We start from the raw sequence: 72,089 nt of genomic DNA, 5'->3' as shown, positions 1-72,089 counted from the left end.
GACTAAGAAGGATAGATGCTTATTTTTTCATATCCATGATTTAAACTTGTTTAAACCATGGTCAAACCTAGGATTTTACCAAGATTCAAATGGGCATAATTTTTTTAAAAAAATCAGAAAATGAAAAACCAAGGCACATAGTCTTCTTATGTCATATAGTAAGCATTCAATTAAGTTGATAAACAAGGTCTAGACATATATTCAAACCAGGAAAATCATGTATCTACCCCCGAACCCTAGCTAAACTCTGTCTTATGAAGTCAAGCATGCATGAAGAGAAGTGGTTTTGGTTTCAAACGTTTAAGCCAAAAGCCCCTTTTCAAATATTTCAAACTTAATCAAATTTGGTTCAAATTTGAAAGACATACAATTTATAGCACACATAGTGCATACATTTTCACACATACTGCACTAGATACTAATCCTATAGTTTGAGGCCATTTGGATGAGGTCGAAAAAATTCTTGGATTAGAATCGTGTTGTTCGAACCCCGTAGTTGGATTTTTTTTGAACCCTTGATCTGTAGAACTGGGCAAAACCCGAGTTTAACCTATTTAATTATAGATTCGTATATCGATTTTTCTACTACCTTTTTATTATTACTATGCAGCACATGGGTGTTTGCCCGTCGAGTGAAACTCGGAGGAAGAGGGATCACTCAGAAGGAGAGAAGAAGGGAGAGCATTATGGTGTCTCCCCTTTTTCGGGTGATGATGTTGACTTTTGTGCAGGGTTTGCCAGTGAGCAGGAGGTGCGAGCGAGCGAGCGAGCGAGTCGAGCGAGGCCGAGAATGAGGGAGATTTGTTTTTTTGTGAGAGGGACAACCGAAGGATCCAGAAGGACCCACAGACTTCCAATACGCATCCTGATGCGTCTTCTCTTGACAAAGAAGATGGCTGGGAGTTTGCGTACCTATTGCACGTGACTTGTGCTCACTGAAGTGTGGGACCTCTAGCGTGGGCACCACACGTAAGTGACAGACCTGTTGGTGTAAAAACTCGATTGATTATTATAGTGCATTAGTACAAAGTTTCCTATGGATTCAAGGGTAGGAAATCCAAGTTAACTCATTTACGTGTTAAACTTGTCTAAATCTTGGTGAAACCTAGGATTTGACCAAGATTCAAATGGGCAGAAAAATAAAAACACAGAAAAATGAAAAACCAAATCACATAGTCTTCTTATGTCATATAGTAAGCATTAAAGTTGATAAACAAGGTCTAGACATATCAAACCATACAAATCATGTATCTACCCCCTAACCCCTAAACTCCGTCTTATGAAGTCAAGCATGAAGATAAGTGGCTTTGGGTTTCAAACATGGAAATTTCAAAATCCTCCCAAAAGCCCCTTTTCAAATATTTCAAACTTATTCAAATTTGGTTCAAATTTGAAAGACATACAAGTTATAGCACACATAGTGCATACATTTTCACACAAACTGCACTACATGCTAACCCTATAGCTTGAGGCCATTTGGATGAGGTCGAAAAAATTCTTGGATTAGAATGGTGTTGTTCGAACCCTTGATCTGTAGAACTGGGCAAAACCCGAGTTTAGAGTGACTAAGAAGGATACATGCTTCCCTTTTCATTTTCATGTTTTAAACTTGTTTAAATTATCTTGGTCAAACCTAGGATTAGACAAGATTCAAATGGGCATCAAAATTGAAAAACAAATCAGCAAAAAGAAAAACCAAAGCAAATAGTTTTCTTATGTCATATAGTAAGCATTAAAGTTGATAAACAAGGTCTAGACATATTCAAACCAGACAAATCATGTAGCTATACCCCCTAACCCCTAAACTCTGTCTTATGAAGTCAAGCATGTGAAGAGAAGTGGTTTTGGGTTTCAAACATGGAAATTTCAAAAACCTCCCAAAAGCTTCATTTTAGAGTGACTAAGAAGGATCTATGCTTCCCTTTTCATTTTCATGTTTTAAACTTGTTTAAATTATCTTGGTCAAACCTAGGATTTGACAACATTCAAATGGGCATCAAAATTGAAAAAAAATCTGAAAAAAGAAAAACCAAAGCAAATAGTTTTCTTATGTCATATAGTAAGCATTAAAGTTGATAAACAAGGTCCATACATATTCAAACCACAAAAATCATGTATTTATACCCCCTAACCCCTAAAATAATTAACTCTCTCTTATGAAGTCAAGCATGTGAAGAGAAGTGGTTTTGGGTTTCAAACATGGAAATTTCAAAAACCTCCCGGCCAAAAGCTTCATTTTAGAGTGACTAAGAAGGATCCATGCTTACATTTGCATTTTCATATTTTAAACATGTTTAAATCATTATCAAACCTAGGATTTCACCAAGATACAAATGGGTGGGCACAAAATTCAAAAAAATCGAGAAAAATGAAAAACAAAAGCACATAGTCTTCTTATATATGTCATATCGTAAGCATTCAAGTTGATAAACGAGGTCTAGGTATATCCAAACCAGACAAATCATGTATCTACCCCCTGTCGATCTTATGAAGTCTACATGAAGAGAAGTCGTTTTGGGTTTCAAACATGGAAATTTCAAGAACATCCCAAAAGCATCATTTTAGAGTGACTAAGAAGGATACAGGCTTACCTTTTAATTTTCATGTTTTAAACTTGTTTAAATCTTGGTTAAACCTAGGATTTGACCAAGATTCAAATATATGGGCATAAAATTCAAAAAAAACAGAAAAATGAAAACCAAAGCACATGGTCTTCTTATGTCTATAGTTAGCATTAAAGTTGATAAACAGGGTCTAGACATATTCAAACTAGAAAATCATGTATATATCTACACCCCTAACCCTAAACTCTGTCTTATGAAATCAAGCATGCATGAAGAGAAGTGATTTTTTTTGTTTCAAACATGGAAATTTCAAAAACCCTCCCAAGAGCTACATTTCGGGGTGACTAAGAAGGATAGATGCTTATTTTTTCATATCCATGATTTAAACCTGTTTAAACCATGGTCAAACCTAGGATTTTACCAAGATTCAAATGGGCATAATTTTTTAAAAAAATCAGAAAATGAAAAACCAAGGCACATAGCTAGTCTTCTTATGTCATATAGTAAGCATTCAATTAAGTTGATAAACAAGGTCTAGACATATATTCAAACCAGGAAAATCATGTATCCACCCCCGAACCCTAGCTAAACTCTGTCTTATGAAGTCAAGCATGCATGAAGAGAAGTGGTTTTGGTTTCAAACGTTTAAGCCAAAAGCCCCTTTTCAAATATTTCAAACTTAATCAAATTTGGTTCAAATTTGAAAGACATACAATTTATAGCACACATAGTGCATACATTTTCACACATACTGCACTAGATACTAATCCTATAGTTTGAGGCCATTTGGATGAGGTCGAAAAAATTCTTGGATTAGAATCGTGTTGTTCGAACCCCGTAGTTGGATTTTTTTTGAACCCTTGATCTGTAGAACTGGGCAAAACCCGAGTTTAACACACTCTCTCTCTCTCTCTCTCTCTAACCGGCTTTAGATATCGCATCATTTGTCTGTCAGACTCCATTGATTTGCCCCAAGTTCAACAAGGTCGCCCCCTTTTCCTCTGAGAGTCCATTGATTTTTATTTGCTGGTGTCACTTGTGCTAAACTGTCATTCCTTGTACTCCCTCCGATTCATATTATTTGATGGTAATATAGATGCATCTACACACATTATAGTTGTAGATACATCCATTTTACCATCAATTAATATTGATCGGAGTTGCAGCGTGGTATGAGGCCTGCCGCCTGCCACCGTCGGCGAGGTTCCAAGTAAACGGCGCCAGAAGAAGAGTAGCGCGGCTCCGGATTCAACCAACTGGCGGTGATGGACGGCACTATGGAAATAAACGCTACGAATTTGGAGGCCATCGCGTACAACATCGCTGGAACGGCGCAGGTCATGTGCTCCCACGACGGCTGCGGGGTCATCGTCAGCTACCACGAGTCCCTAAGCCACCAGATCGCGTGCCCGCACGGCCGGTGCAACTGCACGGAGCAGGGCTGCGACTTCGCCGCCCCACCGTCAGCGCTCCTCGTTCACCTCGCAGAGGCCCACTCAATTCAGGTGCACAGGTAAGAGTATGGCAAGTCCATAGAGTTCCGGGTGACCATGACGCACCCGTGCTCGCCGTGCAAGCTGCTCGTCGTCGAAGGGGATGACGGCTCCGTGTTCGTCCTGTACATCGACGCGCTCGGCCCGGCCATTGTCTTGTCTTTGGTATGCGTCAGTTCGGCCACATCCGTGTGGCCGCTCTACAGGGTGAAGATCTGGGCGCACGGCCCGCCGCTGTCCTCGAAATCGGACTGCAGGCGGGATGTCGTGAAGATGTCTGCCGATGCTTCTGGCAGCGCGTCACCGGGCGCTGTCGTGTTTGAGGAGCTCACGTCGTTCCTCGTTGTGTCGGGGCCATACCTCGTTGGTGCTGGATCGTCCAAGGAGCTGCGTTTCTACATTCGCATATGCAAGCAGATGTAGCTACTGCTACTTTGCGTAGTTGAAAAAACTGTCAATTTGTCATGAGGAATGATAAATTTACTGAAAAAGTACTTGATTGTTCGTACGGCTGCTATTTTTTTATGGATTCCTCGTTTCATATTTGTGCTGAACTGTTTGTAGTAGTACTTATACTTAATAATAATGCAGCGTGGAAGTGAATACTCCTTTTTTTTGTGAATCGGAAGTGAATACTCCAACTATATGTAATTGTAACCCCTCCATCTGATTTATATAAAACTATGTGCACTTCCAGATCATTTCTCCTATTTTTTAGATGTCCTTTCACTTATTATAAAAAACAAAGAAGCACTGCTGCTTTGATTCAAAGGAATGTGGAGAGTGTAGAAATAGGAAAGGTGTAGGATTGAAATTTTCCCATAGGAATCAAATCCAACATAACTCCTATGTCAATCCTATGAATCAAAGAAGCCCTAAGTGGTTACCGGTGCTTAATGCACAGTTCCAAAAAGTTCATCCCGCAGTCCAAATAACTAATAATCAGATGATGTCAATTTTTGTGTATGTAGTTGTGCCTATTACCATCACAAATATAGTCTCAAATAGTATGATGGTGGAGATACACATTTTTTTAACTACCATGATTTTCGGTAAATGCTTAGTCAATTTTGACATAATTTGACTTTCTAAAAATAATACTCCGTATAAGCCTTAAGCTTTGAGATGGAGGTACTATATTGGGTTTTCCTCGTCTTAAGCAAAATCCCTTCCCATCCCCTTAAATAGAGTACTCCAGCCTCGAGGCTAGGAGATAAGAGAGGCCATCGATAGGCAATACTCCTCGCGCGCTCGCAATGTTGGAAACTGTCACCGTTACCCTGAAGATGGACTCCACCGTGCTTCACTGCATTTTCTGCTCCCAGCCCCTCCAGCCCCCCGTCTTCAAGGTCGATCCCTTTCCCTCCCACACTCCATTGATGTTTCTTTTGTGGGTTCACTACCGCAAAAATGGGAATCCACGAACTTTGATTTGTGCAGTGCAAGGGTAATCATTTGGCCTGCGGCCGCTGCCTCAGCGAGCTTCCCGGGAACCGGTGCCATAGGTGCGTGGAACCCCGCGGCGGATTCGAGCAGGACCCGGCAATGGACGCCGTCGTATCAGCGGCGACGGTTGAGTGCCCCCACAGCAGCTGCGGGAGCTTGGTGGCCTACCACCAGGTCCACGACCACAAGATTGCATGCCCGCACGCCCCTTGCGCTTGCACGGAGCCCGGCTGCGACTTCGCCGCCCCGCCAACAGCGCTCGTCGCCCACTTCGCAGCGGCCCACTCGATCCAAGTGCACAAGCTCCCGCCGTACAACACGACCAAAGTGTTCCAGGTGCCGGTGCCGGTGCCGGGTTCGCCGTGTCTGCGGATCATCGCCGAAGGGGAGGACGGCGCCGTGTTCGTCCTGATCATCGGCGTGCTCGGTTCGACTTCGACCACCATCGTGTCTACCGTGTGCGTTAGGGCGGCCGCGTGCGTGTGGCCTCTGTACACGGCAAAGATGTGGGCGAATGGGCCGGCGTCGTGCTCGTTGGTGCACGCGAGGAGCAGGGCGGACACCGTGAGTGTGTCTTTGGAGGCGTCGAGCTGCGCCTTGCCGGGCGACGTCGCGTTTGATGAACTCACGTCGTTCCTCTCGGTGCCGCCGTTGTACCTGGTGCTTGGTGGACCTTCCAAGCTGCTGCGTTTCTACATTCACATCGAGAAGGAGAACAATTAATCCTCAAAATAAGTACTCCTACTACATATGATGATACGTACTAGTATAGTGCTAATGCGGATGTAACCTCTAGTAAAGTACTAGTACTAACACTGTCTGAGTTGTACTATTATTTCAGTTTCGCTTCTATTGTTGGGTAACATCATCAGGAACATAACTTGAACTTATTGGTTTCAAATATGTGACAACAAAAGAAAAAGAACAAGAAAGGGAGTAACTGTTTTTCGTCCTGCTAATGCAACCTTGATGTGACCGGGACAACTTTGTTCAAAGCATCGTGTCATATAAATATACGTACTCTACAAAATCATCAGCAGTGGAGTACCTCGATAGGTGCCATGTCCATGGATCGACAAGACAAGACACACACATAGACTGGGTCACTGGGAGATGGATATTACTACTGGATAGCTGTCCTGACGTGATAGGATGCCTACATACACCCTACTCGGCAGGTGACGATACCTTCCCAACAAAGGTATCCAGTCCCATCCATTGATTATTTTATTATGGACGGAGAGCATTCTACTAGAAGAGATGTCATGTCTTGGGGCAGAGGTTCGGCTTAATCATGGTTTAGATATGGCCATGACTTTTGTCATTTAAGGCACCACCTATGGGAACCACAAGATTACTGAAACAGCAACTACATTACTTGACTCTAATGTAGATGTATCTAGACATATTGTAGTTATAGATACTTCTATTTTAGCATCAAGTAATATGGATCGGAGGGAGTAATACTATACAATATACTCAGTATAAGGTTAAGTTTGGCACACGCTGGGACGCACATATTTGTTAGAAGTACACACATGCAAGACAGAGCACAGAGTAAAATAATTACTATTTACTTATGGGCAACCAAAAGCTTGTACGTGTCCACTATATATATGGGCATGGACTACACTTATTGCTTGTGGACGAGGATAGCTGTTGTGGACAACACAGTGGATGCTGTTAGAGTGAAACGGCACACTTATTATGGATCGTAGGGAGTATGTAAGATAAAAAAAAGATCTACCATACATATTAATATTATTATCATCAGTTATGTACTCATGACACTGGGAGCATACACACACGATCGTACATACTACAGTAGTACTGTACTACTTTTAAAACTACTTGCAAGATAAAATATAGCTGGATGTACAGAACTACTTATCACTGGGTGCATACACACACGATCGTATACATACTAGTACTGTACTACTTTTAACACTAGGATAAAATATAGCTGGATGTACAGAACTACTTATCAGTGGTCTTCCTCTTCAGCTTCCACAGCCTGTACCATGTTGCTCTTCTTCTTCTTCTTCTTACTCCCGCTGTCCTGGAATTCTGCCAATTTTTGTTGACCCTTCTCAAAGTTCACTATTCGCCTGTATACCTCATATGTCGCGTATGCGTCGATGCTTGCATACAGGATATGCTTCATGGACAAGGGCACCTGCTTCCACAGCTTGTGTTCCTCTTTCGTAAGTTTTTTCATGATAGATTTGTACTGGCTGTCTATAATGGCCGTAGCATAGTCAGCCAACGAATCCTTATTGTTACTAGTGGAATCGGCAGGCTTCCACCTTTTCTGGATGTCCACGAAGTTCGCCACTGAGAGGTTGCAACGCCCAAGCCTGGTAATGTCGTTGCCGATGTCAACACCTGCAAATGTTATGTCAGGCATGCCAAGAAAGTCAGCGAGTTTGGGGCAGGGCTGGTCGGCCGAGGAAATCTGGTACAGGAGGCAGTCTGTGCCCATGCACAACTGTATGAGGGCAGCCTTCTGCTGTGCCCATAGGTGTACTCTACGTCTAGGCCAACAATTTTGTACGAGTCTTCTTTCTCCAGTATCAACTCGATTTTGTTGATGTGTTCCTCCACCTTAGACGCCATATTGGTATAGTTCGCCGTAATTAGGGGTGGAAACTGGTAGTGGATAGTCCATATTATCCGATATTCGTATTCGAAAAATTTAAAATGGAAGTGGTAATATCCGAATCCGGACGTCTGTAGAAATGGATATGGTAAATATCCGGATCCGTTTTTCAAAAAGCAAATACAAATATGGTATTGAATTTTGAAGCAAATGTGGATATGGAAATGGATATATCCGTATCCGAATAAGATTATGTCAGCAAATTTTAGTAATTCAACCCCAATATGCCAATTATCTAACCTAGAGAAACTAACAAATGGGCAAAATGTTCTTTTATGTCATTTCATTTAAACTACTATGCATTATATCAGTATATTTATCTCTCTACCATTCTATAGTTGGCGCATTATAAGACATGAATATATTATTTCCTTATATTTGTATCCGCTCCGAATTGAGAAAACATCCGATCCGTATTCGTATTCGAGTAACATCCGCTCCGAATTCGTATTCGGCAACATCCGTATCCGCATCCGTATTCGTTTTGGAAATATGGAAACGGATATGGGAAGGGCACTATCCGATCCGCATCCGATCCGTTTCCACCCCTAGCCGTAATGGTGGTTGTTCCATGAGCGAGGAAAGTGTGTCCTTGGTAGAACGCTTCCATGGAGGGTAGCGAGAGAGGGGAACAGGCGAGAGTGTCAGGGAGAAGACGAAATGAGGAAGACGAATGTTAACCGCCACGCCAGGGCCTGCAAACCGCCCGTCGCTAGATGCATGCATTTGGACGGTTTTGAAGATGACGGGCCATAGGGCACGAATGCGCTTCTGTTAAAATAATAATAACCGCCCACGTACTTAATTAATTGTATGCTTATTTGTTTCTCGAGAGGAGCCTAGTTTTTTTCTACGAAACTCTGAAGATCTATTAAAAATCATCAACATTAGTACAAAGAGATTCAAAATTAATATTACCTTCGTCTAAAAGGAGGTGTCTTAGTTTTGTCTAATACGGATGTATATAGACATATCTTAGTTGTAGAAATTACAAATATGTCTTCTTTGCACCACTTAGCTACCACTACAAAGTACAAACACTAACGCAAGGTAGATCAGCATCATGCAATGTAGACATTACAGTATTTTTGTACTACTGTACTTGTCTTCCCTGGTCTATGATTCAATATCTAGTATACTGTACTGCTTATACACCAGGGAGATTCAAAATACGAGTTGAGCGCCAAAACTCCCGCCTCCATACACATATTTCGAATTCCCTTTCGACCCCTATTACCAATGACGCAAAGGCAGACAAGTGAAGCCGGCGTTGGTTGGGGTCTCGTTCGTAATTTACACATCCCCTCTGATATATATAGTCTACCGCCTTCCATTCGTCTTCCCCATTTCCGCAAAAAATCTGTCGCAATACTCCAGGCCCATCACCTCTCACCTGCCGGACCACCGCACCGGAATATCCCAGCCGTACTTAGCCGGCATACCACCTCACCTACCTGAGGCCACCGACTCCCTCGCCCGCAGCACCAGATCCGCTTCACCAACGCCGCCGTGTACTGCATCGGATCTGCTTCACCGACTGCTTCATCCGCAGCACTGCATCCGCTTCACCAACGCCGCCGTGCACCGCACTATCTGAGTTCACCGACTCCCTCGTCTGCCGTACCTGATCCGCTTCACCAACGACGCCGTGCACCGCACCGGATCTGCTTCACCGACTCCCTCGTTTCCAGATCTGCTTCCCCGAACCCATCATCGACCGCCCCAGATCTGCTTCCTCGACGCCGACGCCCACCGCAACCGCAGCACCCCCGCCGTCGTCGACGTGACCCGCAAGGATGCCGAGTATGACTACACGAAGCCGCCGTCGAGGTAACCAGGCCCCCTCCCCCTACACGTTTTGGTCTGTTACCATAGAAGGTTCAAGCATGTCTTGGTCAACTAGAATGTGTCTATATACTGATTCGTCCGTCTAAAAAAGCATCGACAGAGAAGTCCCATAGATCCAGCTCCGCCCCGCTCTCAATGCGCGTGGCGTATGGCAGATCCTGCGCATTTGCCCATGCCACTCCTTGAGCTCTTTGTCTTGATGTGCTTCACACACGTGGCTTATAATACTAGGAAGCTTGTGCCTCACATACACTTACACACTGTGGCTACTACTACTAGGAAGCTTTATTGGATATCTCAGTGGTACAAAGCTTACTTACATGGGACGGGTGATACTCTATTTAAACTTTTGTACATGACCCTTTAGATTGTTGCCATGTGCCAGAATCCAAACCCTATACCATACTTCTAGAATACTCTACAAACTCTAGATATTTCACACTACTCGTAAATATCTTACTCTAGAACATTCCCCATTCTACAATTCTCTCTACATACCTTGGATACTTCATGACTAAGCTAGCTCCTTTACTAGCCAACCACACTGATAAGATTACTACTAACAATCCCCCCATAATCTTGTCATATAAACTATCTTTACTATTAAATTTAAAATAGGCCGCGGTGGTTGGTGATGGTACGTCAAACGTGTATACAACTCACCCCGAACATAAAAAGTAAGGTCAGCGTGACCGGCTCAATGAGGAGTTCTTATCAGGATTAGTTAGGTCACGACCAAAATCCAATCCGTAGCACTAGGTAGCAAAATGAGCATCCCTTTCCTAATTCTAATCGGTAAGACAAGCATAGATCGGTTCAGCCACACATCTTTTTCGTTCGCTCCCCTTTTTATTCTCTAAGGAACCCTCTCCTTAACGAGCGTAGATTGATGGAGATGGTTTTTGTGCCGGTCAATCTTTATATCCTTTCTGGCATAGTTCTGTAAAAGATCGGCAGGTGATCCGTCCTTTCTCCTCTGCCGTAGTTCATCAATGTGTGTCCGGCAATCCCGGTTAGATCGACACAATCGGCAAAAAAGAAAAAGGTCAAAAGAGACCCATTGATTAGGCTCCTCTTGCCGTGCTACTTTAAATTTTCAAACTTTTCTTTCATTCGCAAACATACAGTGACAACCTATATGACTCTAGGTTTCTTTTCCTAATTTTTGCACGTGCATGCATTTTCCCTTTAAAATTCGTAGGACATACAAATCTCAACACTTATGCAACTAAAAATCCTTAAAAAAAACAAAGTTTTCATACCCTGCAGCTTTTAAGAGGTTAGTGACAAGAATCAACCACATGTTTTGGAGCGCAATGACATTCTCCCTAAAAAAAACCATGTTTCATGCGTGGGTGTTTCATTAATAAAGAGAAATATCTGTTCAGTTGGGGCCACGTTTCGACGTGTGTTCTCGACAAATCAGTTTCTCAGACAAAGTATCTTGAAGGTGTTCATAGAGATTGCATGTGCATTTGTGCGTTCGTAGGAGCGAGTATGCATTTAGTGAGCATTTATATTGTACCGTGTTTTGTTAAAAAAGATGGTGTAAAACGGGCACCTTTTACGATATACTCCCTCCGTCCCAAAATGTAAGGCGTCTAAGGATTGGTCAAAAGTCAAACCTTACAAACTTTGACCAAATATTTTAAAAAATATTTACATCTACAATATCAAATTGACATATTAAGAAATTATACTTTAGGGTGACTCTATTGATAATGATTTAGTATTGTAAATATTTATATTTTTGTGTGTAAACTTGGTCAAACTTTAAAAACATTGACTTTTAACTAATCCTTAGACGCCTTATTTTTGGCACGGAGGGAGTATCATTCAGTAAATACTATGAATTATTCGATCGTTTGTTCAAACATGTTAATTAGATCGGTCGATTGATCAACTCGGATCGGTCGATCGAGCATCAGAGTTGTCTCAGTGATGACAAAAAATAGTGCACATTGTATGATACTGACGTACCACAGATTCTAAAGAAAATGAGGACCATGTGGCCACACATCCTGGACATAGACATTGCGATTATATTCCATTTATTTTATATTTGGAGGGAGCCATCTTTCGTTATTAACCCGTTGCAACACACGGGTATTATGCTAGTATCCCCTAATCCAGATCACATGGACCATGCACTTCATCTTGTGATGGCATCACACCGACTCACGTCAAGCAACGACGCCGCACCCTGCTTGTTAGCCTGACACCGACTTTATTTTAGATATCATGTAGTACATGTCAAGTACCAAATCACTGAGAACCAACCTGTGTTTGGATGGTTAGGAGGGCAGTGGCACCCCCAGATTTAACGCTTTGGTGTCTCAAAAATGGAGGAATATTCTTCTGTGTGATGCGGCGTTCCCGATGACATTGTGGTGCTAGTGGTGACTTCGTCAATCTCAATACCCGTCGGAACAGTTTCTTGGATGCAGTTTCCTGAAGGTGCTCGAAGGGGTAGTGTGTGTGCTTGAGTGATGAGTGTATGTATGTACGTGTGAGCGTCTATGATTGTACTGTGTGTTGCAAAAAATAGTATTAATTTTGTCTTGTTCATACTAAGACAAGCAAAGCGTTCCATGCTCTATAAACTCTCAAGAAACACCCCTATAATATCTATCTAGTTCGTCCTAATGTTAGAACAGTAATTGCATGCTATGTAATTCATCTATTTTTGTTAGGAAACCTACATGTTTGTTTGCTTTTCTTATTCTCAGGTGACAAAGTTGTGTGCTGGGACCATAGCCGCCGTCTGTTTTGTTCGTTGCAAAATGTTGTTTTATATTCCGCCATTCTGTGCTCTTCTGTGTTCACAAGGTTTTACATTATAATTTCCATCTGTTTTGTTGTAAACAATGACGGTAAATGCCAATTACTATTTCCTTTCTGCTATCCTTTTGCCATCCTGTAGTACATGTGTGAACTCATTGCTCTGGTACATTTAAATTCTTCATTGTTTTTGTTCTTCAAGAGCTGCAACCCTAACTCTTTGCTGTAATTTCATGTTGCACTATCACATGGAACACAACAAATCGTAGAGTGAATCACCCCTATAATCCAGTAAGTACCTTTCATTTTTGTATTGATATGCTTATCGTGCTGGAACCAGTTTGTGTTTAACACATTTACTCTCCATATAGATAGGATAACTGGTTTGAAATAAATCATGCTATTTGTATGACTGCACGTCTTCGTTCATTTTCCTGCTAGCTTCTCAAACTTGTTCTATTGCCTGTCTAATCTTTTTTTGTTTGATCGTGATTAAACCAATTTAATTGTTCTGCTTAACTTAAATGATCTGGCATTTTATTCCAGCCACATAATGTTTGATTGCTCATGCACTTCCTCATACCGTTATGTCTTCTGGATTTCTTCCATAATGATAAGAATGTTTTGCTTGGTGAATATGAGTCAGATGATGATTCAATTGGTTATTAGTCCTTGATTCATTGAGTTGACTGATGATTAAAACATATAAACCTTGCGACTATCTGGCATGCTTGTTGTGGGATATAATGAGCATATTTGTTTTTTGTAAGACTTTTTCGGATTTCATCAGTTGATTAATCCAATGCCACCTTCTGTAGTAGGAAATCCACCTTGAGTAGGTATCATAAATAAGATTTGTTGTTACTTTTTGGCTGACCCATCTTTTATTTTTAGGCACAAAATGGTTCATTTGTTTGTTTCTCCTTCCCTTATATTGCGCTCATGGGTTAAACATTGAAATAATATGTCAGTTTATATGAATCCCAGAATGGTTGCTGTCTAATCTGTCTTAATTGGTCCTGCTCGTTTATATTTGGCACCAAATGGATATATTTCTCTTTTATCTGAGGCATTCCCATGGCTGGCCGATGATTAAAATAATGAAATTTAGGGGGTTGGAGATTCTCCAAGCGCACAATGTCCGGCTAGTTTTGTCCACATGACCACTTTTGTGGAACTTAAGGGATCTGAAGCACCCCTTCCAAGTGTCAATTTTAATAGACAATTTGTTATGCAGTTTCTCGACTTATTTTATTAGGCGCACTGTCTAGTTACTTGATTTATTTTGTTCATATTTGCCATCCGGTTGCTCACTGTTGCATTGGGGTTGATAGCTTGCTTTGTTATATTATGCCTTGTGCTTTGTGAAAATCTGCCATCTGTTTTGATGCTTTGAAAAAATCTGTGACAACTAATAATATGGTTGTTTTCTCAAATTGTATGGTTCTGTAACTTGCACTGTCTTGTTTTCAGCCCCGAATAGAGCAAGGAAGGCATAAGGTGGCATGTACATCAAGTGTCCAGGTCTTTCCACAAAGACAGCCCGTGACAATGCCAATTCATCTGATTGTCGATGATAGCTACTGTCCCACCATTCCAAATAAGAACAATCGCTGCCTTTGCACACGAATCAATTGATATAATTCAGCAGCAAAGAGATGAAAGAGATTCAAATATCATCATAACAAATCAATGAGATACATGAATTGAAAAATAGGCAAGCTTGGATTGAGCAGATCCTTAATAATCTACTCTGAGATCTAATGGAAAGCCATTTGTTACTTGCACTCCGATGAATTCTACCTAATGTAAATGCAGTTTTGCCGATGATGCCATTTGTATGGCTTGTATCATTTGAGTTATTTCGACTTGTTGTTGTATTTGAGAATTTTTGCCGTTATTGTAATCCTTGAGCATTTTTTCCTGTTATTGTTATAGTTTGCAATCATTGTAACAAATTTTCAATGTAATGATTATTTTATCTTGCACTCGGCCTTAAACAGAACTACTAGTATGGTCTCACAATTTTTTATCATTATACTATGCAAGATTTAGCGGTCGCCCCAAATTCAGAGCACCAATAGCGATTTGGGGGACGGCGTCGTTTTAGGGCTCGCCCCGGAGCGATCCAAAAGGCGCCGGCTATTTGTCGAGCCGAGTAGAATAGCCGGCATCCCCGAGCCGGCCCCTTCGCCAGGGGCGCGAATCGAGCGCTCCGGTGCCTCGCGGAACGACGGTTTCGCTGGTGGAGGCGCCTTGTCGCCGAGAGGACGCGACGGTTCGCATCGACCGGCCACGACGCGGGAAGGTTGGTCGTCGGCGTTTAAATGGCCTCCCGCGCGGAAACCGAGGCAGCGACAGGCCACGAGGGCAGCGACTGGCCACGCGGCGTCCAGACGCCGTAAATGTGGGTAGTTGCCACCGCTAGATATATAGGACGTACGCCGTCCACCACCGCCGCTCCATTCTCTACTCTCCACATCAAGATGCCGCGCCGTCTGAAGACCACCTACTCGATGCTTGGCCTCAACGGCCGCGCGCTGCCTCCACCACCACGGCAGCCGCAGCCGGAGCCGGAGCCGGAGCTGCAGGCCGACGACGAGCACAGCTCCGACGAGGACGAGGACCCACGGTTCGAGTCCTGGCACGATGTCTACGTAGCAGAAGCGGAAGCAGAGGCGGCGGATCGAGGAGTCAGCGCAGTCGGGCGAGCCGCCGCAGGCCCCCGCCGACCCGGAGCAGGCGGCGATCCTCGCGTCGCTGAACGCACAACGATACCAGCGGTTGAGGGAGGAGGAGCGCGAGTTCGTCAACGACGCGAACCTCGAGCACGTCCTCGAGATATCGCGCCAGCGAGCGGTCACGGAGGAGGCGGGACGCCGCCTCAAGGAGGCGGAGCGACAGAAGCTCGCAGAGCTCAACGCTCATCGCCACCAGGACGCGTTCGCTCGCCAGCAGGCGAGGCGCGCCGAGATCGAAGCTTCTCGGGAAAGGCTGGAAGCGCGGGGACAGCGCCGCCGGCAAGCCCCTGCGACGCCGGCCGCCATGCTCCACCGCCAGATGCGCGAAGCAACGGAGGAAAAGCGGGCACGGAAGCAGACGGCAATGGCGAAGAACAACGACGAGGCAGGGCCGTCGAGCGCCCCTACCGACGGCCAGTAGACCAGGATTAAGTTTATGTTTAGTTATGTTTAAATTCGAGCTACTTTGGTATAAATTTCGTATGAATTTGGGTTTTTAGATGTCAATTTAAATTTTAAAATCTATCGGGGCTGCCGTTTTGGGGCCGCCGGTGTGGGAGCAGCGTCCCCAAATAGAGGATGCTGTGCCGGTGGAGATGCTCTTATAGATAGATAATGATCATGGTAACAGAAAAAATCATCAACGTGATGATGATTTGATGTTGCACTCGACCTTGAACATAAGTACTAGTACGGTCTCACAATTTTTTTAATCATTATACTTTGCAACATTTAGCAGATGCGCCAAATTCAGACATAGATCATGATCATGGTAACAAATTTTCAGCATGATGATGATTTGATGTTGCACTCGGGCTTGAACAGAAGTACTAGTACGGTCACTCAAAATTTTAGCATTATACTTTGCAATGGATGCACCAATTTCAGATATAGATCATGATCAGGGTAACAAATTTTCAACGTGATGATGTTTTGATGTTGCACTCGGCCTTGAACTGAAATACTAGTACGGTCTCACAATTTTTTATCACTATAATTTGCAAGATCTAGCGGATGAGCCAATTTCAGAGATAGATGATGATCATGGTAGTAACCAGTATTTAATGTGATGATGATTTGATTTTGCACTCGGCCTTGAACAGAGGTACTAGTACGGTCTCACATTTTTTAATCATTATAGTTGGACCTTAGCCAAATTCAAAATCTCATAGCGGCAAAACTTCCCGCCCACAAAATACAAAAATTTGACACGCTTCCAAATTCCCATTCTACCCCTGCGGAGATGACAGAAAGGTCGGTTGGTGAGGGGTGGGGGGTATGCCCGTCATTTTGGATCACCACCTCCCTAGCCCGGAAACCCTCCCGGAAAAATTCATTTCCCTCAGACCACCCACCGGAACTTCCCAAGTCCCTCTCTCCCACCTCCACGACCACCGCACCGGAACATCCCCGCCGGACTTCCCTGGCCTACCCGAGCCCTCGCGATCCTCGTCATCCGGCTGCCTGCCGGAGCCGCTTCATCGACGCCGTCATCAACCGGACCGGATCATCCCCGCCGTACCTCGAAACCATATGCTCATCCAGCGAGTCTACCGCGATCGCTTCAGCTTAGCCGCTTCGCCGGATCCGTCTTCCACCGCATCGAATCTTGCTCACCGACACCGCCAGTGCATGAACCGGATCTGCTTCACCGGCGCCGTGCATGATCTAAACTCTTCTACTGTCGCTTTTCTATTGCTTGCCTGCAAGTTCTTGTTTAATCTTGGGGGAACCTGTTTGTGCTAACGACGCGCCGTTACTTTTTTGCAGATGAGATGAGTAACCATGAAGTGTAATGGCCGTCTCTCCAACCCCAAGTAGCACATGTAGCGTACTTCATCACCGGATCTATCAACCCCAGGAAGATCTGTTGTGACTCCCACAGAGTGCTTCTCCTAATGTAAGTCCCTTGTTTTAGCGCCATGTTACGGGTTCGGATGCTTGTTTGTCCGAAGCTCTTTTAGTTCATTCCTAGCTATGACCGTAACACGTTGCTATTTTCTACTTCATTGCTAACTTTAAGCGATTGAACATTTTGGTTTGCATTCCTTGCTCTCAGATGTAGCCATCATAACTTCTATCTTGCGCAGTCGTTGTTACAAAAATTATAGGTATTATAGTAACATCCTGCTATTATTTAGTTCATGGCCAATTTTAAGTAATTGCACATGTTGGTTCGCATTCCCTGCTCTATAGCTTTTGGCATCGTAACTTCTATATTTGGTTTACATTCCCTGCTCTGTAGATCTAGCCATCATAACTTTATCTTGCTCGATCGTTGTTACAAAAATTATGGTCCTGCTACTATGTTGTTTGTGCCAATTTTTTACTCCATGAACATGTTGGCTTGCATTCCCTGTACTACAGGTGATGCCATTGTTTTGTATCTAGTTCATTGTAAGCTAACAAAGTAAGGACTTAGTTTGGCATGCTATCACTCTCCTATCTAGCCTGTAGTACAAATAAACTTGTCATACTACTAGATAATAATTTTGCGTGCCATCTTGTTCTTCAAAAGTCGCATTATTGACTTGTTTCTCGACTTGGCATGACGCTCACATATGGAAAGTCAACATATTGGTTTGCATTCCCTCTTATACAAGTTCACAGTGATCCCACTATATTCGTATCTGGTCCATCCTAAGCTCCAGCATTAACTATCCTCTATGTGTTGCTCATTACAAGTTTATATCCCGAAACATCTTGATTTGCATCCCCTTCACTATAAGTTCAGGAGTATTATTTAGTTCACGGCCAAAATGAAGTAATTGCACTTGGCACATGTTGGTTCACATTCCCTCCTCTTTAGCTTTTGCCATCGTAACTTCTATTTTTGGTTTACATTCACTGCTCTGTAGATGTAGCCATCATAACTTCATCTTGCTCAGTCGTTGTTACAAAATTTATAGCCTGCTACTATGTTGTTCATGCCAATTTTGTACTCCCTGAACATGTTGGTTTGCATGGGACTCGACAGTAGTAAGTCTGCTGTTTCATTCTAACATGCTCTGTTATATTGGCTGTTGGTATGCGGCATGCACTCTTTGTTTGCTTATTGTGCGCATTACAATGATCTTGTTATAACGACGAAATGATGAGTTCCAAATTCTTTGGCAAACAATATTGTAGTGTCTTTGCCTTTCCATTGTTCTTTGTCTTAACTTGTAATGTCTTTGTTTCGGATATGGGTGCTGCATGGACAACTTAAAAGATTGCCGGATCCCTTCATTGTATTGCTAGGTTTAATTACCATTCAATTTCTCTGGGTTCCGTAATATTTTTTCAATGCCTTGCAGCTGATGTAATATTTAGTTAGTTTTTATAGTTCTTTCGCGCATTTTTTCTTTGGTGCTTGTGGTAAGTGAGGCTATCCGACAGAAATCAATGCTGCGTAAATATTCTCAATATCTAAATCACGAATTCCCATCCCTTAAACGGCCCAATTAAGCGAAATCACATATGTGCCGGCCCGCAAAATCCTAAAGCGCCTATTACGCCGGCATATAAACAGCAACTAAACGGGCTGGCCCACTTACTTATTGGGCCAGCCCACTTGATTTACTGTGGACCCCACACATTTATTGGGCCGGCCCACTTGCTTTAAGGTGGACCCCACCCACTACTGGGCCGGCCCACTAACTAGTTGGGCCAGCCCAATTGCTTTTGTGGTGGACCCCACATACTAAATGGGCCGGCCCTTTAAGACGAAAGTGGGACCCACCTGTGTTTTGGCCCGGCCCACTAGCGTGTTGGGCCGGCCCACTTGCTATATGGTGGACCCCACATACTAAATGGGCCGGCCCTTTAACAGGAAAGTGGGACCCACCTGTGTTTTTGGCCCGGCCCACTAGCATGTTGGGCCGGCCCACTTGCTATATGGTGGACCCCACATACTAAATGGGCTGGCCCTTTAACAGGAAAGTGGGACCCACCAGTGTTTTGGCCCGGCCCACTATCTTGTTGGGCCGGCCCACTATCTTGTTGGGCCGGCCCACTTGCTATATGGTGGACCCCACATACTAAATGGGCCAGCCCTTTAACTGGAAAGTGGGACCCACCTGTGTTTTTGGCCCGGCCCACTATCTTGTTGGGCCGGCCCACTTGCTATATGGTGGACCCCACATACTAAATGGGCTGGCCCTTTAACAGGAAAGTGGGACCCACCGGTGCTTTTGGCCCGGCCCACTGGCTTGTTGGGCCAGCCCATTTGATCAAATGTGGACCCCACGTACTAAATGGGCCGGCCCGATAGCAGGAAAGTGGGACCCACATGCTAATTGGGCCGGCCCAATAACTTCTTGGGCCGGCCCAGTTGCTTTAATGTGGACCCCACTTTGTAAATGGGCTGGCCCGATACCAGGAAAGTGGGTCCCACATGTCTTGTGGGCCGGCCCTTTTGCCTGTTGACCGGTCAAACGAGTGCATTCGGCCCGGCCCATTAAAGTTTTGACCAGTCAACCTTAGAGGTTAGGCCCGGCCCACGTAACTAATGGACCAGCCCAGCCATATAGTTGACCGGTCAAACTAAGTCAGCTGGCCCGGCCCGCAAACTTAATGGGCCGGCCCGCTTAAGATGTGGCAGGCCTCGTGTGGGCCTACCATCTACCACGGGGTTTCAGTCGGTTAACGCCGTTAACTGCCAGTTAACGGCGTCTGCCACGTGTCAGTTTGCATGACGTCAGCAGTCAACGGGCTCCCGGAAACACTTGGGAAACGGTCCGATTTTCCGTGGCGGAAGGGCGCCCAAGCGCGACGGACTGAAAAAATCGTCGTAGGACTTTGCCTGACGCAGTTTCCACAACAGAACCCATATCGTCGGGTTAGGCCCATAGGCGACGAAAAATACCCCTTAGCGGACGATTTTGAGACGTTGTCTATCAGAACTTTTCTTGTAGTGTTAATACCGGAAGGGGTTCGGATGATAACCTGAAAGTAGACTTTTTAGGCATAGGTGCATGCTAGATGGCGGTCTATGTACTTTGTCGTAATGCCCTGATTAAATCTCATAGTACTCATCATGATATATGTATGTGCATTGTTATGCCTTCTTTATTTGTCAATTGCCCAACTGTAATTTGTTCACCCAACATGCTATTTATCTTATGGGAGAGACACCGCTAGTGAACTATGGACCCCGGTCTATTCTTTACATCTGAAATACAATCTACTGCAATACTTGTTCTTTACTGTTCTTCGCAAACAATCATCTTCCACACAATACGGTTAATCCTTTGTTCACAGCAAGCCGGTGAGATTGACAACCTCACTGTTACGTTGGGGCAAAGTACTTTGGTTGTGTTGTGCAGGTTCCACGTTGGCACCGGAATCCCTGGTGTTGCGCCGCACTACACTTCGCCGCCATCAACCTTCAACGTGCTTCTTGGCTCCTCCTGGTTCGATAAACCTTGGTTTCTTTCTGAGGGAAAACTTGCTACTGTCTGCATCACACCTTCCTCTTGGGGTTCCCAACGGACGTGTGTTAATTGCACGCATCAAGCTCTTTTTAAAGGCGCCGTTGCGTGGAGATCAAGACACGCTGCAAGGGGAGTCTCCACTTCCAATCTCTTTACTTTGTTTTTGTCTTGCTTTATTTTATTTACTACTTTGTTTGCTGCACTTAAACAAAACACACAAAAATTAGTTGCTAGCTTTACTTTATTTACTGTCTTGTTCTCCATATCAAAAACACAAAAAAAATTAGTTGCTAGTTTTACTTTATTTACTGTCTTGTTCTCCATATCAAAAACACAAAAAAATTAGTTACTTGCATTTACTTTATTTACCTTTTGTTTATTTCATCATGTTTCCTCCTAAGTACACTCTAAAAGACATACCGGTAGGCCGAGGGTCTATAATTGGAAGAGATAATATAGAAGCATTTTTCACTCATGTTAGTAAAGTTGAAGATTTTGAAGATAGATCCTTGGCAAAAGTTATTCCTACTTATGAAGGTGCTACTGCCTCTTTAGTACGCATGTTGGAAACTAGGTTCGTTAATCTTAATCCTATAATTCAACATATGTTTCTTTCACTCTCTGATATGGAAAGGGGAGAAAAGAGAGATTTTGTTTTAGAGGTCCTTCTTAGAGAATTTGATGATATAGCTAAAGAAGCGAGAAAAGTTTTTATTAAGCATAAGAGGCTTGGCTTTTATACCGATGTTGCAAGAACACTTGAAAAGATTGACATGGATAGAATAAAGTACACTAATGATATTAATGATGGTGGGGAGATTAAGACAACAATACCTTGTAAGCTCCTAGGAATGAGCGATGCTCTAGAAACTAATTATGGTTGGCTTGTCCCTGAAAATTTGTTTGACGAGGATAGCAAACCTAAGAATAATGAAAATGGAGCCTCTGAAACTCACATAGATAAGATAACATGTATTGTTGAGAAAACAAACTCCTCTGTTGATGCTTCATCTCTTGATAATACTTGATTCACACTTTCTGCGCCTAGCTGAAAGGCGTTAAAGAAAAGCGCTTATGGAAGACAACCCATGTTTTTACTACAGTACTTTGTTTTATATTTGAGTCTTGGAAGTTGTTTACTACTGTAGCAACCTCTCCTTATCTTTATTTTATTGCATTGTTGTGCCAAGTAAAGTCTTTGATAGTAAAGTCAATACTAGATTTGGATTATTGTGCAGGAACAGATTTCTTGCTGTCACGAATCTGGGCAGAATTCTATGTAGGTAACTCAGAAAAATCTGCCAATTTACGTGTGTGATCCTCAGATACGTACGCAACTTTCATTCAATTTGGGCATTTTCATCTGAGCAAGTCTGGTGCCATTTTAAAATTCGTCTTTACGGACTGTTTTGTTTTGACAGATTCTGCCTTTTATTTCACATTGCCTGTTTTGCTATGTTTGATGGATTTATTTGTTCCATTAACTTTCAGTAGCTTTGTGCAATGTCCAGAAGTATTAAGAATGATTATGTCACCTCTGAATATATGAATTATGCACTGACCCTCTAATGAGTTTGTTTCGAGTTTGGTGTGGAGGAAGTTTTCAAGGGTCAAGAGAGGAGGATGATACAATATGATCAAGAAGAGTGAAAAGTCAAAGCTTGGGGATGCCCCCGTGGTTCATCCCTGCATATTTTAAGAAGACCCAAGCGTCTAAGCTTGGGGATGCCCAAGGCATCCCCTTCTTCATCGACAACTTATCAGGTTCCTCTAATGAAACTATATTTTTATTCAGTCACATCTTATGTGCTTTGCTTGGAGCGTCTGTTTGCTTTAGTTTTTGTTTTGTTTGAATAAAGTCGGATCCCACAATCCTTTATATTGGAGATATTACGCTCCGCTGTTTCGTATGAACACATGTGTTCTTAGCTTTATCTTCAATGTTCATTGCGAAAGTTGAACTACCTCATTCATTGATATATGGTTGGAAACGGAAAATGCCGCATGTGGTAAATGGTATAATGTCTTGAATAATGTGATACTTGGCAATTGTTGTGCTCATATAGATCTTGTTTAAGCTCTTGCATCATGTACCTTGTACCCATTAATGAATAACTACATAGAGCATGTTAAAATTTGGTTTGCATGATTGTTCTCTCTAAGTCTAGATATTTTCTGGTTGAGGTGTTTGAACAACAAGGAGACGATGTAAAGTCTTATAATGCTTACAATATGTTTATATGTGAGTCTTGCTGCACCATTTCATACTTGAGTTTGCTTCAAACAACCTTGCTAGCCTAGCCTTGTATTGAGAGGGAATCTTCTCGTGCATCCAAATCCTTGAGCCAATAACCATGCCATTTGTGTCCACCATACCTACCTACCACATGGTATTTCTCCGCCATTCCAAAGTACATTACTTGAGTGCTACCTTTAAAATTTCTATTCTTTACCTTTACAATATATAGCTCATGGGACAAAATAGCTTAAAAACTATCGTGGTGAAGAATATGTACTTATGTGTCTTATTTCTTAGTAAGTTGCTTGTTGAGCGGTAACCATGTTTCTGGGGACTCCATCAACTTTTTACCTTTGTTGAATATCATGTGAGTTGCTATGCATGTTCGTCTTGTCTGAAGTAAGGGCGGTTTTCACAATCAAACGGTTTGAGTATGCATACTGTTAGAGAAGAACATTGGGCCGCTAACTAAAGCCATGAATCATGGTGGAAGTTTCAGTTTGGACATAAAACCTCAATCTCTTATGAGAATATTAACTGTTGTTGAATGCTTAAGCATTAAAAGAGGAGTCCATTATCTGTTGTCTATGTTGTCCCGGTATGGGTGTCTAAGTTGAGAATGATCAAAAGCGAGAAATCCAATGCGAACCTTCTCCTTAGACCCTTGTACAAAGTGTGCATAGAGGTACCCCTTTGTGACACTTGGTTGAAACATATGTCATGCAATGATAATCCGTGTTAACTCAAGCTAATTAGGACAAGGTGCGAGCACTATTAGTATACTATGCATGAGGCTTGCAACTTATAAGATGTCTTATACATAACTCATATGCTTTATTACTACCGTTGACAAAATTGTTTCTTGTTTTCAAAATGAAAAGCTCTAGCACAAAAATAGTAATCAATGCTTCCCTCTGCGAAGGGCCTATCTTTTACTTTATTGTTGAGTCAGTTTACCTATTCTTTCTATCTTAGAAGCAAACACTTGTGTAAACTGTGTGCATTGATTCTTACATATTTACCTATTGCACTTGGTATATTACTTTGTGTTGACAATTATCCATGAGATATACATGTTGAAGTTGAAAGCAACCGCTGAAACTTATATCTTCCTTTGTGTTGTTTCAAAGCTTTGTACTAAGAATTTATTGCTTATGAGTTAACTGTTATGCAAGTCTTATTGATGCTTGTCTTGAAAGTATTATTCATGAAAAGTCTTTGCTATATGATTCATTTGTTTACTCATTATCTTCATCATTGCTTCGAATCGCTGCATTCATCTCATGTGCTTTACAATAGTATTGATCAAGATTATGATAGCATGTCACTTCAGAAATTATCTTTGTTATCGTTTACCTACTCGAGGGCGAGTAGGAACTAAGCTTGGGGATGCTTGATACGTCCCAAACGTATCTATAATTTCTTATGTTCCATGCTACTTTTATGATGATACTCACATGTTTTATACACATTATATGTCATTATTATGCATTTTCCGGCACTAACCTATTGACGAGATGCCGAAGAGCCAGTTGTTGTTTTCTGCTGTTTTTGGTTTCAGAAATCCTAGTAAGGAAATATTCTCGGAATTGGACGAAATCAACGCCCAGGGGCCTATTTTTACACGAAGCTTCCAGAAGACCGGAGGACTTACGAAGTGGGGCCACGAGGAGCCGCCACAACAGGGCGGCGCGGCCCAGGTGCTGGCCGCGCGGCCCTAGCATGTGGGGCCCTCGTGTGGCCCCCCTGACCTACCCTTCCGCCTACTTAAAGCCTTGATAGCGTGTAACTCACACGTTCGTTGGGAACCCCAAGAGGAAGGTATGATGCGCACAGCAGCAAGTTTTCCCTCAGAAAGAAACCAAGGTTTATCGAACCAGGAGGAGCCAAGAAGCACGTTGAAGGTTGATGGCGGCGGGATGTAGTGCGGCGCAACACCAGGGATTCCGGCGCCAACGTGGAACCTGCACAACACAACCAAAGTACTTTGCCCCAACGAAACAGTGAGGTTGTCAATCTCACCGGCTTGCTGTAACAAAGGATTAACCGTATTGTGTGGAAGATGATTGTTTGCAGAAAACAGTAAAACAAGTATTGCAGTAGATTTTATGCGATGTAAAGAATAGGACCGGGGTCCACAGTTCACTAGAGGTGTCTCTCCCATAAGATAAAAGCATGTTGGGTGAACAAATTACAGTCGGGCAATTGACAAATAGAGAGAGCATAACAATGCACATACATGTCATGATAAATATAGTGAGATTTAATTGGGCATTACGACAAAGTACATAGACCGCTATCCAGCATGCATCTATGCCTAAAAAGTCCACCTTCAGGTTATCATCCGAACCCCCTCCAGTATTAAGTTGCTAACAACAGACAATTGCATTAAGTATTGCGCGTAATGTAATCAGTGACTACATCCTCGAACATAGCACCAATGTTTTATCCCTAGTGGCAACAACACATCCATAATCTTAGAGGTTCTTGTCACCCCTCCAGATTCACGGAGACATGAACCCACTATCGAGCATAAATACTCCCTCTTGGAGTTACTAGCATCAACTTGGCCAGTGCCTCTAGTAATAACGGAGAGCATGCAAGATCATAAACAACACATAGGTAATAACTTGATAATTAACATAACATAGTATTCTCTATCCATCGGATCCCGACAAACACAACATATAGTATTACAGATAGATGATCTTGATCATGTTAGGCAGCTCACAAGATCCAACAATGAAGCACAATGAGGAGAAGACAACCATCTAGCTACGCGCTATGGACCCATAGTCCAGGGTGAACTACTCACTCATCACTCCGGAGGCGACCATGGCGGTGTAGAGTCCTCCGGGAGATGAATCCCCTCTCCGGCGAGTGCCGGAGGAGATCTCCGTAATCCCGAGATGGGATTGGCGGCGGCGGCGTCTCGATGGGTTTTCCGTATCGTGGCTCTCGGTGCGGGGTTTCGCGACGGAGGCTTTAAGTAGGCGGAAGGGCAGGTAAAGAGGCGGCACGAGGGGCCCACACCATAGGTCGGCGCGGCCAGGGCCTGGGCCGCGCCGCCCTAGGGTTTGGCCGCCTCGTGGCCCCACTTCGTCTCCTCTTCGGTCTTCTGGAAGCTTCGTGGCAAAATAGGACCCTGGGCGTTGATTTCGTCCAATTCCGAGAATATTTCGTTACTAGGATTTCTGAAACCAAAAACAGCAGAAAACAGCAACTGGCTCTTCGGCATCTTGTTAATAGGTTAGTTCCAGAAAATGCACGAATATGACATGAAGTGTGCATAAAACATGTAGATATCATCAATAATGTGGCATGGAACACAAGAAATTATCGATACGTCGGAGACGTATCAGCATCCCCAAGCTTAGTTCTGCTCGTCCCGAGCAGGTAAAACGATAACAAAGATAATTTCTGGAGTGACGTGCCATCATAACCTTGATCATACTATTTGTAAACATATGTAATGAATGCAGCGATCAAAACAATGGTAATGACATGAGTAAACAAGTGAATCATAACGCAAAGACTTTTCATGAATAGTACTTCAAGACAAGCATCAATAAGTCTTGCATAAGAGTTAACTCATAAAGCAATAAATCAAAGTAAAGGTATTGAAGCAACACAAAGGAAGATTAAGTTTCAGCGGTTGCTTTCAACTTATAACATGTATATCTCATGGATAATCGTCAACATAGAGTAATATAATAAGTGCAATATGCAAGTATGTAGGAATCAATGCACAGTTCACACAAGTGTTTGCTTCTTGAGGTGGAGAGAAATAGGTGAACTGACTTAACGTAAAAGTAAAAAAGAATGGTCCTTCAAAGAGGAAAGCATCGATTGCTATATTTGTGCTAGAGCTTTTATTTTGAAAACATGAAACAATTTTGTCAACGGTAGTAATAAAGCATATGAGTTATGTAAATTATATCTTACAAGTTGCAAGCCTCATGCATAGTATACTAATAGTGCCCGCACCTTGTCCTAATTAGCTTAATACACATGTTTTAACCAAGTGTCACAATGGGGTACCTCCATGCCGCCTGTACAAAGGTCTAAGGAGAAAGCTCGCATTTTGGATTTCTCGCTTTTGATTATTCTCAACTTAGACATCCATACCGGAACAACATGGACAACAGATAATGGACTCCTCTTTAATGCATAAGCATGTGGCAACAATTACTATTCTCATATGAGATTGAGGATATATGTCCAAAACTGAAACTTCCACCATGAATCATGGCTTTAGTTAGCGGCCCAATGTTCTTCTCTAACAATATGCATGCTTAACCATAAGGTGGTAGATCTCCCTTACTTCAGACAAGACGAACATGCATAGCAACTCACATGATATTCAACAAAAAATAGTTGATGGCGTCCCCAGAAACATGGTTATCGCACAACAAGCAACTTAATAAGAGATAAAGTGCATAAGTACATATTCAATACCACAATAGTTTTTAAGCTATTTGTCCCATGAGCTATATATTGCAAAGGTGAATGATGGAATTTTAAAGGTAGCACTCAAGCAATTTACTTTGGAATGGCGGAGAAATACCATGTAGTAGGTAGGTATGGTGGACACAAATGGCATAGTGGTTGGCTCAAGAATTTTGGATGCATGAGAAATAATCCCTCTCGATACAAGGTTTAGGCTAGCAAGGTTATTTGAAACAAACACAAGGATGAACGGTGCAGCAAAACTCACATAAAAGACATATTGTAAACATTATAAGAATCTACACCGTCTTCCTTGTTGTTCAAAACTCAATACTAGATATTATCTAGACTTTAGAGAGACCAAATATGCAAACCAAATTAGCAAGCTCTAGGTGTTTCTTCATTAATGGGTGCAAAGTATATGATGCAAGAGCTTAAACATGAGCACAACAATTGCCAAGTATCACATTATCCAAGACATTATAGCAATTACTACATGTATCATTTTCCAATTCCAACCATATAACAATTTAACGAAGAAGAAACTTCGCCATGAATACTATGAGTAAAGCCTAAGGACATATTTGTCCATATGCAACAGCGGAGCGTGTCTCTCTCCCATACAGTGAATGCTAGGATCCATTTTATTCAAACAAAACAAAAACAAAAACAAAAACAAACCGACGCTCCAAGCAAAGCACATAAGATGTGACGGAATAAAAATATAGTTTCAGGGGAGGAACCTGATAATGTTGTCGATGAAGAAGGGGATGCCTTGGGCATCCCCAAGCTTAGACGCTTGAGTCTTCTTAGAATATGCAGGGGTGAACCACCGGGGCATCCCCAAGCTTAGAGCTTTCACTCTCCTTGATCATATTGCATCATACTCCTCTCTTGATCCTTGAAAACTTCCTCCACACCAAACTCGAAACAACTCATAAGAGGGTTAGTGCACAATAAAAATTAACATGTTCAGAGGTGACACAATCATTCTTAACACTTCTGGTCATTGCATAAAGCTACTGGACATTAATGGATCAAAGAAATTCATCCAACATAGCAAAAGAGGCAATGCGAAATAAAAGGCAGAATCTGTCAAAACAGAACAGTTCGTAAAGACGAATTTTAAAATGGCACCAGACTTGCTCAAATGAAAATGCCCAAATTGAATGAAAGTTGCGTACATATCTGAGGATCACGCACGTAAATTGGCTTAATTTTCTGAGCTACCTACAGGGAGGCAGGTCGAAATTCGTGACAGCAAAGAAATCTGAAACTGCGCAGTAATCCAAATCTAGTATGAACTTTTCTATCAAAGACTTTACTTGGCACAACAAAACACAAAACTAAGATAAGGAGAGGTTGCTACAGTAGTAAACAACTTCCAAGACTCAAATATAAAACAAAAATACTGTAGTAAAAACATGGGTTGTCTCCCATAAACGCTTTTCTTTAACGCCTTTCAGCTAGGCGCAGAAAGTGTGTATCAAGTGTTATCAAGAGGTGATGCATTGGCATTATTACCAGGGGTGTTGCTCTTACCTTTCTTACTCTTATTCCTACTCTTTGGTCTAGGGAATACATGACCGCATCCAGGTGTAGAGGTAAAATTTAGAGTGCCTTTCCCAACATCTATGACTGCTCCCATGAGTTTCAGCAGGGATCTTCCAAGCGTGATTTGTCCTGCCCCTACACATTCAATAACGAGATAATCAGTGGATACCGTCCTTCCAAGAAAGGTTGTGAAAACACCTTCAGCTATACCCTTAGGTATTACAACAGAGTTATCCGTAAGAGTTATTTCTTCTCCCCCTTCAGTAAGTTTCCAAAGTGTCAAAGATTCATAAATACTTTCAGGCATAAGGCAAAACTCAGACATAATATCACAACGAGCAAGAAAAGTTTCACCACCAATAGTAGCTTTAACGGTAGGCACCCACATTGAAGGTTCGAAGCTTAATGGAACATAATCATAGTATTCGCGAATTCGGTTATACACTTCTTTTAAACAGGATATATTTGTTTCAATAGTGTTTAATCTATTATGCATGCTAGCATGAGATGGATCAAAATTATTATCGGAGCTAAATGATGTAATCAATTTTCTTATAGCATTAAAAGCTTGATCCGCATCACAATGAAGGAAATCTCCTCCCACTACAGCATCTAAGGCATATCTATAGCGAAGAATAAGCCCAAAATAGAAATTACTAAGAAGCAAACTCAAGGTCATTTTAGGTTCAGTTTTACTATAAGAATCAAAAATTCTAGACCATGCTTCTTTAAAATTCTCTTCACCTCCTTGTTTAAAAGTGAAGATTGATTCCTCAGGTGATAGAGTAACAACTACGGGACTAGACATAATAATAAAGTAAATGCGAGTAACTAATTTTTTTGTGTTTTTATATAATGCAGCAAACAAAGTAGTAAATAAAATAAAGCAAGACAAAAACAAAGTAAAGAGATTGGGAAGTGGAGACTCCCCTTGCAGCGTGTCTTGATCTCCCCGGCAACGGCACCAGAAAAAGAGCTTGATGGCGTGTAACTCACACGTTCGTTGGGAACCCCAAGAGGAAGGTATGATGCGCACAGCAGCAAGTTTTTCCTCAGAAAGAAACCAAGGTTTATCGAACCAGGAGGAGCCAAGAAGCACGTTGAAGGTTGATGGCGGCGGGATGTAGTGCGGCGCAACACCAGGGATTCCGGCGCCAACGTGGAACCTGCACAACACAACCAAAGTACTTTGCCCCAACGAAACAGTGAGGTTGTCAATCTCATCGGCTTGCTGTAACAAAGGATTAACCGTATTGTGTGGAAGATGAATGTTTGCAGAAAACAGTAAAACAAGTATTGCAGTAGATTGTATGCGATGTAAAGAATAGGACCGGGGTCCACAGTTCACTAGAGGTGTCTCTCCCATAAGATAAAAGCATGTTGGGTGAACAAATTACAGTCGGGCAATTGACAAATAGAGAGAGCATAACAATGCACATACATGTCATGATAAATATAGTGAGATTTAATTGGGCATTACGACAAAGTACATAGACCGCTATCCAGAAACAAAATAAGCCTAAAAAGTCCACCTTCAGGTTATCATCCGAACCCCCTCCAGTATTAAGTTGCTAACAACAGACAATTGCATTAAGTATTGCGCGTAATGTAATCAGTGACTACATCCTCGAACATAGCACCAATGTTTTATCCCTAGTGGCAACAGCACATCCATAATCTTAGAGGTTCTTGTCACCCCTCCAGATTCACGGAGACATGAACCCACTATCGAGCATAAATACTCCCTCTTGGAGTTACTAGCATCAACTTGGCCAGAGCCTCTACTAATAACGGAGAGCATGCAAGATCATAAACAACACATAGGTAATAACTTGATAATTAACATAACATAGTATTCTCTATCCATCGGATCCCGACAAACACAACATATAGTATTACAGATAGATGATCTTGATCATGTTAGGCAGCTCACAAGATCCAACAATGAAGCACAATGAGGAGAAGATAACCATCTAGCTACTGCTATGGACCCATAGTCCAGGGGTGAACTACTCACTCATCACTCTGGAGGCGACCATGGCGGTGTAGAGTCCTCCGGGAGATGAATCCCCTCTCCGGCAGGGTGCCGGAGGAGATCTCCAGAATCCCCCGAGATGGGATTGGCGGCGGCGGCGTCTCGATGGGTTTTCCGTATCGTGGCTCTCTTGCACCGGGGGTTTCGCGACGGAGGCTTTAAGTAGGCGGAAGGGCAGGTAAAGAGGCGGCACGAGGGGCCCACACCATAGGTCGGCGCGGCCAGGGCCTGGGCCGCGCCGCCCTAGGGTTTGGCCGCCTCGTGGCCCCACTTCGTCTCCTCTTCGGTCTTCTGGAAGCTTCGTGGCAAAATAGGACCCTGGGCATTGATTTCGTCCAATTCCGAGAATATTTCGTTACTAGGATTTCTGAAACCAAAAACAGCAGAAAACAGCAACTGGCTCTTCGACATCTTGTTAATAGGTTAGTTCCAGAAAATGCACGAATATGACATGAAGTGTGCATAAAACATGTCGATATCATCAATAATGTGGCATGGAACACAAGAAATTATCGATACGTCGGAGACGTATCAAGCCTCCGTCGCGAAACCCCCAGTACCGAGAGCCACGATACGGAAAACCTTACAGAGATGCCGCCGCCGCCAATCCCATCTCGGGGGATTCAGGAGATCGCCTCCGGCACCCTGCCGGAGAGGGGAATCATCTCCCGGAGGTCTCTTCATCGCCATGATCGCCTCCGGATTGATGTGTGAGTAGTTCACCCCTGGACCATGGGTCCATAGCAGTAGCTAGATGGTCATCTTCTCCTAATTGTGCTATCATGCTCGATCTTGTGAGCTGCCTATCATGATCAAGATCGTTTCTTTGTAATCCTACATGTTGTGTTTGTTGGGATCCGATGGATATTGAATACTATGTCAAGTTGATTATCAATCTATCATATATGTTGTTTATGTTCTTGCATGCTCTCCTTTGCTTGTAGAGGCTCTGGCCAAGTTGATACTTGTGACTCCAAGAGGGAGTATTTATGCTCGATAGTGGGTTCATGCCTCCATTAAATCTGGGACAGTGACAGAAAGTTCTAAGGTTGTGGATGTGTTATTGCCACTAGGGATAAAACATCGATGCTTTGTCTAAGGATATTTGTGTTGATTACATTACACACAATACTTAATGCAATTGTCTGTTGCTTGCAACTTAATACCGGAAGGGGTTCGGATGATAACCTGAAAGTGGACTTTTTAGGCAATAGATGCATGCTGGATGGCGGTCTATGTAGTTTGTCGTAATGCCCTGATTAAATCTCATAGTACTCATCATGATATATGTATGTGCATTGTTATGCCTTCTTTATTTGTCAATTGCCCAACTGTAATTTGTTCACCCAACATGCTATTTATCTTATGGGAGAGACACCGCTAGTGAACTGTGGACCCCGGTCCAATTCTTTACATCTGAAATACAATCTACTGCAATACTTGTTCTTTACTGTTCTTCGCAAACAATCATCTTCCACACAATACGGTTAATCCTTTGTTCACAGCAAGCCGGTGAGATTGACAACCTCACTGTTACGTTGGGGCAAAGTACTTTGGTTGTGTTGTGCAGGTTCCACGTTGGCGCCGGAATCCCTGGTGTTGCGCCGCACTACATCCCGCCGCCATCAACCTTCAACGTGCTTCTTGGCTCCTCCTGGTTCGATAAACCTTGGTTTCTTTCTGAGGGAAAACCTGCTACTGTCTGCATCACATCTTCCTCTTGGGGTTCCCAACGGACGTGTGTTAATTGCACGCATCACACCCTCCCAATCTCTCTATACTGCCTATTTCCTCAACTTTACATCAACCATGTCTTTCATCTGGGTTTCATCCCACGAGTACTGCTGGTAAACTGCATAGGCACCTACAGGGTTCATCCACATCCTTCCATGCTACATACGCACCTAACTTCATCCCTTATTTATTAATTTAGTTTTTTTTTCATGCAAAGGCCTCCATGTTTTACATCACTTACCTGTATTACATCACTTAACTGTACTGTATTTCTACCTTTTAACGTGCAGGACGTCTTCCCCGCCGAACAGTGTGTTTTAACCCTTCTTCGCTGCATACACATGCTCGCCGAAAGATAGGTACGTTATTCACAGATTTTACAATTTACAATTTGTGTTTTCTTAAACGAAATTCCTACATTTTTACGGTTGCCTGCTTACATTTGGGTGCATGATTTCATAGTCGTTCATTTAAGATGAGTAGCACCTTTCACCCCTCTAGATCCTCCCGTGTCTGTTAGATTTGCCAACATGGATAGAGCAGAAAGTTCTTCCCGCAATATGGGTACAAACTCTGCCCCCCTAGGCCACGAACGTCAAACAGGAATGTCGTGTGGCCGTGGACGCCGACGCCGTCGGTCATCACCTAATCCTATTCCCCCACCAAACCCATATGTTGCTCACGAGAACCGTCGCAGGCGTATTCATCTAATGCATCAAAACAGAAACACAGGTTTGTTTGGCATATTCTATTCCTTCAGCTATGTAATTTGTAGGTACCATTTCTCTTGATTCATTTAACCATATCATACTTTTTATCCGTAAAGCATCAAATCATGCTTCTTCAAATCATGTTTTCAAATGTACTTTTTTATCAGTAGTCTACTTTAATCAGATCAATAGCAAAAAGATGCATTGATTTTACTGAAGATGATGGAGACAAATCAAAGAGGCGGAAGCAAGAGTATGTATCATTTCACACAAACTTTGTTACATATTCTCACCAGTTACATGCTTTCTCTATCAAATTTATAATTTCAGATCTTCTCTTCAGAAGCAATGCAGACAACAACACTGTGGCAAACAACAACGAGGAGCAACAGTCAAGCCAATCTGCATACGGCATATCATAGGTACTTCTTAGAAATAGTATAGAACTTAATATATTTCTAACAAATTTAATATTTTATTTCGAGATAAGTGGTTTGCCAATGGTTCCTTGCATCAAATACGATTCTTACCATTCTACTTACAATTCATGCAGAACATATAGGAGTATGCGACCAACAAGTGAAGAAGCTTTTCATCGTACGGCAACATAATATTTCCTGGACTGATAATAGGCAATAGCGGCAGTGATCAACTTATGTTCTGCCTGAGAAACATCCACATACCAAACAACTGTTGCAAACTATAGCTATGTCCTCCACTGCATCCACATGTACCTGCATGGATATTATTAATGAACCCAACTTTCAGTTTTGCTTTCAGCGCTTTCAAGTTTCCGCTGATCAATTTTGTGTATATTGACCTCGCCTGCATTTTTTCTTACTATTTCATATGTCTTGCCACCAGACCACCATATCTTTGCGCTGCTTAAGTGTCCTTCTTATTTACCCATTGTTATTGTACAAAAAAATAAATCACACACGCATAAACAAATTAAAACTTAAGTACTATTTGTCTGTTTCTATAAACTTTCAGCGTTACTACCATTCGTGAGTTTCCGCACATTCATTACACAAGCACATGGAAGCTATTGCAAAATTGAAGAATGCTGAAAAATACATCATTCAGTACATGAAGCAAGGAACCCCGCATGTCTAGATTGTCATCAACGAATAAGGCACCCACCACATCAAGTCCAAATAAACTTTTCGGAGTATCATACTATTTATATAAATAATTCGTTAAGATAATATTGTAAAATATCAAATAAATTAAGCACCAACTATTTCCATTTTTACATCTCATATCTCATATCGAAGCATTAGTTTTGTTGCTTCATTTATATCTGCAATTCTAAGGTTAGTTTTAAAACCAAATATTATCCAAATAGATTTCAAACAAATCCCGCATCAAAGCGCGGGGAATCATCTATCTAGTTAAAAAGAACAGTGTTTGCAGTAAGTAAACAGAACAAGATGATTTTATCAGTGTAAAAGAAAGGACCGGGGTCCACAGTTCACTAGAGGTGTCTCCCATAAAGATAAATAACATGCGGGGTGAATAAATTACATGTGGAAATTGACAAAATAAAGACAATACATGATAAGATGATTAGTATGAGATTCATTTGGGCATTAAAACATAATACAGAGACCGTAATCCAACTGCGTATATGACTAATAATCCACATTCCGGTTATCATATGAATCCCTTTCAGTATTAAGTTTCAAGCAACAGATTATTGCATCAAGCAATGTGTGTAAAGTAAACAATAGAATTATCATTAGACAAAGCATTGTTGTTTTCTCCCTAATAGCAACATCACATCTACAACCTTAGAAGTTATTGTCACTCTTCCAGATTACTAGAGGCATGAACCCACTATCGAGCATAAATACTCCCTCTTGAAGTCACAAGCACATACTTGGTCAAAGCATCTACTAGCAACGGAGAGCATAAGATCATAAATAACATATGACAAGTATATAATTGATCTCAACATAGTATTCAATATTCATCGGATCCCAGCAAACACAACATGTAGCATTACATAAAGATGATATTGATCATGATAGGCAACTCACAAGATCTAAACATGAAGCATAAATTGGAGAAGACAACCATTTAGCTACTGCTATGGACCCGTAGTCCAGAGATGAACTACTCACGCATCATTTCGGAGGCGGGCATGGCGATGTAGAGGCCTCCGGTGATGATCTCCCTCTCCGGCAGGGTGCTGTGAAGAGCTTCGGAACCCTCCCGAGCTAGGGTCGGCGATGGTGGTCACGACAGAACTTTTCGTGGATGGAACCTCATGTATTTAGGTTTTTCCCGAACATGTGAATAAATAGGAGGAAGGGCGAGGTCGGTGGGTGCCTGGGGGGCCCACACCACCCCATGGCGCGGCCAGGGCCTGGGCCACGCCATGGCACGGTGTGGCCGCCTCGTGGCGCTTCTCTGTCTCTCCTCTGGACTCCGTCTTTGTTACAGTAGAATAGGAACTTAGGCTTTTGTTTCGTCCAATTTCGAGAATATTTTCTGTACAACTTTTCTGAAATACAAAACAACAGAAAACAAGAACTGGTACTGTGGCATCTTGTCAATAGGTTAGTTCCGGAAAATGTATAAAAGTGCAACAAAGTGTACTCAAAACATATAGAAATTGGTGTAGAATAAGCATGGAGTATCAAAAATTATAGATACGTTTGCAACGTATCACTGGCAAAACCACAGGTACAATTACAAGTTTGTGAGCAGAGTCACGTCTCTATATACAAAAGGTAAAATAAAATCAGGGGGAACATCCACCCAAATAAGAATCTCCTTAGAACTAAAAGCAAATCTAGCTAATTCACGAGCCACTTGATTAGCCTCCCTCTTCCAGTGCAAAAACTGGATATCCGTCATTTCGCTTGCCATCTGAAAACAATCAGCTAAAATGGCCGAATAAGGGCCATTTATTTCCACCTCTCCATTGCATGCCCGAATTAGTTCCAAAAGAATCAGACTCAACATAACATGATGAACAACCAATTCTATCTAGAAATTCCAAACCTTTCAACAGTGCATATGCTTCCGCAGTTGTTGCGCTCAAGAGATTATCTAGGGGGCAAGCCATACCCCCCAAAACCTCGCCCTTTGCATTTCTAAGCACTGCACCCGCCGTTCCAGTCCCATTCATAACATAAGAAGCATCGATATTCAACTTGAGCTAGCCTCTAGGAGGTTTTAGCCAAGTTATTTCTTTTACCACATATTTACTTTTTGCAGCCCCATAATTTGTAGTTATTGCTTTGATTGCAAAAGCAGAATTTTTTGGCGGGCTAACACTCTCACCTTTTACCTTTTCCCTCCTTTGCCACCAAATGTACTAACTTTCCACAACTATTATTTCATGTGAGTTCACTTGTTCAAGATGTGTGACAGCCTTGTTTGGTGATCTTAGGATATGCTCCAACACCACCGAGCCCGACTGATCTGCACACAGAGCTTGCTCAATCTCACTCATTGAACCCAATTCTATCCATACTTCCTTAGCTTTCACACAACTGAACATGAGATGATTAATATCTTCAGGACCAAGCTTACAAATTGGGCATTGCGGTGCAACTTTAATGTGGCGATCAACTAGGATGGTCATATCAGGAAGGACACCATGCAGCGCCTTCTACAAAAATATTTTCAATTTACTTGGGATATTAAGCTTCCACATGATTTCCCAAACTAGATTAACTTGAGCTGAACCTTGACCATGTCTTCTTTGATTAGTGTGACCAAACTAATTATCCCACTCAATATGGTAAGCCGGCCGAACAGAAAAGATGTAGTTCTTAGTTTTGTTCCAAGCAACAAAAACATTCGTTAGATTCTGACTTAAAGGAATTCGCAGGATCCTTTCAGCATCAATTTGCAAAAATAAGGATCTAATAAGGTCCTCATCCCATGTGTTCGTTACTGGATCAATCAGTTCATTTACTGTCCTTAACACAATGTGTCCCCCTCCTCGAATACACCCTTCTCGTCGGACCTGAAGGAATCAAGTGATCTTCCCATATATTCACATTCTCCCCCGTACCAATTCTCCAAATATGTCCCTTTTTAAATGTCTGTAAACCGGCTAGAATACTTTGCCAAGTATAGGAAGAACCTTGCTTTGATCCTGCATTCAGAAGGCTAGTATTAGAGAAATATTTCGCCTTCAGTACCCTAGCACAAAGAGACTCCGGATTTGAGAGCAATCTCCAACTTTTTTTCGCCAACATTGCCATGTTAAAGGTACGGAGATCATGGAAGCCCATACCACCCAGCTTTTTTGGAGTACACATCTTCCATCACGAAAACCAATGCATTCTCCTCTTCTCATTCGTATCTCCCCACCACAACCTGGCCATTGCATCATTAATATCTTTACATAATTGTTTTGGGATCTTGAAAACTCCCATAGCAAAAACAGGAATAGCCTGAATAATCGCCTTTAATAAGATCTCCTTTCCCCCCATAGATAAAAATCTTTCTTTCCATCCTTTCGGTCTCTCAATAATTCTTTCAAGCAAATATATGAAACTATCAGTACGGTCTAGACCTACCATGGATGGCAAGCCTAAATATTTATCGGAAATTGCTTCAGTCATAATATTTAACTCTTCACAGACTTGTACCTTTACCTCAACATCAACATTTGGACTGAAGAAAATACTGCATTTTGCCTCACTCACCATCTGTCCCGAACTTGCACAATATTGATCCAACACCTGTCTCAATGAGGTTGCATTAATGAAATTCGCCTTCATAAGTATTAGGGAATCATCAGCAAATAGTAAATGGAAAACTGATGGTGCATTTATGCACACCCGAACACCTTCAATGCCAAGAACCTCCTCTCTATGAGCCAGAGCACTAGATAAACCCTCTGCACAAATAAGAAATAAATATGGTGACAAGGGATCCCCTTGACGGAGACCTCTACTAGGAGTAAAATCCTCCGTCTCTTGATCATTATATCCGACTTTATATCTCACGGAGCAAACACAAGCCATCAGCAGATCCACAAAGTCCTTTTGAAACCCCAGCCGCAACATCATGCGCTCCAAAAAGATCCACTCCACACGGTCATAAGCCTTGTGCATGTCCAGTTTTACAGCACAAAGACCTTCCTTTCCTATCTTCTTGTTCTTTATTTTATGTAAGCACTCATACGCTATCAAAATATTATCAGAGATCAAACGCCCGGAACAAAAGCACTTTGAACCTGGGAAATGATATCGTCGAAAATCAGTTTCACACGACTTGCTATCATCTTGGATATGACCTTGTATAGTACAATACATAGGCTAATTGGTTGAACTAAGTAATGCTCTCTAGAGCTTCCACCTTAGGGAGTAAGACAATAATCGTATCGTTCCACCCCGCATGTATGACCTTATTGTTAATAGCCTCCAACACCTCTTCCGTTAGCTTTTCTCCCATAGTACTCCAACATTTTTTGAAAAAAAGGGCATGCAGCCCATCCGATCCTGGCGCTTTCAATCAATGGGACCTGGAATATTGGAAAGGTGAATCAAATTTTTTTGCCAACGGACATAGAAGTTATTAAATCCATTCCTACTATCTTTTGTGATTTGGATAGTGGCCCAAGGCCTGCCACCGGCGTCGGCGAGGACCTTTGTTGACTCGCGCAGACCGCAGTCGCCAACACAACACCAGCTGGAATCATCCACTTTTCTCTTCCTCCGCTCCAATTTTTTCATTCAAAAACAAATCCCCTCTCGCCCCTCGTGACCTATTATCTCTGATATACCTGGAACCCTCCGCTCCGATCCGACATTCCCACCCAATGCGGCTGCCCTAGAGCCGCCGCCGCCGCCGCCGCCGCCGCGCCGTACTCCACCGTCGCCGCGGACGCCCTCCGCCCCTCCCTCCCACGCGCGCCGCCGCCCCACCTCGCCCCTACCCCCGCCGCGTCCGCGGCCGGTCGACATTGTTTCGAGGTACGCGCTCCCGCCCCCGTTTGTGCTGCTCCGCCCGCGCGTCCATCCCCTCGATCTAGTGCCCCCCGCTCGGTTTTCGGCGAGCGAGGCTTCGGTACCTCGCCGGCGTCAGCTGGCCAGGGGTTCGCTACTTCGTTTCGCCTATGACGCCGACCATTAGACGTGCGCGAGCGGCGTTCATGCTCTTGCTCTACTTCTCGTAGCTCCACGACGAGGCCTCGAGTGCGCGGACACTATTCCGTTTGCTCACTAATCGCACGGAATAGCCTGCCCGCAGGCTGCAGCACACGGCACTTGCTTCACGCACCGATTACGCGGATCCATGACTCCGAATGATTACTACCAATAGATTTGCTAGCTTTAGACTTTAGCTCAGAATTGTTTGAACTCGTCTTAGTCTCTCGGCTCTAGTTCACTGGAGCGTTCTAGGTATTTGAGATTCTGAAATTTTTCATACCGAAACAGACCGAGGAAAGTGACAGCTTGGGTGCTAAAACCTTGTTCGGCATTTATACTTTGATTAATGTGCATATGCTCTCTGTATGGATTGTCAACACATTAGTTGTTTAATAACACTGTGTTTATTCACTTCAACGCTAGATGAGGATAGGTACACTTGATTCTGTAACGTGTTGGTCTTCTAAGGAGATCTAATTCAGTAAATGTGAAGAGAACAAATTAATCAGTGGTGATCAGCACCTTATCCTTTTCGACAAAGCATGTGTTATGAATTATTATTTAGCGTATATATCCGTGTACGTTCATGCTAATACATGTGATGAATATGCTATTTACCGGTACCGCTTTGACAGCACAGCCAGCCGAAACAAACATGGCCTTAGTCCTGGACAGACCACCACCGGGCACACCACCTAGATCCGCCCATAGCATGGAGACACCGTATGTGGGATGGGTTGGATGTTGCGTAGTTACGCTCTAATGGCCTGGAATGAGCGTGTATGAGTCTACTTCTCATTTGTTATACTGCATTGCCCCCCTCTAGTACTCAAGAGCTACCAGCTGAGTTTCACGATATTCTGCTCTTTCTTTTTTTGGATTCTTGCTGAACTTATTACATTTTGGGCATATATGACATTCTTGAGTAGAACCATTGGAGATAGCACCCTAACTAAGGATGTGAATGAGCCACACTGGCCCATTGGTCCACTGGCCTGACCCACAAAGTCAAGGCTGATGGGGTGGTCAGGTCAGCCCTGCTTGTGAACTGGGCCAGTAGAGCCGGGACTTGTTGACTCCCCAGTTTTAGATGGATTGGCCCAAACGGCATTGTCGGATGTACGATAGAGTTATGTAGGCATACAACCATCATTCATGATTATGATCTAAGCAAGTACCCACGGCTGGTTGAGTCGACTAAAATAGACTAACCACTAATTTAGCTATGTTCTGTTGCTTTCCATTTTTAATACTTGTACATGGTTAATTATTACTCTACTATATGCCATTCAATAAAACGAGACACCTGCATTACCTTATTAGATGATGGTTCAAATATGCGTCCGTTGAACTTCATTACAAAAACGTGTGTTGCCAGAAAAAAAAAGGACTGGACCATATGTCCCAATGGACATAGGGTCGGCCCGGTGGCCGTGAGCAAAGTAGAAGGGCCAGCAGGGGCCAGGTCTGGATCGAAGTGGCTGGCCCATTCCAAACCTTAACCCTTAAGGATGGGAATAAGCCACATTGACCCATGTGTCCACTGGCCCGACCCAGTGTCAAGGCTGATAGGGCAGTCAGGTTGGCCTTGTTTGCGAATTGGACCGGTAGAGCACAAACTTGTTGACCTCTTAGGTTAGATGGCTTGACCCAAATGCATCTTCAGATGTACGATAGAGTTATATATAGGCATACAACCATCATGCAAGTATTCACGTCTACATATACCTTGTTGCGTGATAAACTTTAGCTATCATGATTGTGATTTAAGCAAGTACCCACGGCTGGTTTAGTCGACTACATTAGACTAACCACTAATTTATCTATGTTCTGTTGCTTTCCATTTTAAATATTTGTACATGACTAATTATCAGTACATGCCAATCACCAATAAAATGAGAAGCATGCATTGCCTTATTAGATGATGTATCCAGCAGCGTACGGGTGTTAGAACTTTATTAGAAAAACATGTGGTTCCAGGGGAAAAAGAGAGGATCGAACCATGTGTCCCAATGGGGCATAGAGCCATTTCTTGCTGGTCCATTGGGTTGGCCCAATGTCCGTGAGTTAAGTAGAAGGGTCAGGTCCAGGTCAAAGTGCGCTGGCTCATCCCCATCCTTAACCCTAATCACAGAGAATATCTGGCACTCACATAATTAGCATAAACTGGGATGGTGTATATTGTAGTAATATATCGATTCTCTATGGTGTACAATGTCATTATGTGCTAGTAATCAGCAATCACAGTGCTATTATATGGCTAACATTATACTCTCTCCGTTCTTTTTTAATTGACTCAGATTTAGTACAACTTTGTACTAAATTTGAGTCAATTAAAAAGGAACGGAGGGAGTACTTAATAGACGTAGTTGTTGCAATCTTGTGTTTTTTTTTTATCTCATCACCTTTGTTGTTTGATTATATCAGAATGCTGAACTAAAATAAAGTAACGTTTGGCCATTCTACAAATTATGGCTATATAAATCTGGGACAAAATAATAGAAACCACTTAATAACCATTCGGTGCTTTGACAGATGTTGACCTTGAGACTTTTCTTTGTAACCTTTTTACTACTTTATCATACGTTCCAGTTAGAGTTTACTACTGTGCTTACCAGTCAAGAGCTGTTAACGAAATGGTAATCTACTCTTGAGGTGTGCCTGTAATCAGGATTTCAGATTACCTGTAATGTTCAGAGCAACAAATTAGTTGGACTCTAACATTGATTGTCTTTGGCTTTCCTATTCATACCCTTCAACCATCATAAAACTACTATATGAGTTTGTATTATGCTTGTCACGATAATGTTCCTACCTTTGTAGGTTACTCACGAAAATAAGGCTATGTCAGATGAAGAAGGACGCAAGGCCTCTGAATATGTTTTATGTGTTATTGAGTCGTTGAAGAAGAAAGTTACAGCAGATCGTTTTACTTACATTAAGGTGCTTTGAAACTATTCTGTATTTCTCTCATTTTTTAAAAATCAGATATTCTTGTTTTTATTTTTTCTGATTTATATTTTTTTTTCCAGAATAGGATAGAGGAGAACAGGATTAAGCTCAGCACTGTTACACAAAGCACTAGCAATTCTTCAAAAATCTGGCAAAGAAATACATCAAATGGCACCGACTTTGTCTCAAATTTGCTGACAAGTAGGAAAGACGATGCACTCTGTTTGGTGCATAGTCTTGAGGCATCACCTGCTGAGGAAGATGGCGTCAGTTCCGAAGAAGAAAGTTCATATGCCACATCAACTGTTATGTTGGGGGGAAATCAAGCTGCAAAGAGCGCCATTAGGCTAATTAAACTACCAGAAGTACCGAAACTTCCGCCTTATACAACATGGACATTTTTGGACAGGTCTGTTTATAATTACATTCACTTCTCAACCGCCTTGAAGCCCTGCTATTTACAGAAAGTTTCTTTAGTAAGGTTTCATAGGATTTTCTTGAGACAAAAGATTTCCCGCGGTTTCACGCAGGAACCGGAGGATGTCGGAAGACCAATCCGTACTTGGTCGACGAAGGATTTATTATGATGCAAATTGCGGTGAAGCTTTAATTTGCAGTGACAGTGAAGATGAAGCTGTTGAGGATGAAGAGGAGAAAAAGGAGTTCAAAGTTTCTGAAGATTGTCTTATTCGGTAAACAAACTTGGTGTACTTCTATGTTTTCTTTTGCGTTAGTTTGCATTAGCCTAGGCTTAAGGGCATGTTTGGTTGATGGACATACTTTGCCACACTATCCCAGCTAAACTGTGGCAAGCCACAAAAAGTGCAGTGAAGAATATTTTTGCCACAAGTTAGGCAAAGTGTGGTAAAAGTGAGTGCATGAAAAATGGCACAGCCTGCTAAGAAAGCGTGGCATGCCACAGTCGTGGCAGTGAAACAAACACTAGCATAACAGTGCTTCGGCATATATGGCAAAGTGTGTCTGTGAACCAAAATGCCCTAACTTCTGCGCTTACATGTGATTGACATATATGCTGGTTTTACAATCAGGTTGTTCATATGAATGCTACCATTTCACCTTTCTTCAAAGCAGTTAGTTTGCTGTATTTTTATTTCCTACTGGAGAACGCATTCCATTAAGGATTGTCACAATTTTCTTTCAAGAAACATACATCGCTTACCTGAGGTCGCTGCAAAATGTTCAATTGGGTTGCATGATCGTAGTAGTCTGTTGACGAGTTTACATCTTCTTTAACCTTGATAGATCAACAATAGATATTGGCTTATGCTATATGCCATGTTCCTCACAATTGGTGATTTGATAATTTGATGTAATGAATAATGTTCCTCCGCTACTCCATGTTAGGATGACAATTCAAGAATGTGGCATGTCTGATGCAGTGCTGGAAACCCTGGCTCGGTGTTTTGGTAGAGCTGCTGGTGATATAAAGGCTAGTTCTCTTTCCATAATCACTCACTTAATCTCAATGTTATTTTGGCCATTTGGGATCTTCCTTTACCAGTTCACATTTTCGCTATTGACAATTAACACATATAGCCCTATTTTACAGGCCAGATATGAGATCCTACATGGGGAGAAAACTGTGAGTTCTTTAAAAAAAGCTTCTGAACTTAATGTCAAAGTGGAAGATGTCTACCGTGATAAAGATTTGGATGCAGCATTGGATTCCTATGACAATCTCTTTTGTCGGCGATGTCTAGTATGTTCATCTATTAACCATCATGCGATTTCTGTAATGCATCTAATTTGCTGATGAATATTCTGCTCATCTTTACATTGGCAGGTTTTTGATTGTAAATTACATGGGTGTTCTCAAGATTTAGTATTTCCTGTAAGTTTGAAAGTTCAAGAGTTATTACCATAATTGGGTGTTGTTCTAATTCGCACGTGTTTCATGCAGACAGAAAAGCAACCACCTGGGAACATCTTGGATGATGGTATGCCTTGTGGCATTCATTGTCATAAACTGGTTTGTATTTTTATGGTGTATTACTTCTGAAAATTGGGTTGTCTTGTGTGACAATTTAGATGCTGAAACATAAGCGCATGACTTGCATTGATATTGTTTTGCAAACCGTTTTTTTCAGGCCTCCAAACCAGATGCTACTGTTGCAATCGATTCTGACATGCATATTGACATAGAGGAGCCAACTCACTCAGCTGATGATACAAGGAACCAGTTGGATTCAAATAAGAAAAAACGGGGTTCTAGTGGAAGGAAGGCAAAATCCCAACAAAGTGAAAGCTCTTCAATCCAAAGGATTGCCTCAGAAAGTAGCGATTCAGAAGTACATCCAATAAGCAATAAATCTCTGCATCACTCACCTTGTCAATCAAAATTCAAAATTAGCGCAAGAGGTGGAATCAAGAAAAGTGCTAATAGAAGAATCGCAGAGCGAATCCTTATGAGCGTGAAAAAAGGACAAAGGGAAGTGGCACCATCAGACTCAAATTCTGGTGGATGCCTTTGGCCAAGGGATATGAAGCTTAGATCTGGTACACGAAGTGGACAAAAGGATTCATTTGCATCCTCACAGCAGAATTCTCCAAACACAAGAAGTTCTCGGAAGAAGGATACGTCTCCAATGGAGAAGAAAGAGAAGAACTCAGCTTTAGCAGAAGATCATAATGATGCAGAGGAAACAAATAATGAACATTCAGCAACAGATGATCATCTAAGTTCGAAGATAGATGATGTCGATGAGAATATATGCAGGCAAGAAGATAACTGTAGATCCTGGAAGGTGCTTGAGCAAGGGCTACTAGTGAAAGGGTTGGAGATTTTTGGTAGGAACAGGTTGGACCCTTCTCCTGATGACCTATTAGTGGTTTAATTACCTTGCACTTAATGTTGCTTACTATTATAGAACCAGTCAGGTGAAATTTCCTATTTGGCCTCACGTGACCTAACCTGCAAACAATTCTTGTGAACTGAGTAAAGGTTATATTCGCTGAGTAAACAATTTATTCCTTTTACATACTGTTTTCTCATCACCCTACAAGTGGGGAGTGGTACAATTTATTCCTTTCACGTACTGTATTGTCATCACCCTACAAGTGGGGAGTGGTACTGGGGATTGAAAAAAGTGTTGGGAAGAATTGTTTATAAACATTATATGACTAAAAGTTGTATGTACCAGAGCCATTCCCTAAAATTATATATTACGAAAACATTTTCCACTTATCGCATTATCTTCATGGTGTCAAGGCAAATTAATGGTTAATTATTTTTTACTACACAGATCCCATCACCACTTATATGTTGTAGAGCAATGTTTTCTTACCAGGATGCAAAAAATACTCTATTTCTATGAAAGTTGCAATGATATAACATCTATGCATGTCTTTTTTTTCCATTGCTGAGCACATGAGTCCGGTGGCCAAATCGTTGGCCTCCATCATTATAACAGCAATAAGCTTACCATGATTTCCAAAATTAATAGCCACACTAAACCGAATGGTTTTCTTCATGCAGTTGTTTAATTGCTCGGAACCTTCTTGGTGGAATGAAGACATGCAGTGATGTTTTTCAGTATATGCACTATATTGAAAACAGCAGCGCATCTGGAACACTTAGCAGTGTTGATTCTCTTGTTAAAGGATATATAAAGGTAGGGTTCACCATGCCCCTTACTTTTTTCACCCTGGTGGCATTTTAGTTTAGTGCTGCCAATGTTGATATCTCAGGGACATGAGTTGCGCGCGAGATCACGGTTTTATAGAAGACGAGGACGAGTCCGTCGTTTGAAGTACACCTGGAAATCTGCAGGTTATCATTTTATAAGGAAAAGAATTACAGAAAAGAAGGATCAGCCTTGTCGGCAATATAATCCTTGTGGTTGTCAATCGGCATGTGGGAAACAGTGTCCATGTCTCATAAATGGGACATGCTGTGAGAAATACTGTGGGTGAGTTAATTATTTTCCTTACAAGAACTTGCACTATTATTCATACTCCCTCCGCTCCTATTTAGGTGGCGCCTGTATTAAACTTCGACCATCAATTTGATTGGGAATATATGAGATCTAGCTGGAAAGTTTATTTGAATATGAATTCAATGGTATAATTTTTGTGATACGTAATCAATGTTTTGTTAATCAAATTAATGGTCAAAGTTGGACCCTGTAATACGTGGGTGCCACCTAAATAGGGACGGAGGGAGTAACTTCTATGCATCTGAAGCATATGTATCCTTTAACATGTTGTTATGGGGTTCTAGGTAACCCACTTTTGCTGGTATCATAGGTTTTTGCTTGGTTTTAGTGCAATTGCAGGTGAACTGAGAATGCTTGTTCTTCTGGATATTTATACCAGTGCTCATGAAAGCGCTATGTCATATCTATTGACGTGGTTTGATGTTGTATTCTGTGTGTAGTAAAATGATTGAGAACTGTAGTGTTGAGTTGCTGTCTTGTAACTCGTTAGCATGCTTTGACTCTATGCAGAGAACATTCAAACCAGTTTGGAATTCGAAACAGATTTTGTAAAGCTGCATAGTACATAGATTAATTCTCACTAGACAATAAAATCAGACTACCTTTTGTGGTCCTGCATACTTTGTGTTTACTGTTACTTATTAGCTAGTTTGAGAAATTTCAATTATGAATGGAAACAACTACAAAAATGCATAAACATGAAGACATGCAAACAATTTGGTATCCTGATCCTGTTGTAGTGTTGTCATACTTTAGCAATTGGTGTTGTTGCTTGTGTGAAAATTTATCCCCTTTGCATTTCAGGTGTCCGAAAATGTGCAAGAATCGTTTTCGAGGTTGTCATTGTGCAAAGAGTCAGTGTCGCAGTCGCCAGTGTCCATGCTTTGCTGCTGACAGGGAATGCGATCCTGACGTGTGCAGAAACTGCTGGGTGGGGTATGTATTTACAAAATCTCGTGAACCTTTGAAGGACTTTGCAGTCAATTCGCAATTCTATCTGTATAAAAAGTTGCATCATTGAGGTCTGTCCATTTTGTCCTTTACACTTCTACAATCTCAACTGTACCAGAGTAGTACAAAATTTACCACATGTACCTGTGAAATTTGCCTTGAAGATTCCGTTTTACTACCAGAAATTTGGGAATCAGGTAGTGCATTTGATATCACGCATGATAGCCAACTGAAGTGAATCCACATATTATCAGTTGCCACGTTACAAGTATAGGTGTGATAATCTGCAAAAGCTATGAGTTACGTTATAAAAGTTTCTCATCTATTCATGAAGAGCTTTGTTGGGTGTTGAATCTACAATATTAGAACTGCGCAAATACTCTTGCTTAGTTGTATCGTAGCATCTCAAGATACTCAGTTCTCCAGACTGCAGCTCAGATCTTAAACAAGGGGATTTATAAGTTAATAAAAAGAATTTTGTAGCCATCAGCTACAGCCGACAACCATCAAGCATAGTAATTTGACATGATGCACCCATTTGTTAAGAGACTTAATTGAATGCTTATGGGTGCCAGCGTATTATTTAAAGAAGCTGAAAACTTATGTGGTTACCAATTGCTTATGCAATTTATTCAACTCTGCTAAAATCTTTTGGAATGGTGTACTACATAAATTCATTGGAACAGTATCTTATTCGCAATGGATGTTTACCTGAATGTGTAAGGTTGCATTATGGAGACATGCCAATTATAGGAGAACTTATGGCTTCAGTAGTTAAATTTCAATTGGCATGTATGTGTAGAATGTTAAAAGAGGAAAGTTTGGACACCAAATGCAGTTAATTAAAAAATAAAGTATGCTTGTACTGTCTTTATCTGACCAATGCTGAAATGCAATTACGGTCCTTTTTCACTCTAATCTGCTTAATAACGTATTCCATTAGCGCCTTGACAAGTGATTGCCAGCTGTTCAAGCTTAAAATGTTATCTCATCCATAATCTTTCTAGAATAAATCACAGTGCATTGAACTGTTCCTTTTCTGACCTACAGGTGTGGTGATGGTTCATTTGGAGTTCCCAACCAACGAGGTGATAATTATGAATGCCGGAACATGAAACTGCTTCTTAAACAACAACAAAGGGTAAAATTATACAGTCCAGTTTGTAACATGTTATGGACATCTTGCTTTTCTTTGTGTCGGCACTTGATTTGATGATTTCTTTGGTTGGTCCTGTCGTTTAACAGAACAAAGAGACGAACCACAAATTCTTTGTGTTCAGAACTACTGGCTCAGATGTATAATCCATTACCAGTTGTAACTTATGGATAGTTTCATGATCTTAAAATGCTAGATGTGATTTATATATGATCTTAAATGTCTACGTCTCTTTGAGCTCGTTCTCAATACTGTAGATGCTGGTATTGATATAGCAGCGAGTAATATCTTTTAAGAGCTGATTCCTTATAAGCGATGCCTTTTTGTTTTGTTTATGATAGTTCTGAGCCAGTTATAAACCAATTAGGATATGAAAAAAACCGATCCAGTAAAATTTACTTAAACTTAGGGCTTGTTCCGGAAAAAGATTTTCTTACCATAAATATAATTTTAGCAGGCAGGGCCACATCATTCTTCTTTTTAAAATCAAGAAAAATGCAACTGGGCAATGCCACTATGCAACCCTGTTTAAAAGTGGGCATTCGTTAATATGGAGGCGATGTTGCCATTAGTTTCTTATAACTGTCTACCAGAATGTCCTTGTTCTTTTCAGACATAATTTTGTGCTGATGATATTGAATTTATTCATGAGTTTTTAACTTTTTATTCAGGTCTTACTTGGGAGATCTGATATTTCTGGCTGGGGAGCATTCCTCAAGGTAAAATTGCTCCTTCCACCCTCTCCATTCCTCTTCCCCTTTACCTCATTTTTTTTTTGTCTTTCCTTAATCTTCAGAATACGGTTGGCAAACATGAATATCTTGGCGAGTACACTGGGGAGCTTATCTCCCACAAGGAAGCAGACAAGCGTGGCAAGATATATGATCGTGAGAATTCATCATTCCTTTTTAACCTGAATAACCAGGTAGGTGTACAAAAATACCAGTTACAGTAATCAAACATTATATAGATTTTGCTCGTGCTTTTTTGCATGAGCTGAACTATATATTCTTTTCCGCATGCACAAACGTGCATTTTACATCTGATCCGGTTAGCTGAGTCGTTGCTGCTTACTCTACTCTCTGGATGCAGTTTGTTCTTGATGCCTTCAGAATGGGTGACAAGCTGAAGTTTGCCAACCATTCCCCTGATCCAAATTGCTACGCCAAGGTTATCATGGTAGCAGGCGACCATAGGGTAGGCATCTTTGCCAAAGAACGGATTGGTGCAGGTGAGGAGCTTTTCTACGACTACCGATACGAGCCTGACCGAGCCCCGGTGTGGGCCCTGAACGCTGACGCTCCCGGGTCGAAAGATCCTGGGCAGCCATCCAGCGGGCGAGCAAAGAAGCTTGCCCACTGAACAGACATCATTGGTTGATTCTTTTGTTGTGGGGTCAAAATTTAGCTGTTATTAGCACACCTTGAGTTTAGTTTAACCTGACATTGATATTGCTTGGCCCCTGACTGCTGTTGTTGTATCTGAGCCTGCTGTTGATGTATCTGAGCCCATCTGTATCAGAACTTATTGATGGAACATGACCCATGTTTTAGCTGGCCTTGCCTTCGGTGGTGTGTTCGCCACTTCAAAAGCTTTTGTGGGCGTTTGCTGTAACTGTAATTGTACGGGCTGATACTGGCACCATGATGTGCGTTGCGAGTGACATGACGTTCAAGCATTCTGCCAATGACTGATGTTTGTAGGAGCTGCCACACGCAGCTCCCCTTCTTCTTCAACCTCTCTATTACCTCTAATTCTCACCATCTCTCTTGTCTCTCTCAAGATTCAAGAACACTCACGGTGAGAAAGACTGCATAAACATGCACACAGACGCACACCTCACCTATGAGAATTCTTGCTTTGAGTCTTCCTCCTGGTAATAGCTACATTGTTTGTCTGCCCACAGGCTCTCTTTTCTCATTCATGAACGCACTATATATACAAGTGTCTGAACTCACACCACCAACCACGACACACGTCCTTCACCCGCTGGAATCACTCCACCATGTGGCTGACCCAACTAACACACGAGCTATTCCTGCCACTAACACATGCCATGACCATGGCTAGGCTCTGTCCAAGATTCTCTCCACGGTACAAAGACCTGGCCAACATGCACATTATCTAGTCATGCACCAACCTAACTACCTTGCAACTAGGCCACCGATTCACTCGTAGGACCTAGGGATGTCAATGGGGCCCGTTCCGTGAAAACCCGTGGGGAATTCATCTATTAGGGGATGGATATGGGCAACTTTCATCTCCGTAAGCTAAAGTGGGGATGGAGAGTAAAAAGTCTCCCCATCCCTGCTCTCCGCTATCCCCCGTTATAATTGTATATACATGTAAATTGATATATTTTTATATGAAATATGTTGTAATATTGTGTCTCGTGTAGTATATTTTAATATTATTAAACATATGCTACTAATATGTTATTATTTTTTATCTCGTACATATTACAAATGTGCAAAATATATAAGATCATGAGATTACGAGAAGATGATTTGAATTTAGCTTCTAAATGGGGAACCCGATCCCCACCCCGAACCCGATGGGGAGGGGGATGAGAAAAAAATCTCCCCGATTACTAAATGGGGATGGGGACAAGATGGCACTCCCCGGTGGGGAGCAGACCCGTTGCCAGGACCTGGCTTCAGTACTCCCATTCAACCGCATCACACAACACTGAGCATCTCGCCATTTAGTCGCATCCCACGACTCCAGGCATCTCGCCTCCTGTGCATAGGTGTAACTCTACCTAGTTTCCTACGACGCCTAAATTGCATGCTCAACAAGAAACTAAAATATGCAAATACATGAATCAAGATTAAAGCTAACAATGTTAACAAGAGTGGAAAGCTCAAGTAAAAAAAAAAAAGAGAGCGGGAAGCTGGAAACTGCGTCCAGTGATTGCGGCTGCATGTTACCCCGTTCACAGTTTGGTCTCAACCCGCATGCACTGTTAAACTAACTTGGTGAAAACCTATGATGCCTTGTTTACTTCTAGTGTATTGATGGGGATGGGAGGGGATTATTTTGTATCCTGAAAAATCTCCACTGGTCCGTTTACTTCTCCGGTTTTGAACGAAATAATCCCACGATATCCCCTCCCATCCCCTCTCATCCCTACGTCTTTTGCCTGAATTAAAAACTCTCCATCATACTAATTTATTTTTGGGGAAGGGTATTTGAGGGGATTTGGTGAACACCAAATCCCCTTCCATCCCCATACCCAATGGGAAACAAATACTAGTAAACAAGGCCTGAGGCTTTGTTTGGTGCTAGAGTATTAGCGGGGATAATTTGCATCAAACTCTAAATCCCCACTTATTCGAAATTCGAAATGTATGTTTGGTGCTAGAGTATTGAGCGAGTTTAATCCTCACTTTTTCCCAAATCTTAGTGTATTTTTCTCAATCCCCAATACTCTACCCCTATCTAGTGGATTGGGGATGAGATTTTGTGAGGATTGAGTGATGATAGGAGATCACCCAATACTCTAGAATATTATCCCTGTTAATCCACACAAACACTCTATTACCAAACAAGGCTTGACGGGTTTCAGCGGATCATAGTTTCTGCACGGGTTCAAACCGTTGAAACCGTCCCCCATTTTCACCTCTACCTCAAAGGCTCCAGCAACATGGCCGTGGCCGTAGACATACACGCGATGGAAAAACGAAAATGTAAGGTTCAACAATATATACTACATGACACCACACCGCATCACACGTACTACTTGAATAACATTCTCACTCTGATTTTCTTACCATTAGTTTGGAATAGTTGAGGATCTTTATTGCATCCTCGACACCGTTAACAACTACTATTTCATTCAATTCTTTGGCGAACTCACAAGTCCACTTCCGGCGGGCGAGCAAAGAAGCTTGCCCACTTGCCACTGAACAGATATGATTGGTTGATTCTTTTGTTGTGGTGGTCAAAACACAGCTGCTATTAGAGGACACAATGCCACGCCAAATTTCAATGGCGGGACCGGCATGTTAGCGACTCTACGGCCGGCTCGATCCTTAAATGCGACGTCTGGTATGCTCTGTGGCAGGTTGCCGTTAATGAAGCCACCGGTTCTCTATGAAGGGTTCCGTAGCAGGAAACAAATTTTTTTCCTACCAACGAGAACGATATAGTCAAGATATATTATATGTAGATGTAAGGTAATGAAGGAGTTTCGGTGTTTATACCCTTGAAGACCGAAAACGTTATATTCAGAACGAACGTTGTTGGTGTAGACGTACGGCGATGCCAACCTCAAGGTCGTGCAGACGTACGTGCAGTGAAGTACTACAACTGGCAGCATGCACCTTCGTAGTTATACACATGTACGGTATAGACGACGTTTCCCGGGCTCCAGTCCAGCGAAGCAGTGGAAGAATAATAATTCAGACCGACGATCAAGCAGCACGACGGCATGTGTATAGTGGAGATCCAACCCCGTAAGCACGCTCCAATATTTTGGAACCACATGATAGGCGTGGGGAGGGGTGGAGCCTCCACCATATGCGGCCCTTGGGCCACCACCCCACCTAGGGTTTGGTGGGGGCGACACCATCATGGGCCACCGCCCCCCATTCCCTTGGGTGGAGGCGCCTAATGGGCTGCCATATGGTGGCCCATTAGGGGTTATCCTAATTTTAAATTCATTTTTAGTATTTAATTCACTTAATTAAATACTAAAACATGTTATTTAAATCTCCGAACAATTCATCGACTCCAGAACATCTTTCGATACCTCTCCGGAATAATTTCAAAGTTCACTCTTATTACTCGGACGATCCCGAATCAAAACCCTAAGCGTCGTATATCCTTAATTGAACGTGCCGCATTACGGTTCAGGAATGCGTAGATATGACCAAGATATCTCTCCGATCAATGACCAACAGCTGGATCTAGAAATTTAGTACACATGAGTCAGATGGTGCTTTTCATGGTAACCTGTTTTCCACTTTCAGATCAATATCTACTGGAATGCTTATCCGCCCATTCCATGAGTCTTATCACATGTAAAATATTTTAAGTATCATCTGTAAAATGTAGTCTTCATTCGAATGATCAACAAGAACAATGCCTATTCAATTAGTCAAAACGATATGGTAATGAAATGCGATGATTTATAAGGCGGGAATGTTATTCAGTGAAAAATGCAATACAAGACAAAAACCTTGTCGAGATAATCATCAGATCTCGCCGAGTTCACCACATTGTAATCCTTCCACATTTATCCCTCATAAAATACAGTCAAGGCAAATGGGGACTAGACCAGGGTAACTAGTGTCCCGTATTTCGTTCTGCTGACTTGAGTGTTCCCGCTGTGTCATGACCATGGTCAAGATGTAGACACATGAGGCGCCTCCAGGTTGTACACTTGACCTTTATAGGCGCCAGCTAGAGGTTGGGTGTGTGGGGGCCTGTGTGCCAGAGAGTTGTGTGCGTGTGTGCGTCGCGTGAGTAAAATTATGGGTGGCAAGTGCTGTAACAAACCAAGTCTGAAGAATAGAAACTGGAAACGGAATCCCTCTCTCTCTCTTGTTTCATTCTGTTCTTCTTTCTTCTCTTACAAGACAACAGCGAGATCGATTGAATCCTCACGCTGGCCATCACACCAGCAACGGGGCACTACACTTGGTATCAGATTTGGGGACGTTTCCTGAGCGGATCTTGCTGGGATCAGGTGATTCACGCGCTCGATCTTGAGTTGTAATTCTGGAGTCGGGTCTGTGTTTGGGGGAAATTGATTTCGATCGATTCTTCTCCGAGCGCTGTAAATCCTCGCGTCGGTCGCTCGATCTAGCTGCCGCACACCACGGCGCCCGCTAAACCGTCGTTGCAGACCCAGTACGTGCTCGACGCCATGGGGGATTCAGCGGCACAGACAGCCGAGTCGATTGACAAACTCCAGAAGAGTCTGGATCTACCATATCGTAGTACAGATAGAGTTTCCTTTCGGGAAGGGACAGGTTCAACACAAGCAGCAGGTGGGTATGCCGATAAGATTCCTTCCAGAGGGAAGGATTTCTCCTCTCGAACCACAGGATAAAATAGCACTTCACTTCCTTCATGGGGTGGTGGCGGGCGTGGACACGACACAACAACAGATGCGAGCCCAGCTCGACCACCAAGCAGAGGCGATCGCGGCGAGCACCACCAAGCACGATGACACCGCACGGATCCTGCAGGCGCTGCTCGCCAAACTAAACATCGGTGACAACGGCGCCTCGGCGCAGCACCAGCACGCTAAAGGCGAGCTCGACCCCACCGTCCTCATCAGCGGCGCGGCAGGGACATCGTCGGGTGGCGCGAACAAGGACAAGGGTGTGTCCATTGAGCTCGACATCGATCCATGCGGCGTGGGATTTTTTGGCGGCGGGAACTGGAGGTGTCAGCGGCGGTGGTCTAGGAGGCGCCGGTGGCGGTGGATCTGGCGGAGTTGGGGGCGGGGGCTTTGGAGGCGTTGGCGGCGGTAGAAATCACCAATTCCATCCGGAGCACGGCGGTCGTCCTCAAATGCCCAAGATGCCGTTCCCTCGCTTCGACGGTGAACACCTAAGGATTTGGCGCGACAAGTGCTACGACTACTTTCGCGCATTCAACATCAGTCCGGCATTGTGGCTGACCACAACGACCTTACATCTGGAGGGCAACGCGGCGATCTGGCTGCAAGCCTACAAGCAACGACACTCATTGAGCACATGGCCTTAGTTCATAGTGGCTGTCGAGGCGGAGTTTGGCGGTGATGATCAACGTTGGAGTATGAAAACTCTTCTGGCACTCAAGCAAATGGGCACCGTTGAGGAGTATCAAAAGGAATTCCAATCTCTAGTGTATCAGGTATCCATGTATAACCCACACTATGATGATCAATTTTTCATTGCGCAGTTCATTCGCGGTTTGAAACCTGAGTTACGAGGCCAAGTGGAATCGCAAGTACCAGAGACACTAGAGCGTGCGTTTTTGATTGCACGTGTCCAACAAGAGGTGTTGGACAAAACTAAGAGCAAGGGGCACCGTTCCATGTTTCAAAACCGTAGTACTGAAGCAGCTAAACCTGATACTGCGAAACCAACTCTGAAGCTGGGAACAGGGGAATTTTCGAAGGATCGACAACTTCGTGAATACAGACGCCTCAATAATCTGTGCTTCAAGTGCGGTGCCAAATATGACCCTACTCATCAGTGTGGGCAAAAGCCAGTGGCAATGGTGAATGCAATGGAACAAGAGATTGGCCCTATAATTATGTTCGAAGAAGTCCTTAATCTGATGGAAATGAATGATATTGCACAGGCACAACATCTCAGCTTATCCCTCAATGCATTGTCTGGTTCAGAGAGCAACAACTGTTTGAGGCTCAGGGCACTGGTAGGCAACCAAGTTATGCTGATCTTGGTTGATTCAGGGAGCAGCAACAGTTTTATTAATGAAAATATGCTTGACAGAATTCAGTGTGAAGTACAAGATGCTCCACCAATTCCTGTGAAAGTGGCAAATGGTCAGTTCATGTACACGACCAAGATAGTGAAAGAACATCTCTCATATTATGTTTTGAGTGTTTGATGTCAATGTATGTGATACACTAATGGTCGTTTAAGTGGTACAGGGATTATATAGATACATTTGTATGTGTTTTGGATGTGGTCAGTGCTGTAAAAAAGCATCTGCAAAAATATTCATCAGGCCGGATAATCCGGGCCGGATATTTCCAAAATATCCGGCCCCCAGAATTTCGGCTAAGGACTTGAGGAAATGCAGCTCAGTATAGGGGCCGGACATTTGCCCGGATATTGTCCCGGTTTTGTACCAGGGCCGGATTATCCGGGCCGGATATTTCAAGAATATCCGCCCCCCTCGAAAATGGCTAAGGACCTGAAGAATTGCTTCTCAGTACAGGGGGCCGGACATTTGCCCGGACATTGTCATGGTTTTGTACCTGGAGGCCGGATTATCCGGGGCGCGGATTATCCGGCCCTTACTTAGGGCGGATTATCCGGCCCCCCGAAATGCTCAACGGCTGGATTTTGGGGAGGGGTATTTATACCCCTCTTCTTCTTCTTCCTTACCCCTTTTCTCAATCATTGCACAAGAAATCTGCCAAGCTTCACCTCCATTAGAGCCACCTCAAGAAACACAAGTTTTGCAAGATCTCCTTCCTCCCCCAACCAAAGCTCTTGATCTTTGGAGATTCGAAGGAGAAGCCACCGATCTACATCCTCACCGAAGCGATTTTCATTTCCCCCTCATTTGTTTGAGGGATCTCATGCTAGTGTTCCTATTTGGTTCCCTAGTTGATTTGTGTTGATGTGTTGTTGTTGATTGTTGTATTGTTACAGATTTGGGAGCCTCCAATTCGGTTGTGGATGTGTGCCCCAAGAACCTTGTAAAGGCCCGGTTTCCGCCTCGAGGAAATCCCTTAGTGGAAGTGGGCTAGGCCTTCGTGGCGTTGCTCACAGGAGATCTGAGTGAAGCCTTCGTGGCTGTTGGTTTGGCTTGCGTAGCAACCACACTCCTCCAAACGTAGACGTACCTTCTTGCAAAGGAAGGGAACTACGGGAATCATCTCCGTGTCATCGCGTGCTCCACTCTCGGTTACCTCTATCCCATTCTATCTCCTATATATTGCGTAGCTATATCTTGCTTAGTTGATAACCTTGTCATATAGGTAAATTTACTTAGTTGCATATCTAGAGAATTTACCTTTGTGTCAAGCCTAAATTGAAAAAGAACTAAAAATTGGTTAGCACCTATTCACCCCCCCTCTAGGTGCGGCATACGATCCTTTCAATTGGTATCAGAGCCTCGTCTCTTATTTCGGGCTTAACCGCCTAAGACTATGCCGAACGAGGAGTCCTCGAAAGGGGCCGCCAAGACGGTTTCCATGGAAGACTTCAATTCGTTAAAGTCCTCCATGGAAGCCCAAATGGAAAGCATGAAAAAGATGATTGCCGAGCTTTTGGCTCCGGCCCTTCCCAAGGCTCCTAGTGTAGAGGTAAAGGACACGGGTGCGTTAGAAGAGGGTGAAGCTTCGGAATTACCCTCCTCTACCAAACCCTTGGAAGGTGATAACTTAAACACTATAAAAAATCCCATTGCATCTCCTAGAGGAACTAGTGGGGGTGAGAGCTACAATCGTGTACCTCCACCTTTTCTATCTCCCGATATACCGGTTCCCCATCCCCATTTGAACATTCGGGGTGACCCACCTAAGTTTTCCATTGATAATTTCGATACTTGGCAATTTGAGTTTCGCTCTCATGTTTGCAGTGCCTCCAATGAACTTTGGAGAATCATCTTGGAAGGCTTCAAGCCATACAACCCCGACAAGTTGACTAGAAGAGAAGCGGTTGATAGTCAACTCAACAACACCACCTTGTACATGATTCAAACTAGTGTGGGGACAAAGGACTTGCATCGTGTTCGGAACTACACCACCGCCAAGGAAGCTTGGGATGGTTTGGCCGCAAGTTGCATTTGAAGTGAGAGCACGAGGAGGAACAAGTATAATGCTCTTAAGAATAAAGCCAAAGGGTTCATGAGGCTACCGGACGAAGATCATGAAGTCATGTATGGAAGACTTCTCACCGTTGCCGATGCCTTCCGGCTTATTGGTGCCACCCACATCAATGATTCTTGGATCAAGGAGAAGTACATTGAATGCATGATGCCATTTGTCCCCATCGATGTCAAGACTCTTGTGGGGAGGGAATGCTATTCCTCTCTCACCTCTCAACAAGTCGTGCATGAGATGCAAGCTCTCAAAGTACTTGAGGAAACCTCTCATGATTCCCGCAATCGAGCTCTTGGGATGGCAAAAGGTTCCAACCTTGCCTTGGCGGTCAACTCCGTTGAAGAAGTGATTCCTCAAGAATCTTATAGGGCATCTTGGAGCATGTCCTATCCGGAAGATTTGCAATGCCACTACCATGACCACATGGCCTTCCATGCAAAGTCGTTTTGGATTGATCCGTCCAAGGCCAAGGAAGACAACATCAAGAGAAACAACAAAAGTGGGTTCACTAGCTTTGGTCCAAAGACAAGATCATGCTACAATTGTGATGACAAGCGCCACTTCATTGATGAATGCCCCTATGAGAATAGAGAGCTTCATAATGGGAGGCTCATTCCCAAGGACAAGAGCAAAGACACAAAGGGCAAATATTCAAAAGCCCCCAACAAGAAATTCTACAACAACAAGACCAAGAAGGGCAAGAGGCCCTCAAGAGTTGTGCTAGTATCAAAGGAAGAATATTCTTCCGATGAAGTGGGAAGCTCTAGTAGTGAGGAAGATGAAGAAAGCTCAAAGGAATTGGCCGCCATCGTCACCACCAACATTCCCTCTTCATCTCTCTTTGACTCTCCCAATGAGAATCTTCATATCAAGAATGCACATTGCTTCATGGCAAGGTCCTCCTTGGACACATCTATTGTGCTATCAACTCAAGAAGAGTATACCTCCGGAGATGATGATGTTGATGATGAAGAAGATGCAACCTCTAATGGATTGGTCGCTCTTGCCTCTCTCTCCACTAACTCTTCATCACCAAGTGAATCCCCCAATGAGGTCATTCATGTGGAGGAAGAAAGTTGCCTCATGGCTAAATCCTCCGAGGTATCATCCCCTAACCCCTCTATGCCTAACATATCTAGTGATCTAGGGGTTGATGATGCTAGTCTAAAAGTGAAACAAGAAATGCTAGAGTTTGATGATTTCATTCTCAACCTACAAGGTAACACTAAAAAGCATGTTTCAAATCTCATGGTTCGTATAGCTCAACAAAGTGATATTCTTGAGAAAAAGGGTCAAATAGAGAGAGAAGATTCTCTTGAAATCCATGCTCTTAAAAATGCTCTTGAGGAAAGTCAAGAAACTATAGCTTCTCTTGAGGAGAGGCTAGAAACTCTTGAAGAGCCTCAAGATAAAATTAACAAGCTCACAAAAGCTAGAGATCTTGCTAGGGCTAAGTCTAAAGTGCTTAAAAAGGAAAAGGCCCAATTTGAGGTTGATCATGAGAAACTTGTGAAAGATCTAGATGAACTAGACAAAGCTCACAAAGCATTGAAGAGTGAATACACTCTCCTATCCAAGTCTTATGAGCAACTTCAAATTAGGCTTGCTTCATATGATGTGCCTAGTTCCTCTACTCCTTCATGTGATCATGCAAATGTTATTGAGGAAAATGCTAGGTTGAAGGATGAACTTGCTAAGGCCTCCTCACCCCAAAGTAAACTTTCATTGGATGATCTTTTGAGTAAGCAAAGATCTAACAATGGGAAGGAGGGCCTTGGTTATGGGGCCAAGGCAAAGAAGGCAAACAAGCAAAGGGCCAAGCCCGCACAAGAGAAGGAGAAAGATATCACTAATGGTGAAGCCCCTAAGGGCAAAACCATTAATGATGATGATACGGGAAATGCTAACCCTCACTATGTTTTATTTAAAGATTATTATGGTGATGTTTATGCTAAATATGTTGGTCCATATGATGGTTATGTTGCTTGGTCTATTTGGGTCCCAAAGACCCTTGTTGCTAACAAAAGAGGACCCATTGTGAAATGGGTACCTAAATCCAAGAATTGATCTCATGTAGGACTATGCCGCCGGAGGGTCAAAATGGGTACTTGATAGTGGATGTACAAGTCATATGACCGGCGGCAAGAACCTCGTCAAGGAGTTGAGGCCCAATATAAATAATATCACCGTCTCCTTTGGCGATAATTCTACATCCGAGGTAATGGGTTTTGGCAAGGTTGTGGTTGCACACAACATTACTCTTGTGGATGTCATGCTTGTCAAAACCCTTGGTTACAATTTGCTTTCCGTTTCCGCCCTTGGCAAGATGGGTTTCGCCGTCTTTATTGATAATGATATTGTGGTCCTCTTGTGGAGCAAGACTCTAAAAGTCGCTTTCGTTGGGTATCGCGAACATAACTTGTATGTGGTGGACTTTTCGGGGACTGATGCGTGTGGTTGGCACGTCCGTTGGGAACCCCAAGAGGAAGGTGTGATGCGCACAGCGGCAAGTTTCCCTCAGTAAGAAACCAAGGTTTAATCGGACCAGTAGGAGTCAAGAAGCACGTTGAAGGTTGATGGCGGCGGGATGTAGTGCGGCGCAACACCAGGGATTCCGGCGCCAACGTGGAACCTGCACAACACAACCAAAGTACTTTGCCCCAACGAAACAGTGAGGTTGTCAATCTCACCGGCTTGCTGTAACAAAGGATTAACCGTATTGTGTGGAAGATGATTGTTTGCAGAAAACAGTAGAACAAGTATTGCAGTAGATTGTATTTCAGCAAAGAGAATTGGACCGGGGTCCACAGTTCACTAGAGGTGTCTCTCCCATAAGACGAACAGCATGTTGGGTGAACAAATTACAGTTGGGCAATTGACAAATAAAGAGAGCATGACCATGCACATACATATCATGATGAGTATAGTGAGATTTAATTGGGCATTACGACAAAGTACATAGACCGTCATCCAACTGCATCTATGCCTAAAAAGTCCACCTTCAAAGTTATCATCCGAACCCTCCAAAGTATTAAGTTGCTAACAACAGACAATTGCATTAAGTATTGCGCGTAATGTAACTAGTGACTACATCCTTGAACATAGCACTAATGTTTTATCCCTAGTGGCAACAGCACATCCATAACCTTAGAGGTTCTTGTCACCCCTCCAGATTCACGGAGACATGAACCCACTATCGAGCATAAATACTCCCTCTTGGAGTTACTAGCATCAACTTGGCCAGAGCATCTACTAATAACGGAGAGCATGCAAGATCATAAACAACACATAGATATAACTTTGATAATCAACATAACAAGTATTCTCTATTCATCGGATCCCAACAAACGCAACATATAGAATTACAGATAGATGATCTTGATCATGTTAGGCAGCTCACAAGATTCGACAATGATAGCACAATGGGGAGAAGACAACCATCTAGCTACTGCTATGGACCCATAGTCCAGGGGTAGACTACTCACACATCACACCGGAGGCGACCATGGCAGCGTAGAGTCCTCCGGGAGATGATTCCCCTCCGGCAGGGTGCCGGAGGCGATCTCCTCGGATCCCCGAGATGGGATCGGCGGCGGCGGCGTCTTCCGGAAGGTTTTCCGTATCGTGGCTCTCGTGCGGGGCTTTCGTCATGGAGGCTATTTGTAGGCGGAAGGGCAGGTCAAGAGGCGGCACGGGGGCCCCACACCACAGGGCCGCGCGGCCAAGGGGGGGCCGCGCTGCCCTAGGGTGTGGCCCCCTCGTCGCCCCTCTTCGTCTCTCCTTCGGACTTCTGGAAGCTTCGTGGAAAAATAGGCCCCTGGGCTTTGATTTCGTCCAATTCCGAGAATATTTCCTTACTAGGATTTCTGAAACCAAAAACAGCAGAAAACAACAACTGGCACTTCGGCATCTTGTTAATAGGTTAGTTCCAGAAAATGCACGAATATGACATAAAGTGTGCATAAAACATGTAGATAACATCAATAATGTGGCATGGAACATAAGAAATTATCGATACGTCGGAGACGTATCAGCATCCCCAAGCTTAGTTCTGCTCGTCCCGAGCAGGTAAAACGATAACACAGATAATTTCTGGAGTGACATGCCATCATAATCTTGATCATACTATTTGTAAAGCATATGTAGTGAATGCAGCGATCAAAACAATGTATATGACATGAGTAAACAAGTGAATCATAAAGCAAAGACTTTTCATGAATAGCACTTCAAGACAAGCATCAATAAGTCTTGCATAAGAGTTAACTCATAAAGCAATAATTCAAAGTAAAGGCATTGAAGCAACACAAAAGAAGATTAAGTTTCAGCGGTTGCTTTCAACTTGTAACATGTATATCTTCATGGATATTGTCAACATAGAGTAATATAATAAGTGCAATAAGCAAGTATGTAGGAATCAATGCATAGTTCACACAAGTGTTTGTTTCTTGAGGTGGAGAGAAATAGGTGAACTGACTCAACATTGAAAGTAAAAGAATGGTCCTCATAGAGGAAAAGCATCGATTGCTATATTTGTGCTAGAGCTTTGATTTTGAAAACATGAAACAATTTTGTCAACGGTAGTAATAAAGCATATGCATCATGTAAATTATATCTTATAAGTTGCAAGCCTCATGCATAGTGTACTAATAGTGCCCGCACCTTGTCCTAATTAGCTTGGACTACCGGATCATCACAATGCACTGTTTTTACCAAGTGTCACAAAGGGGTACCTCTATGCCGCCTGTACAAAGGTCTAAGGAGAAAGCTCGCATTGGATTTCTCGCTATTGATTATTCTTCAACTTAGACATCCATACCGGGACAACATAGACAACAGATAATGGACTCCTCTTTTATGCATAAGCATATAACAACAATTAATAATTTTCTCATTTGAGATTTGAGGATTGTTGTCCAAAGCTGAAACTTCCACCATGGATCATGGCTTTAGTTAGCGGCCCAATGTTCTTCTCTAACATATGCATGCTTAACCATAAGGTGGTAGATCTCTCTTACTTCAGACAAGACGGACATGCATAGCAACTCACATGAAATTCAACAATGAATAGTTGATGGCGTCCCCAGTGAACATGGTTATCGCACAACAAGCAACTTAATAAGAGATAAAGTGCATAATTACATATTCAATACCACAATAGTTTTTAAGCTATTTGTCCCATGAGCTATATATTGCAAAGGTGAATGATGGAATTTTAAAGGTAGCACTCAAGCAATTTACTTTGGAATGGCGGGAAAATACCATGTAGTAGGTAGGTATGGTGGACACAAATGGCATAGTGGTTGGCTCAAGTATTTTGGATGCATGAGAAGTATTCCCTCTCGATACAAGGTTTAGGCTAGCAAGGCTTATTTGAAACAAACACAAGGATGAACCGGTGCAGCAAAACTCACATAAAAGACATATTGAAAACATTATAAGACTCTACACCGTCTTCCTTGTTGTTCAAACTCAATACTAGAAATTATCTAGACCTTAGAGAAACCAAATATGCAAACCAAATTTTAGCATGCTCTATGTATTTCTTCATTAATGGGTGCAAAGCATATGATGCAAGAGCTTAATCATGAGCACAACAATTGCCAAGTATCACATTACCCAAGACATTTATAGCAATTACTACATGTATCATTTTTCAATTCCAACCATATAACAATTTAACGAAGGAGAAACTTCGCCATGAATACTATGAGTAGAAACCAAGGACATACTTGTCCATATGCTACAGCGGAGCGTGTCTCTCTCCCATAAAGTGAATGCTAGGATCCATTTTATTCAAACAAAACAAAAAACAAAAACAAACCGACGCTCCAAGAAAAAGCACATAAGATGTGATGGAATAAAAATATAGTTTCAGGGGAGGAACCTGATAATGTTGTCGATGAAGAAGGGGATGCCTTGGGCATCTCCAAGCTTAGACGCTTGAGTCTTCTTGATATATGCAGGGGTGAACCACCGGGGCATCCCCAAGCTTAGAGCTTTCACTCTCCTTGATCATGTTGCATCATACTCCTCTCTTGATCCTTGAAAACTTCCTCCACACCAAACTCGAAACAACTCATTAGAGGGTTAGTGCACAACAATATAAATTGACATATTCAGAGGTGACACAATCATTCTTAACACTTCTGGACATTGCATAATGCTACTGGACATTAGTGGATCAAACAAATTCATCCAACATAGCAAAAGAGGCAACGCGAAATAAAAGGCAGAATCTGTCAAAACAGAACAGTTCGTATTGACGAATTTTAAAATGGAACCAGACTTGCTCAAATGAAAATGCTCAAATTGAATGAAAGTTCCGTACATATCTGAGGATCATGCACGTAAATTGGCTTAATTTTCTGAGCTACGTACAGGGAGGTGGACCCAGATTCGTGACAGCAAAGAAATCTGGAACTGTGCAGTAATCCAAATCTAGTACTTACTTTTCTATCAACGGCTTAACTTGGCACAACAAAACTCAAAACTAAGATAAGGAGAGGTTGCTACAGTAGTAAACAACTTCCAAGACACAAAATAAAAACAAAGTACTGTAGGTAAAAACATGGGTTGTCTCCCATAAGCGCTTTTCTTTAACGCCTTTCAGCTAGGCGCAGAAAGTGTGTATCAAGTATTATCAAGAGACGAAGTGTCAACATCATAATTTGTTCTCATAATAGAATCAAAAGGTACCTTCATTCTCTTTCTAGGGAAGTGTTCCATACCTTTCTTGAGAGGAAATTGATATTTTATATTACCTTCCTTCATATCAATAATAGCACCAACAGTTCGAAGAAAAGGTCTTCCCAATATAATGGGACAAGATGCATTGCATTCAATATCCAAGACAACAAAATCAACGGGGACAAGGTTATTGTTAATGGTAATGCGAACATTATCAACTTTCCCCAAAGGTTTCTTTGTAGAATGATCAGCAAGATTAACATCCAAATAACAATTTTTCAGTGGTGGCAAGTCAAGCATATTATAAATTTTCTTAGGCATAACAGAAATACTTGCACTAAGATCACATAAAGCATTACAATCAAAATCTTTAACCTTCATCTTAATGATGGGCTCCCAACCATCCTCTAGCTTTTTAGGAATAGAGGCTTCACGCTCTAGTTTCTCTTCTCTAGCTTTTATGAGAGCATTTGTAATATGATGCGTGAAAGCCAAATTTATAGCACTAGCATTAGGACTTTTAGCAAGTTTTTGCAAGAACTTTATAACTCCAGAGATGTGGAAATCATCAAAATTCAAACCATTATAATCTAAAGCAATGGGATCATCATCCCCAATGTTGGAAAAAATTTCAGCAGCTTTATCACAAAGCGTTTCAGCAGTTTTAGCAGCTTTCAGTGCGGCTTTTTCGCGCTTTGCATTAGAAGTGGAAACATTGCTAACACCAATTCTTTTATTAGTATTAGTAGGAGGTGCAGCAACATGTGTAGCATTAGCATTACTAGTGGTGGTAATAGTCCAAACTTTAGCTATATTTTTCTCTTTAGCTAGTTTTTCATTTTCTTCTCTATCCCACCTAGCACGCAGTTCAGCCATTAATCTTATATTCTCATTAATTCTAACTTGAATGGCATTTGCTGTAGTAGTAATTTTATCATCTAAATCCTCAGGTTTAGCAGCCATTTTATTAATTAAAGAAGATTGTGATGCAGACATGTATGAGATTCGGGTTTCAGCATTAGCAAGTTTAGTTTGTAACCCCGAGATCTCCCTATTCAAATTTTCAAGTTGATTCCCTATATTCTTCAACAAGATAGATTGCTCATTCATAGTTTTAGTAAACAATTTATTTTGCTCATATTGTGATTGCATAAAGCTCTTAGTGGATCTTTCAATTTCTAGCATCTTTTCTTCATTAGATGAAGCATATCTACCATAAAAATTACCATTAGCAGGGTATGGCCTAGAATCATTGTGATTGTTATTTTTAATGAAATTCACATCAACATATTCTTTTTGAGCAACTAATGATGCTAACGGAACATTATTAGGATTAACATTAGGCCTACCATTCACAAGCATAGACATAATAGCATCAATCTTATCACTCAAGGAAGAGGTTTCTTCGACAGAATTTACCTTCTTACCTTGTGGAGCTCTTTCCGTGTGCCATTCAGAGTAGTTGATCATCATATTATCAAGAAGCTTTGTTGCTTCACCAAGAGTGATGGACATAAAGGTACCTCCAGCAGCTGAATCCAATAAATTCCGCGAAGAAAAATTTAGTCCTGCATAGAAGGTTTGGATGATCATCCAAGTAGTCAGTCCATGGGTTGGGCAATTTTTAACCAGAGATTTCATTCTTTCCCAAGCTTGAGCAACATGTTCAGTATCTAATTGTTTAAAATTCATTATGCTACTCCTCAAAGATATAATTTTAGCAGGGGGATAATATCTACCAATAAAAGCATCCTTGCATTTAGTCCATGAATCAATACTATTCTTAGGCAGAGATAGCAACCAATCTTTAGCTCTTCCTCTTAATGAGAAAGGGAACAATTTTAGTTTAATAATATCACCATCTACATCTTTATATTTTTGCATTTCACATAGTTCAACAAAATTATTAAGATGGGCAGCAGCATCATCGGAACTAACACTGCAAAATTGCTCTCGCATAACAAGATTCAGTAAAGCAGGTTTAATTTCAAAGAATTCTGCTGTAGTAGCAGGTGGAGCAATAGGTGTGCATAAGAAATCATTATTATTTGTGGTTGTGAAATCACACAACTTAGTATTTTCAGCGTTGGCCATTTTAGCAACAGTAAATAAAGCAAACTAGATAAAGTAAATGCAAGTAAACTAATTTTTTTGTGTTTTTGATATAGCAAACAAGATAGCAAATAAAGTAAAACTAGCAACTAATTTTTTTGTATTTTGATTTAGTGCAGCAAACAAAGTAGTAAATAAAACTAAGCAAGACAAAAACAAAGTAAAGAGATTGAGAAGTGGAGACTCCCCTTGCAGCGTGTCTTGATCTCCCCGCAACGGCGCCAGAAATTTGCTTGATGCGTGTGGTTGGCACGTCCGTTGGGAACCCCAAGAGGAAGGTGTGATGCGCACAGCGGCAAGTTTCCTCGCAAGAAACCAAGGTTTAATCGGACCAGTAGGAGTCAAGAAGCACGTTGAAGGTTGATGGCGGCGGGATGTAGTGCGGCGCAACACCAGGGATTCCGGCGCCAACGTGGAACCTGCACAACACAACCAAAGTACTTTGCCCCAACGAAACAGTGAGGTTGTCAATCTCACCGGCTTGCTGTAACAAAGGATTAACCGTATTGTGTGGAAGATGATTGTTTGCAGAAAACAATAGAACAGTATTGCAGTAGATTGTATTTCAAAGAAGAGAATTGGACCGGGGTCCACAGCTTCACTAGAGGTGTCTCTCCCATAAGACGAACAGCATGTTGGGTGAACAAATTACGCTTGGGCAATTGACAAATAAAGAGAGCATGACCATGCACATACATATCATGATGAGTATAGTGAGATTTAATTGGGCATTACGACAAAGTACATAGACCGTCATCCAACTGCATCTATGCCTAAAAAGTCCACCTTCAGGTTATCATCCGAACCCCCTCCAGTATTAAGTTGCTAACAACAGACAATTGCATTAAGTATTGCGCGTAATGTAACTAGTGACTACATCCTTGAACATAGCACTAATGTTTTATCCCTAGTGGCAACAGCACATCCATAACCTTAGAGGTTCTTGTCACCCTCCGCATTCACGGAGACATGAACCCACTATCGAGCATAAATACTCCCTCTTGGAGTTACTAGCATCAACTTGGCCAGAGCATCTACTAATAACGGAGAGCATGCAAGATCATAAACAACACATAGATATAACTTTGATAATCAACATAACAAGTATTCTCTATTCATCGGATCCCAACAAACGCAACATATAGAATTACAGATAGATGATCTTGATCATGTTAGGCAGCTCACAAGATCCGACAATGATAGCACAATGGGGAGAAGACAACCATCTAGCTACTGCTATGGACCCATAGTTGTAAGGGTATTTCACCCTTATCCATTATTTTGGTAACGATGACACCGTGCTAAAGTATTTGGCCTAATATGTTTATAAGTACAATCTCAGGTATTAGGCAATGAGGCGTAAATGGTGTATCAAAGGAACAAGAAGGCTAAAGGTGACCCCCCATTTCAACAACAATCAAAAAGGGGTTACAGGAGAAATCCGGTCACCTGCCCGGTCCAACCGGGCCAGCAACCGGCCAGTCCGGCGTGGTGGCCGGTCAACCGGGCGGCAACCGGGCTCAAAAGGAGGAGCCAGCAGATCCGGTTTGCGCCCGGTCAACCGGGCTCTCGACCGGCGTGTCCGGTGCTCCGTCCGGTCCACCGGGCGGCAACCGGGCTCCAAAGGAGGAGCCAGCAGATCCGGTTTGCGCCCGGTCAACCGGGCTCTCGACCGGCGTGTCCGGTGCTCCGTCCGGTCCACCGGGCGGCAACCGGCCGCCAACCGGCCGCCAACCGGAGGAGCTCCAGGACCAGCAAAAGGTGTCCAGTCACTGGCCCGGTCAGACCGGCCTCTCAGCCGGGCTGTCCGGTCTGTGGCCCGGTCGACCGGGTTTGTCGAGGAAAAGCTGAGGTGGCAAGTGGCAAACGGCCATATTTCAAAGAACACTATAAATAGCCCTTCTCCTACCTCTAGACAGTTAGGCACTACACTACAAACTGTTCCTGAGCTCTCTCTCTCATACTCCATTGCTAGAAACACCAAAAGCCTCAGATCTCCCTCCTCCTCCACTCAAACTCAAATCCCTCCGGGGAATCATTAGAGGAGGACCCGATCTACCGTTCTACCAAGCCAAATCTCATTCCCCCTTGTATTCATTGAGAAGCTTGCTTCCTAGGGTTTCTTGGAAACCTTAGGTAGGCAAGAGGAGTCCGGAAGCATCCGGGCTGTGGATTTGCTCCGGGCAAGATTGTGAAGGTTTGGAGGCTACCTCAAAGTCTACCACAAGTGAGTGAGCTATTCCTTCGTGGGATAGGCTCCGGAGAATAGGGTGAGCCTTCGTGGCGCGGGGAATCCTTCGTGGGACCTCCACTCCTCCAAACGTGACGTACCTTGTTGCAAAGCAAGGGAACACGGGAATACATCCTCGTCTCCGCGTGCTATCGGTTATCTCTAACCGAACTCCTTACTTGTGATTTAATCGCTGTGAGAGCCTTCGTGCTCGAGTTAGTTGTATCCTCATATAGGTTGCTTCACCTAGTTTGCATTAGGCTCATCTTTATATTCCGCAAAGCCTAATATTGCAAAGAAAGAATTAAAATTTGTAGAAACCTATTCACCCCCCCCTCTAGGTTTACCATCTCTATACTTTCAATTGGTATCAGAGCCTGGACTCTTATTAAGGGCTTCACCGCCTTAAGAGTGAGATGGATAAACTGTTCGAGGGTCTAGATGAAGACTCTAACCTTTCGGTTAAAGAGATGAAATCTAGATTCTTGGCATATGAGGCCGAGAAGAAGAAAAAGGAGGATGAGCTACAAAACCAAATGGCAGAAATGACTGCCATGCTTAAGAACCTAACTGCGGGTGGAACTTCTAGTGGGGCTTCAGTCTCTAAGGAGTCCTACCATGATGTTAACTATAACTATCCTAGAAACACTTCACCCATGCCTCATATAAACCATAGTGGGACCGTTCCCCATTACGATGGAACTCACTTTCCACATTGGAAATCTGCTATGGAATCTCATATTCGCAGCTGCAGTGTGGAGCTATGGGAGCTCATTGTTCATGGATATCCGGAGCCACAAGATCCCACTCGGTTGACATCCACCGAGTTCTACAACCGTCAACTCAATGCATCCGCACGTGACAAGATTAGAAGTGGCATCAACCGCAAGCTTCTTGATCAAGTCGATGACATTGTCTCCGCTAAAGAGTTGTGGGATCGGATCGTAGTACTACAAGAGGGAACCGATTTGATCCAATCAGCTCTCTATGAGACCGCAAAGCAAGAGGCCTACCAATTCATGATTCGGGATGGAGAATCCATATTTGATGCCTATGCTAGGCTTGGTGCTCAAAGTAAGGGTCAAGGGACTTGGTGTTGAGAAGTACAATGACGGATTTGAGATGAACGAAGCCTTCATAAAATCCAAGGTCATTGCTATGATTGCCGTCAAACAAGAAGACACCAACCTTGGACTCAACTTGCAAATCATGACCAAGAGTGCCGATCTCAACTCCGATGATCTAGTCTCCTATGTGGCCGCCAATGAAAGCATGGCCAAAGCCGGGAAGAGGCTCAAGGCAATGAACCGTGTTGATGAAGCCTCACACAACCATGAAGCGTCACACAACCTTGCTCTCAAAGCTAGAGCCGACCATGAAAGCAAAGAAGACTATGAGATTGAAGAAGATGAAGAGATGACTTCAACTAGTGACATTGCTACCGACTTTGCTTTCTTTGCCAAGAAGTACAAGGCAAAGTTCCCAATGCTCCTCAATGACAAGAAGAAGAAGAGAACTTGCTACAATTGTGATGAAGATAACCACTTTGCAAATGAGTGCCCTTATGAGAAAAGGGTAGACAAGCCAAAGTTCATCAAAGGGGTCAAACCAAGATTGAAGCCGAACCCAATCAACGATCGGTACAAGAAGAACAAGGGAAGAGCTTTTGTTGGGGCCGAGTACTTGTCCGATGAAGAAGAGGAAGATGAGGAGAAGGAGGCCGGAGTGGCCGGTTTAGCATACTCTAAGCCCGGGTCACTCTTCACATATGACTACTCCAAAGATTACTCCACGGAGAATGATGTTGGCTCTTCCTTCATGGCAAGAACAACTCAAGATGATGACCCCGATGACTCTCCCTCCTCTCCAATCATTGGCTCTTGTCTTATGGCAAGGGAAACCAAGGTAATGGAACCTCCACCTTCCCTATCTAGTGTTCTTGATGATGAAAACGAAGATCAAGAAGAATTAACTATGCTTAAGGAACTCTATGATGTTAGATGCACCCTTCGTGGTGAAGCTCTTGTCAAGTTTGATTTCTTGATGGACTCACTCAAAGAAAAGGATGAGTCCATTGAGGAATTAGAATATCAATTGAATGAGAAGGAACGGAGATTCAATCTCCTAAGACAAGAGCTAAAAACCGAAAGGTGCATATCTCAAGGCCTTAAGCAACAAATTGAAACTTATGAACTTGATAAAGCTAAGGACCTAGAAACTATTGATAGGGCTCAATTATTGACCCAAGAGCTCAATGCTTCAAAGGAGGAACTTGAAGTTGCTCATGCTTCTCTCACTAGGGATCTTGACCACCTTGAAAGAGCTAACAAGCTTGTCAAGGATGAGCTCAAGAAACTTGGAGAGAATCATGATCTACTTCAAGAATCCTACAAAAGGCTCTTGGATCAATGAAGGATCCCATTGATGTTGAAAAGCTTGCTTGTTCCTCCATTTCCTTTACTAGTGAGCATGCTAAACTTGTTGAGGAACATGTTCGTTTACAAGAGGAACTTTCTTTGCATGTTGAGACCAATGCATATCTTGAGTCCTTGGTGACCAAATATGGTCTTGACTATCATCCTAATGAATCTTCTTGTGAGCAAGCATCTATTCTTGAGGAAAATGTTAGGCTAACAAAGGAACTTGCAAAGTTCACCACCGCCAAGAACAAGATGGGATTGGATGACCTCTTGAGTAAGCAAAGGTCAAACAATCAAAAGTATGGACTTGGATATA

The 72,089-nt window shown here is 42.6% G+C and overlaps 1 protein-coding gene across 1 annotated transcript; it reads left to right on the top strand.

Moving 5' to 3' along the window:
• The first annotated feature begins 39,416 nt into the window (after positions 1-39,416).
• On the top strand, positions 39,417-50,418 carry LOC127293421 (histone-lysine N-methyltransferase CLF). Its single transcript, XM_051323041.2, has 16 exons — positions 39,417-39,612; positions 42,613-42,732; positions 42,822-43,150; positions 43,272-43,433; positions 44,107-44,191; positions 44,312-44,461; positions 44,546-44,593; positions 44,663-44,731; positions 44,850-45,559; positions 46,238-46,373; positions 46,450-46,670; positions 47,502-47,633; positions 48,699-48,789; positions 49,476-49,523; positions 49,601-49,729; positions 49,897-50,418. Exons 2-16 carry the CDS (start codon positions 42,634-42,636, stop codon positions 50,164-50,166), a joined length of 2,679 nt encoding a protein of 892 aa, XP_051179001.1. The 5' UTR covers positions 39,417-39,612; positions 42,613-42,633; the 3' UTR covers positions 50,167-50,418.
• Positions 50,419-72,089: the final 21,671 nt, after the last annotated feature.

Source organism: Lolium perenne, chromosome 4, assembly GCF_019359855.2.
Source record: "Lolium perenne isolate Kyuss_39 chromosome 4, Kyuss_2.0, whole genome shotgun sequence".
Classification (NCBI taxonomy): Eukaryota; Viridiplantae; Streptophyta; class Magnoliopsida; order Poales; family Poaceae; genus Lolium; species Lolium perenne.
Note: the sequence above shows the minus strand (reverse complement) of the source record. Positions and strands in the feature narration are given on the sequence as shown.

What these genes read in the sequence shown, in the direction of transcription:
- LOC127293421 (XM_051323041.2), top strand. Translation starts at nt 42,634, where the DNA reads ATGTCAGATGAAGAAGGACGCAAGGCCTCTGAATATGTTTTATGTGTT. An exon ending in ATCGTTTTACTTACATTAAG is followed by an intron (nt 42,733 to 42,821) that starts GTGCTTTGAAAC and finishes TTTTTTTTCCAG; the next exon opens with AATAGGATAGAGGAGAACAG. An exon ending in TTCTTAAACAACAACAAAGG is followed by an intron (nt 48,790 to 49,475) that starts GTAAAATTATAC and finishes CTTTTTATTCAG; the next exon opens with GTCTTACTTGGGAGATCTGA.